General features: G+C 44.8%; 1 pseudogene; it reads right to left on the reverse strand.

Moving 5' to 3' along the window:
- Positions 1-12,204: 12,204 nt before the first annotated feature.
- Positions 12,205-47,391, reverse strand: LOC122688394 (annotated as a pseudogene).
- Positions 47,392-72,089: the final 24,698 nt, after the last annotated feature.

A 72,089-nucleotide genomic window follows, 5' to 3' on the forward strand; every position in this document is an offset into this window, starting at 1 on the left:
TTCAGAGGGTCAGATGCTTTCAGGTAAAGGTTTTTATGGGCCCAAATTCTTGCATCTTCTCTTACCTGGAAAAACACTAATGTCACAAACCAAAGTCTAGTCCTGGTTCTCCTGGCTAGCTCCTCAGAATCTTTTCTACTTCTATTAGTCTTTAGGCCATATATCTTTAAATTTCTCATTAAGCTGATTTCTTCTAGAAAACAAAAAATCTCTGAGTGATAGTTTGACAAGAATATTCCCGACCAACACCTAGACAATGCTGAAACAAGCCACTTTATTATTCCATGGACTCTCATCTCCCTCCATAAATGCACCCTGACAGAGAGCAGGCAAAGGGAACTGAAACCCAGAGCCCCAGTATGCCCCTACAGCCTGAAGAAACCAGAGTGGTCATCGCCCCTTTTCCTTTGAGACTGGGTTCCCAAATGCTTGAAAAGGAAAATAGGTAGATAGTTAGACGTGAGCAGAGTATCAACAGGGGCCAAAAATTTGGTCCTAAAAGTAAAGAGAGGGAGGAATGTGGTGACCCAAGGACGAATGAGCAGATGAAACCAAGGAGGGTCCTGGAATTCAGGAACAGAAAACAGACCCTTATTGTCCTTCCTTCCCCCACATTGTAACTATTAATGGATTTCAGGTTCTCCTGAGAAGTATAACCTGTCTCCCTCCTACCCAATAGTGAGAAGGTATTTGCCTTACTCTTCCTCCCACACCATATATGTGCCTAGTCCAATCAGCAAGTGACCCGCAAGTCCCCTATCACACTCATTGTACCCTGGGTATAAAAGTGAGCTAAGGACCCCTTTTCAACATCCCTTCTCTCTTGGGCTGGCCAGCTGTTCTAACAGCCTCTTCCACTCTAATAAACTTTATTTCCCTCTCATTCTGTCTCATGTCTGGAAATCCTTTTCCAACCCGCACACAGACCATGACATAGATGATATAGATGTAGAATAGACTTATTAATAGATGGTATAGATATAGTGCAACTGAGTAGGATTCTAGGGGGCTTTTTCAGACAAGCCTTCCTCGATGCCGTATGCTTCTCTCTAAAGTACCTAGATTTGATGCACATTTCCCGAGTTGTTTTGCAGATGTGAAAATCCCTCCACAGATTCAGTGCAGTGCAGTTCAGTTCATTCGCTCAGTCGTGTCTGACTCTTTGTGACTCCATGAATCGCAGCACGCCAGGCCTCCCTGTCTATCATCGACTCCTGGAGTTTACTCAAACTCATGCCCGTTGAGTCGGTGATGCCATCCAACCATCTCATCTTCTGTCGTCCCCTTCTCTTCCTGCCCCCAATCCCTCCCAGGATCAGGATCTTTTCCAATGAGTCAACTCTTCGCATGAGGTGGCCAAAGTATTGGAGTTTCAGCTTCAGCATCAGTCCTTCCAATGAACACCCAGGACTGATTTCCTTTAGGATGGACTGGTTCAATCTCCTTACAGTCCAAGGGACTCTCAAGAGTCTTCTCCAGCACCACAGTTCAAAAGCAATTTTTCAGCGCTCAGCTTTCTTCACAGTCCAATTCTCACATCCATACATGACCACTGGTAAAATCATAGCCTTGACTAGATGGACCTTTGTTGGCAAAGTAATGTCTCTGCTTTTTAATATGCTATCTAGGTTGGTCATAACTTTCCTTCTAAGGAGTAAACATCTTTTAATTTCATGGCTCCACAGAATAGAAGACACTAATTACTTGACAACTAAAAGCACACACCCTCAGGCCTCCTGGAGCCTAAGGACTGATAATGTGACACCACCCTGTTCCCTCCCCAAATCAGAGAATTGTATACCAGCTCACCCCTCCCCCCTCACCTGGCTTTTAAAAGTGCTTTGCTAAACTCTTAAGGGAGTTTGGGCTTTTAGGGTGTGAGCCACCTGTCTCCTTGCATAGCCCTGCAATAAACCTTTCTCTGCTTCAAACTCTGATGTTTCAGTTTGTTTGACCCCAGTGTGCATGCACAGGAATATGTGCTAACAGTAGAATAAGTGTAGTTGATATAGATATAGAATAGATGGAAATAATAGAGACATAGAATAGATGTAGTTCATATAGATGTAGACGTAGAATAGATGGAGATGATACAGATATAGAATCTGTGAAGAGCACCCTGGGGTGACAGTGGGGATGATACTGGGCTGGTGGAGGGACCAGATCCAGGGCTGGCTTACAAGCAGTGGCAGTGACACCAACGAACCCAAGGTGCGGCCCGCACCATCATTGTGAGGCCGGCCGTTTCCTCCGACCTCAGCAGCCAAGAACACATGCCTCCCACCAGCCCTGAAGTGTCCATGCTTATTCCCGACTGGCTTTGGGATACCATTCAGCAGCAGGAGAACCAGGAGTCAAGGAGAAGACCAGAGAGCCTCCCACTCCCTCACCCTGCCCGGAGGCGAGGACCGTCACCCCCAGCTCAGCCCCCTCCACTCGCAACACCCGTGAGGACAGCAGCGCCCGAGCCACCGATCACGCCGGTGACCGCCACGACACGTGCGGCGCCACGGCCGCGGGGGACCACGCCGAGGCAAGCGCTGCGCTCACGGGCAGGACCGGGCCCCCCGGCCCAGCCGCCGCCGCCGCCGCCGCCTACCACAAGCAGGTGTCCCTGTCGCACGTGTAGGAGGAGGCGGCCAAGGGACCAGGAGCCGGGCGGGAGTTGAGGGAGCTAGGTTGTTTTCCGTTGGTAGCTTTGCCAAGGTCACTTCCGTTTTACCTTAATGGTGCTGACGCCCGCTCCTGGGGCAACTTGGAGAGGAGGGGAAGGGGCTGTTTCCAGGGGGGCACCTGTCCCAGGACTTCTCAGAGGGGCTCAGCTGACGTCTGCTCTATCTTCCTGCCTTTTTGAGGGGAACCATGTTTTTAATTTATATGTCGTTTTCTTAATTTTTAACTTTGTTGCATTTTGGCAACAAAACTTACCTTTGCTTTGGGGGGGCGGTTACAATCCTGAGGTTGGCATTATAATGAAGGTCCACTTGGTTCAGGGTTCTGTGAACTGTGTGGTCTCAATTGGGAAAATGTATTTCCTATACTTGTGTCTTTAAAAATAATGTGAACAGTGAAAGTTTAGGTTGCTGTGAGCGGGAAGTTTCCCGTGGGCTTCTCCAGCTTACTTCTCCTTCCACTGCTTAAAGTGTCCCAGATGCTTTAAGATGAGCTGCTTGGCCCTTTCCCTAACTTTGGGGACACCCTAAGTCATACTGAGGAGGGGGAGCATAATGGGTTTACACCTCCGGAAAGTGACAAGGTTAGGAAATGTTGAGAGTTTCTGTGTGCGTCCTAGCTTTGTTTAGCAAGCTTGAGTTTCTTTTCTGTAGTCCTTGTAATCATTCTCATTCTTAACAGTGCCAGCTTTGCTTGAATGACTTAGAGGTAGCATTGTAAGTGTCCAGAATAAATGTTTGGAATAGTGCTAACCTAAGGGATGGCGATTGGTTGAACTTCAATTCCAGACTGTTAAGATGGCAGCTTTGTGCTGGAGGAGTGGGTGGTTCTTAATAGACTCTAGTGATCTTACTTAAAAAAAAACAAACAAAAAACTTGTGTTATATTTTGGTAAAAATGAGCCCACTTCCTTCTTCTGAAAGTACTTAGTGATAGAGCTGAAGGGGTCTCCTTTTTACATTTAAGGACTAAACTGGATATACCTCCTGTAATTAAGTAAATTTCCAACACTTCTCTTATCTGCTCCTCCCCTATCCCACCTCCTTTATCATGTTAAACAGTCCTTTTGCTTTTCTTATTCCTCCTCTCCTGGAGAGCTGTGATTAGAAACCACACCCATCCTTGAATGAGGTGCTTGAAAGGGAGGCTGGCTACCTGTGAACAAACATTGGCAGCAATGAGGGAAAATGACTGTCCCTGGACATTGGACTAGATTACAGCCAGATATTTCAAAAGCAGCGAGACACTGCTCTCTGCAGCCTCTGACAACAAATGAGACCCATAACACACTTGCTTAAGCTTTTGAAACGTGAATCAGTGTAGCAAAAGGAAAGCCGTTTTCCCCACCCCACCTCAATATATTTTTCTTTTCCTCCTCTTCTGAGAAAGCTTGTATATTGGTGAGCACACCCTCACAAACTTTACTGTTAGAGAATTCTGTTTGCTTTTCTAATCTGTTGAACCATTCCCTCATTCTTATATGAAAGCCTGCGTATTGTTGAATACACACGTACACACACTACACACACACACTTTACTATTGAAAATGCTGTTTGCTTTTCTAATCTGTTTAACCATTCATTCAAGAAGAGTGTGAGGCTATAGTTGGGGAAGGGAGTGACAGTGCATTTTCCGGTAAAATACTGGGGACTAGATTTAAGAAGCTAAAATGGCAAATGCAATTAAAATTTGGGAAGGCCTCTCTAGAAAAATGACAAGTATAACGATTTGCACTTCATTTATACCAAAGTTGGAAAAGTAAGATTTAAGCCCAGGGCAGCTTTTACTTTATGGATATTAAGTAAACAAGTGTGTATTTTCCACAATGGATTTAAGCACTATGCTGATGGAAAGAAGCATGATGTTAATAGTCTTCATGAACTTTCAAAGGCTGTTCATGTTTATAAAAATGCACTGCTCTTAAACACTCATCTAAATCAAAATTAAATTTCAGTATATTTGACAAAACCTGGTACACCGAGCTACAGAACTTTCTGCACATCTAATTCGTCTGCTTTTTCTGCAGCTGCTTAGAACCTTGAAATAGATCCCCTGCCTGAGGGCCAGTTCCTCTCCTGTTTTTCAAATGAGGACCTTTTCTGATCACCTTGACCTCTTCCCAGAAAGTACATAGATTATTCTGCTGCCTTCAGTCATTGTGTCTAATTTGGGTTGTTCCTTTTCCTTTTTTTTTTTTTTTTTTTTTTGTGGAAGAGTGTAAAGATGATGCAGAATTTATCTAAAAGTTGTGAGAGGATGTGGTTGAAGTGATTTAATTCTTACTTTTAAAACAGTTATTTTTTTATTTCGGCAACATAGCAAACCTAAAAAGAACAACCAATTTACTTTAAAAACAATTTAAGACAGTTAAGAGAAAGGATACTAAGGCAAAGAGCAGTAATAGAGGTAATGCACCGGAGGTTTTTTGGTTCATCCCAGTTGTTAGCGTTGCCTGTTTTCAGTCTCTCTCTCTCTCTCACCCCTGCTCTCCCTTCCCTCAAAGATTAAGCCCACTGCTTCCTGAAGTCTTGCATCAGCCACCCCTCCCCCTACCCAGGCAGAGAAACCCATCTATTTATGCTCACCCCCTGTTTCCATCTCATACTCAATTCTCTCCTGATTTTTATTTTCATTAGGCAGACCATCCATACTCATGAAAGCAATTATAAAATGAAAGGATGTGAGGTAGTTTAGCAACTTCTTTACAGCTAGCTCTGATTTTAGTGAGGATTTAAGGCCCAGTTTAGTCTCATACACAGCTTTTGGGCTGTCCCTTTCGTGGTTCAATTTTAAGCAATGTCTCTCAGCATAGATAGGAGGGTGAAGATTTAGAAGGAACTAATATGCGACCTATCAGTGAATCAGCTGACAAGAGCCTTAGGAAGTCTTTTTACTATGTATTATTAACCTCACATTCTGAAGCTGTCTAAATTGACTGGAAGAAAGTTCTCTTGGTGCCTTATTGGTTTATCCTTGCAAACCTTTGTCATACTTTCTTGCCGTCGCTTCCAACGACGGGCCCATGTGTGTGTTGTGTGTCACTGTGCGCATGTACAGGCTTAAATAATGTGCCAGCAGCCCTGTTTCCAAGTTGGTATTCATTAGGCCCTTTCCTCCTGGGCTAGGGCTGCACTAATCTTGACACCGGCTGCCAGGAGAAAACCTCACGGATCCCACACCGAACCTTAGTAACGGCATCCGTGACCTGCAGTCTCAAGTACAGAATGGGAAGAACCCCAGAGCTAGGAGACGTAGTTGTATATTTTAATGAACTGCCACCCCTGCTAAAGAGGCTTCTTTCACTTTTGTGCTCTACAGAAAGACCAAGGCGGGTAGGAGGGACAAAGCTTTGAATCACTGCTTTCTAACACTGAATGGGGCCAACAGGACAGAGAACATCACAAATCTAGGCAGGTGTGAGGTACAGTGGCTGAGAATTGCCTGCTCCCTCAGCGTGCCCTTTCTTGCCTCCAAAGTCCAATCAAGTGATCCTGGGAAAGAAATCTGCCTGGGTTGAGGAGGGTGGTTCTGAAAGAAAAAGCTACCAGGACATGAAAGCAGGGTGAAGGGTAGGCAGGATGAAAGTAACTAAGTAACCCGACTCAGAACTCTCAAAAGCTTCTAGCAGCTTGATGACAATTACAGGATTTATTTCAGCCAGGATAATGTCTGTGGTACATCATTTGAAGACAATATTACTTCATGTTGTTAAAAACTGTATGCATAGTATGTATGTGTTGTGGGTGTATATAAATAATTTTTATATATGGGAGATTTAGTGACTTTTGATACGGGTTTGGTGCAGGTGAATTTATTACTGAGCCAAATGAGGCACATACTGAGTCAGTAGTTTGAGCCCAGGGCATTCACTACTTTTTCTGATTTCCACATATGTGTATTGCCTGTCCCATGAGGTATTGTCGATGTCATGTCAAATCCAGAACTCATAAAGCAATGCCAGTGGTATTTTATTTGTAGACAATCAACTCAAATCTATAAATTATTACTGGCAGATGATTATAATATTGAATCTCTTAACACTAACAAAAGGAAATCCAGAGCATCTTGATAAAAAGTTTTTTGTTTTGTTCCTGGAAGTCAGTAGAACAGCAGTTGCATGTGGTTATGTTAGTTTCAAGGTACTTAATTTGCTGACACTATTTCAGATAAAAAATCTGTATGTATTATATTTGTGGGAAGCTAAAATAATGGTTTGAGATTTTTATCAAATATGGAGAGTAGCTATTTATGAAAAACAAAGAAATGTCTGTTTTTGTTTCTTTGTTCCCAATATAGATAAATTTTAAAGTGCATTAAAGCAATGGTAAAGTAAGTAAAAAGATGCTACACAAGTATTTTTCTCCTCATGCTTTTTACAAAGAGACACACTGCTTTCTAAGGGATTCCCTGGAGTAGGAAATGGCAAACCACTCCAGTATTCTTGCCTGAAAAATTCCAAGGACAGAGGAGCCTGGTGGGCTACAGTTCACGGCATCTCACAGAGTTGGACATGAATGAGCATGTGCTGGCTGAAGGCGCTATGTGGATTCTAACTTAATTATCAGATTTTTCAGATATGAGTGGCAACCTTTTTATTGATAATGAAATTAAGCAAACTCCAATCACAGAAGCAGAACTAATGAAAACATGTTTTACTTGAATATACTTCTTAGGTTTCTCCTGCCAATCCTGTGATTGTTTTATGATTCACTGGAAGAAGGGAAATACACAAGAACAGAGGCACTGCCTGACATTGTGTTGTTTCGTCAGCTCTGTCTAGACTGCTGAAGCAATTTGGATGGAAGCGGTGCTGTTCTGTGTGTCTGCTTGGCAGTCATGAACTCCCCAAACTTGATCATTCAATTTACAACTTGGTATGAAGGCCTCCCAGGTGGCTGAGACGGTAAATTATGTGCCTGCAATGCTGGAGACCTGGGTTCAATCCCTGGGTCTGGAAGATCCCCTGGAGAAGGAAATGGCAACCTACTCCAGTATTCTTGCCTGGAGAATTCCATGGACAGAGGAGCCTGGTGGGCTATAGTCCATGGGGTCACAAAGAGTTGGACATGACTGAGCAACTAACACCTTCACTTTCATTAAGGTCTAAACACCAGTCAAGGAGCCCAGATAAGGAGATATATATTCTCCCTCTATATTTGTGGAGAACTGGTTCCAGGAACTTTCCCTCCTGCAAATACCAAAATCCACAGATGCTCAAGTCCTTTATGTAAAATGGTGCAATATTTCCATATAACCTACACACAGTCCTTCCGTCTTCCCCCTGCATCCTCCCATATACTTTAAATCATGTCTAGATTACTTCTAATGTCTAATACAAATCCTCAGTAAGGAGTTGTTTTAAGTATAATGCAAATGGTTGGTAGTATGCAGCAAATTAAAGTTTTGTTTTTCAGAAATTTCTTAAATTTTTTCCCCAAGTATTTCCAACCCATGGTGATTGAATCCACTGATCAGAATCTGTGGGTACAGAGGACCTATTGTAAGTTGATTTAAAGTTGCCACTTCCCTGACAATATGGACAGATGCTTAGCAAACCTGAGAGAATGTAGTGTCAAAGTAAGATGAGCATTGTTAGACTGGTACACATTAGGGCATTTGAGAGAATAGAAAATACAGCAGCTGAGCTGGATCCTGGTAGAAGAGCCACTGTGCCTTCCCCATACAGGTCTCCATAGTTGACACATCTTCCTGATGCTTTCTAAGACATTGCTTATTCCCCACCAGTAGAAAAGGGGCCTGTTAGACTTGGGTGGCTAGAGAAGTAGGTCATAATGCATTTTTAGTGGCTTAGTTGCACAGCTCTTTAATTGGTCACATCCAGCAGAAGGAGAGGCAGTATAAGCGTTCTATGCATAGATTTGGGAGCTAGACTGACGAGGGACTCAGATTCCAGCTCCATCAATCATGGGCTGCTTGATCCTAGACAGATGGCTTAACCTTTTAGTACCCTCATCTTAGCACTTTCTCATCTGTGAAAGGGCGATAATAATAGTATTTATATTTTAGAGTTGAGAGGACCTGAAGGATTAAACCAGGTTAAGGTAAGTATCAATAAAATGAGGAGGAAGCGGCCATTCAGGCATGGGATGGGAGAGAACTGAAAGACTAGTTTTCAAGTTTGTGTCTGTGTAAGAATCATTGGGGTTCCTATTAGAAATGTAGATTTCCTGGCTTCGCTCCAGGAACTGAGATTCATTTAGTCTAGGGTCCAGGAAGTGGTTCTTTTTGTTTTGTTTGCTTGTTTAAACTTTTAGAATTATTTTAGGTTTACACAGAAGTTGCAAATATATATACATCTTGCCCTAATATTAACATATTATCATAGCACTTTTGTTAAACTGAAGTCAAGATTATCATATTACTATTAACTCCAGACTTCATTTGGATCTCACCAGATTTTCTACTAATGTTTCTTTATCTGTTCCAGGATTCCACTCATTTCTTACAGGTTTTCAGCCCATGAGAGGCAAGATGGTCTAGGGACCACATCTTGTGAAATACTGGGACACGTAAAGGACCAAGCAAGGTCAAACTGCCCTATCCTCATGTTGGGAAGATGAATGCAATTTTGAAGCAGAAGGGAATAAACTGGTGAGGTTCTGGAGGGGATGGGGGTGGATATAGCAGTTTGATTTTAAGCCTTGGGATGGAATTGCCTCCGTTGGATGAGAGGGGTTACCTTAAGAGTGAGGCATCTGTTCCTAACGCCAGGTGAAACAAGTTGTGGAGTCTGCACGTGGGGTTGCTGCTTAGCCTGAGGTGATACGTCTAGAATTGTGGGCAGGTCAGGGGACTGAGTGCAGCAGATGGGGAACAAGCACCTTGAGGAGGGCCCAAGTAGTTGATTAAAGGGGATCACAGGGACCAGTTAGCCTGTGAGCCATATAAATCCTGTACTTTCTGGAACCTGCTAAGGCTTTGGAAGTGGATCACAGTAGTAACCAGCATCAAGCACTGCCACATTTGGCACTAGCAGAAAGTCAGAGGGTGAAGCTGAGATGATCCTGAGAGAGGCCAGTGGGAGGTGACCGAACACTGAACCTTTGCCCTTGGAAGGGTCAGTTCCCACAGGGAGGTAATACAGGGCCACCATCTGGGGAGCCAGAAGTAAAGGTTGGAAATGAGAATGCTAGGATGAAGGAATAGATGTTTTAAGAAAAAGTCAGAACAATCTGAGTAGATATGGACACATTCTTGAGTACCTTAGGTTCTGAGGCTGTCGCTGAATTTTTCTAATATTCAAATTACTAGCTCCCTTCACATTTACCTGGGCCTTTTTTAAAGAATGTTAACCACTTTTCATTTGACTCTGGATTCCTCTTAATTTCTATTTCACTTTCCTAGTTCTTTCTGCATCCTAGAGTTCCCTAAACCACAAACTGGTATTCTTAAAATTTGTTTCACATTAAATTGTTCTCTCATCTGCCAAACCCATTTAAAATAGACTAAATTGCCTCCGAAACCAGACTGCACCTGTGTACAAGGGACCAGACTTTGCTGAAGGGCTCCTGGATTTTATTTTTGCTGGCAGTGTCAGGCCGGCCAGGGTGATAAGTGGCCAACAGTTGAGATCTTAGGTGATCTAATCCTTGGTAGATGCTAGGGATAATCGACAGATTCTGCACAGAAACTAGCGCTTGCCTGAGAGAGGCTCTGCCAGCCATCAGGTACTTTACCTAGTAGCTCTGAACTCACAGACCACGGCTTCTGGGAGAGGAACAGTCCTAGTCACTCTACACGTGGTAGAAGGCTTGTGTGATCAAAGAGTTCAGGTAACCTACATGCTGTATGGAAACACTTCCCAAAACACTGCATAACCTGAAATATAGAGTGAATGATTTTCCAGTAAATACTGACTTCATCAGCACTTTTAAAAAATCAAGTAATGGTATATCTTATAAAATGGGAAAACTAACAAATGAAACATGAGTTGTTATAAAACCAGGACTTAGTAAGGTTGAATTTCAATAATGGGCATACAGGGTACTTTAGATGTGATAGAATAGGGTCATGATAGAATCTGATACAGAATGGAAAAAACTTCTCAGAAACACTGGGCCCTAAGTTGTCTTAGGGTGAACCACGTGAATTTAATGTAGAAAAATGACAATTTCATTTGGTTCATACATAGATTTGAAACCTTTGTCTTGTCCTTATAAAGTTCAGTTCACAGTATTCCAGTTAAAATTGCACCGTCAGTATATTCCAAAAACTAAAAATGAAAATAAATTTGAGTTGAGGTATTCTTTTATAGTCTTAGTACTTTAGGGAATAAACTCTTCCTAGGTATAAAATCTCAACACTACCCTATTGCCCCTACTAGGAACTAGTTTTCATGCCCTATAGTACTTATGAGAATCTTTAAGTTTTCCATTTATCAAAATGGCTGTAATTGTCTCTAGAATTAACACTGAAAGAGCAATGTTTAGTGATTCTAACTTGTCTTCAAACTACAGTCGTGTCCAAGCAGTGTTCCTACCCCCACTTTTTTTTAACCTTTGACCACTCAAGATGTGACAGCATTTCTGCTTAGTAACTGGCATATTATTACATGGTACAAACTATCTTAGTGATTTGTCATAGTTTTTCTCTCCTTCTGCACTAATTCAGATTATTTATCCTAATCAACAACTTACCAAGAACAAAGTTAAAAGATCTGACCTTAGGTAGTGAATTAAGGTGGATGAAGACACAACAATACTATCGGGAGTGATGGAATACTGCGTGAGTGCAGTGACCAGGGTCTTAGAGAAACCTGATGGTGATCTGGTTCATCACATGGCTTGTTTAACATCACCCTCTTTACAACAACCGCAGTTCTACTTCCTCTTATTCCATTTTCTTTCCTGTTCAGTGGCTTGAAATCCTCAAGTAACTCATGTTCTGATTCAACAGTATTTCTGTAACTCCTTTCTGTGTTTTACCTTTTATCTTCCAATGTGCTTTTTTCCCCTGTTGGTACAATAACACACAATTCCAAAGTGCCATCTAATGCACTATGCCACTGAGCACCACAGCCAGTGATTTTAAGTGTACTAAATTATCTTCTGGTTGAAAACAACATAAGCCGAAGAAATAAATGCCTCTTAACTAAAGGCAACGGTCAAAGAAACTTTTGAATGGGTAGTCGGAAAATGCTTTCAGGCCTGCCTATCAGAGCGGATTGAGAACATTTGCGCTAAGCAGAGCCGTGATGTTACGTGAGCAGTGAGAAGGTGCACAACAGCCACGTATTTTAATTAAAATACCTTTATTCTTTTCTTTTAATATAAACATGAGGAAGAAAAACCACACAAGTTGTAGCATCCTTTTCAAAATAAAACTGCAATCGATACTTGAATCTCCAAGCTCCATAAACAACATTTTTTGAGGTGGTAGACTGTAATATTTTATATCCATTATTTATCGTTTATGTCTCTGTCCTTTAAAAATGATGGAACCTGTGGCACTCAATATAATGTGAAGCCTTGCTATAAAGAGAGAAAGTATTTCTAGCCCAGAAATGCTTTGTTTACAGGCAAAATTCCTAGGATTATGTTTGAGAAGGTAGGAGAAAGATTTTACATAGTTGAGAACACTTTTTTTTTTAATGTTTCAAGTTTAGGTGACATCATTACCAATTTCCTAAAAGACTGATTACTGGACCTCCCTGTCTTTTAATGGGCTTCCTGGTGGCTAAGTGGTACCCTGTGTTTTAAAAAGCCTGAGGTAAGGGTTCCTAAGATTTATCTTTCCTCAAGTAACAACTTGAACTGACACACCTACAGCCAGGTTAACACGCAGAACAGAAAAGCTGTTTCATGTCGCTTACTTCCCTGTCACTACTACTAGGGTCCAGTTCCTTTCAGTTTATTATCGATAACTAATGCTATTGTTCGTAATTCCTTTACCAAACCTATAAAAAAGAAACTTCCGTGCTCAAGCAGATCAACAGCCCAGCCAGGCAAAGGACTATTTTAAAAAGAGGAGGCCAGGTCTATAAAGATACAAGATATCCTCCTGAAGTCTTTGTGCAATTTGAAGCTTTGATACTTGTAGAAATATAAATGCTACAAACTTACAAAACATCACCTGAGAGTTTACTTGAATTTCTTCTAAACTCATTTAGTTTTGTAAATTTTAAACATTAAGCTCTTAATTTTAATCTTTTGTTTTAGCCTATTGTTTGCCATCTTCAAGAGGGACCGAAACAAAAAATTCAAATTAAAAGCTTAACATCTAAGATTTACAAAACCAAATGAGTTTAGAAGAAATTCAAGTAAACTTTCAAGTCACATTTTGCGTCTGTAGCATTTATACTTCTGCGGCAGTGTCCTGGAGTGTCCAAGCACACTGTATTAAAGCTTAAAATTGCACCAAGACTTTTGGGACACCTTCTATTTCACTATCTGCTTATTCCTGGACTAACAGGTTGGCTGCAATTATGAAAATATCCTTTAATACAAGTATTTAACAAAGAGGAAAATCATCAGAAAATGAGAAGCACCATTCGAGTTAACAAGAAACGCAGCACGGACCCAACAGAAGTAGGTAACAACATACTTTCTCTGCTTATGATCCCAAACATGCTAATATGCTAATAAGTAGTGCTTGCAAAAAAACTGAATGACAAGTGTTATTCAGCAGCTTTTTGGTTTAAACTGATTGCCAAAAATGACTAGCAGCTTCAATGAAATAGGGAGGAAGAATCCTTCAAAACCTAACAATGCTACAGCAGTCTGTTCCTAAGTGGCTATATGAGTTGTCAGGAGTCCCATGTTTGAACGGCAATACTGCACTGATTCTAAAGGAATATGCAGCAATATGGGCGAGAAAAATAGGAAAAAGTAAAAGTTATACAGTTAGTGTCTTTAAAGTCTAAAAATTTAAACTATTAAAAAAACCTCACATAGTTCACAGTTATCGGCCTACACAGTAAGCAAATATCTGTGGGTGGGTTGGGAGCTTTTAGCTTTGGAGTGGTTTTTGTAACTCTGTTTACATTAAAAAGGACAGAAGAGTGTGTTGTCTTGACAAGGTCCAGTTTTTTCCTATGACCATAACCTTTGCTGTCTGCAAGTCTCTTGAATTCAGTGTCTTTCTTCTAGGTGAAATACTAACTTTGCTGGTTTCTGAGCAGGAGAGGTGGTATTTCTCCAGTCCTTGTTACGAGGGGTTCATGATGTTACAACCCCTCACCTCTCTCTGTTCATGAGAGGATGGCATTGGAGCGCTGAATACCAATGAAATTATCAGCGCTGAAAGACCTTCTCACAGCAACTCTGCCCAAGTCTTTGTATTTGTCTTCACACAGTCTGGAGATGGCCTAAGAAAGTCAATCAGATAGAACATAAGTATAATTGGGGGAAAAAAGTTCCAACCTTAAAGAAAGCAGCATTGATAAGCCACACATCTGCATTCATTTAGGTTGACAGTTGCTGCTACTTTGGATAGCTCATATCTACACTGCTGATTCCCTAAGATAATATTCTTCAAGGGCTATGATGAGATTGCTGGGGCAGGGAGGAACATATTTAAAAACTGGGTTCCCAAAATAGGCCCCATCTAACAGCAATATGATGTTACCTACATACTAGGTCCTTAAGCATAATGAACAGACCTGAGCAAAATCAGTGTTTACCCAGCTATTCAACTTCTATTCAGTCTTCATTATTTACTACACACTACGAACATTTTAATGAGGGTAGGTGTGTGTTGAAGGCAAGAAAGGTCTAGTGATGAAGCACTACAAGGTGCTATTTCACATGCATGTAAATTATTGTAGAAAAATGTCTTATTTCTAAAGTACCAAAGTACCAGAAAAAGTGTCAACTTTATATGTATTCATTTCAGTTGTAAATTTTGCTGTATACCCACCAGAAATCACAAACTACTTCAAATTACTCTTCAAATCACTACTACAAATTACTTCATCCCATGTATGTTACCACTTCCATTAAAAACCCACCTACTTTCTACATCCAGTTTCTGAACCCACATTCTAATTTCCAAGTATAGGTCTCACAGCTTAGCCCCTGATGCTTCTGGTCTAATAAACTCATGGGGCTGAACTGTGATACACAAACACACACTACAAGCTCAGGCAGTTAAGAGTGGTAAGTAATTATCAATGTACATATGATTAGGGACACAATTATAAGAATTATTCCTGTATGGTTATATGTAAGTGTGGAGGTTCAAATGGAAAACCATTAAGAACAATTAAATCTGATTTAAAATATTCTGAATTATGGTTACATAAGAGATATCTGTAATTTTTTAAAAAAAAATAATGTGATATCTCTGTCTAACCCATAAAAGACACAGGGAATAAGATGCCAGTGGGTTAATAAGCTCTTCAAACTGTCAGTCACTGCGGAGTGTAAGTCAGCCACAGATGCTGGCTTTGGTGGCTGACAGAAAACCCAGTTAGTGAATCCCCAGTCTTACCTCTAGGCTCTGTGCTCTTTCTTTGCTAAGAGGAGCAATTGGAAAACTCAGGTTGTCGTCATCTGCTAAGGAGCAAAGGTCAAAGTAGTATTTGGCATAAACACTGGCGGGAACATGAGTATTAAACTGAAGGAGCTCCAGAAAGTGCCTTTCCATCTCATTCCTGGGGGAGGAGAAGACAAAACCAACATAGGACAATTTTAGTCAACTGGGCTATCTTCAGAAACCCCATTCTGTGCCACAACAGCTCTAAATAGTTTGGAAACAAACAACGGCTCCCCAGCTGGATTAATACACTCATGTTCAAACAAGGTACAGCTCTTTGTGGTTCTTCCTGCGTCCTGGCACTTGGAGTTTGGGACAAGGGGGGGAGGTTATGGCCCTCTTATGCACCCATGCTGCTGACTCGGGGGCTCATTCCTCAGAGTTCCATTAGTGCAGCTGCGCATTCATGCTCCACGCTCGCTCACACGGCCCCGCTATAGTCATCAGATGAAAGGAATGATGTATGCTGTTTATTAGCTCTGGCGAACTTGCAGACATTTTCACAGATAACAGGAAGGGGCTTACTGAAGTAGAGACACGCCAACAAAAGGAGTAGGCACATCACCACGGCAACAAATGGGGCCATGGAGAGCCACTGCTATTATCTCTGAGGGGAGAAGACTCTTGAGGCAACAAGGATTCATCTCAGATAAATAAATAAATAAGCTACACTCGATGCGAAAGGGAATCCCCTCCCCCCGCTCCAGTGCAGGGGACTATGGCAAAGGGCAGAATGCAAGTTTCTGTTCCTCTTAATCCCAGTAGGACCAGAAGGTGTTCCTGGGACAGGATGGGATACACTTTTCAAGCTATGGGAGGCAGTAGGATTAAGGGGAGACGTCTTGGCTAGACTAAATGCACCTGAGCAATGACCCCGATGGAGCAGTTCCCCCTGCGCTCCGTCCGCTGGCCCTGACTAGGACAGAAGGTGCATAGGCACGCAGGGGGCGAATTCAATGAAGTGGGAAAGTAGGGTCCTGGGAGCAGGTCTTTCCTGTGGGACCATACACAGTCATTAGCTTGTCTAATGTTTAAGTAAATAAAATCAGAGTAAGTCTTACCACTTTCACAGCAATCACTTTAAAGAGTTAATTATATACAAATGATAAATACCCAGACAAATGAAAGTGACTTATTTTTCAAAATATTTGTTTCCTGGTTTTAAAGTGTTAATATTTTATCCATTGGTAAGTCATCAAATGTTTGATGTTCTCCTGCATGGAGAGCAGAGTGTGAGCAGAAATGAGGTTTCTCATTTGCTGAACTTTAAACCTAACTGAACCTACCTCCAAAATTAATTTCCTGTTCATATGGCCATAAGTCTATAGAAATGTAAAACAGATAATGTTTTGATAATCAGCTAATGAGGACTTAATTTACTACGGGAATAAATGCACTTCACTATCCCTTTTATATTCTCTTCCACTAATACATTTTAATTGTGTGGAAATACAGTACTTCATAGGATTAACATGTCTATTAACAGAGCTTTACTTACTGAAGAAAAAGGCATTAGGACTACAGAATACGCTTCTGCGTTTTTGTTTTTTTTTAAATGACTAGATGACTGAAGATCATGCCATTTATAGGTGCAGCAAATTTTCTGAACAGCAGCTGCTCAATATATTCAAACAAGATACACGAATGTTAGAAAACTTTTAAGGAAAAGCTGATAGATGCCAATTTTTCAATTTAGACTCAAAATGAGACCATTACAAATAGCAGCCAACAGCAGGGGGATGTGACTTGAACACTTGGCTGTAATGCTTTCCAGTTTCCAAAGATCATAAACAAAAGCAACCTATTACGAACATAGCTCCTGGTGATTCTGTTGTACACAGAAAAGGGCTGTTTACAATTAGCTTCTTCCTGTAGCTAGACACTGCCATCAGTGCTATTGGGCTCACATCTATGAACATCCACACACTTCCCTGCATGTTCTCTGATGCTGTAACTGGACCCAGAGCCCCCGTCAGCTTAGCTGCAGGTTCTGAGAAAATTTCAGCTGCCATCATGGCAGACCTGGTGTTTATGATTACACATTTTCCTTCCTTCAAGGAACCAGTTTAAAGATGGATGATAGTGGTGCTCAACGTCACCTTAGTTTCTACAAATTCCAAAAGTACTTCTACTTATCTCGAATTATCTGCCGTAACACTAAGGCGGCTACCAGCAATATCACCATGACACTTTCTATCATCAAAGTGGACATTTTCACCAAAGGCCACTTTGACAGCTACCAACAATCACTGGTCCCTTCTCTTAGTCACAAGCTTCTTTGCTTCAGTTGTAAATATGCACTTTGGTAAATCTGAATTAAGAGTCAGGGGCAAAGGGAACAAACTCTTGCCACTGCCTGCCATGACCTTGATCGTCCTCTGCTGTTCAATATAATAAAGAGGTGCCCCTTTACGTTTTCCTAAATGCCACCCACAAGGACATTTTTCCTGTCAAGTGAGCACTTCTAGAGTCTGCTGCAAATACCTCTCTGGTTCCTGCTGCCTCCCACCCTCGAGGCCCTTCCCTGCAGCCAGACAGCAAGCCTGATGTTTCACGCCCATGGGAGCATGCCATCTGTGAGGAACCCCCCAAGTTAACTCGAGGCCCCACCAAGTACCACTGTGGTTGCTGAGTGCCCCGGGTGAGGCCCCACTGACACTTCCTGGGCTATCTGAGACAAAGGAGTTTCCTAACTCAGCAGACCTACTTCTAAACATGGGGAACACTCCTGACAGTGGAGGAGACAGAACACAGAGATCTGAAACCTTTCTATTTGGTCATCTGTACATCATGGTTTCCGTAACAACAGAACCTTAGAGACAACCTCAGATTACAAAAGAAAAGACCTGCAAAAACAAACATACAATGTGTGACTCAAGTTGAAGTTATAACCTCAGTAGTCTGGAGGTGCTAAGACCTCAGCAGTGACCACTTAACTTCCAAGGCCAGACATGTGTCTCTTAAAAACAGACTGGACCTGGTAGACAGCTTTAAGAAAGACGTGAAGTTATTTACTGCATCATGTTGTTCTGGTAGTGAGCTTGTAAAATGGCAAAAACCACCAGAAAAGTAATTTCAATTTATCAAGCAGAATATTACAACAGTAACACACCAAGATTTAACTAATTAATGATGGGAAATACAAATGGTTATACTACAGCTAGACAGAAAGAAGTCTAATTTTATATTTATACCTAATTCAGCTCTCTGCGCAATGTAACCTTTCTTAAAATGTAACATTTCTTAAGCTGTAAACTTTATGGGAGCAAATAAGGTATTGGAAAATGGTTAGACAGTTCACCGTAACCTTACAAACTCACATGTCCTCAACTGTAACGTCCTTTAGGATCTGGCAGTAGTCCACATTCCAAACAGCCTGATCGTCCCAAACCTTGGAGGCAAGAAGAGTGGCTCCCAAAACAATTCTTCTCCAGTTAGTGGGGCAAATGTCGATCTCAGCATAAGTTAAAAGCCTTTCTAAGTAAACCTGCAAAAGTAGAGGACTGACCTTTGATTTTAATTCAGTTTAAGGGCTGTGATAGAATTGTTAGGAATGATAGGTTTCATCTGTTTTTAACATGTCTTTTATTCTTTGGTTCTACAGAGACTTTTGCTCGGCCAGCCAAGGCCAAAGGCCAGGTCACAGTTGTAAGGCAAATATTTCTGTCAGTCTGGTATTTCTACTCTGCCCATGTGAATTTCCAACCCAATTTTGGTCACAGGAATGAAAGGACATCTCAGCATTCTAAAGACAGGCATTGTGTTATTACCTTCCCACTTGTAAAAGGCAGCACATATAGCCCAGCATCGATTCAACCGTTCAGTAAATGCTTGAGTGCCTACCGTGTGCAATGTATCTACCATACTGGTGGTGGGTACGTGGCAATTTTACATAAAGCTTGAGTATGTAAAACTCTGGTAAGACTGAGCATTTCTTTATCTTCTCTTCAGAGGGTGAACTTGAAGATAATAACTGGTGGTCAAGGAGCCTCCCAGGTCAAGGAGCCTCCTTGCTGCGCCCCGCAGGGCAGGCAGCACGGAGCAGCTGTGCTTTACACTCAGGGCCTCTTCAGGGAAGATTCACGCACAAAGAGCTCTTTGTTCACACCCCGATTTTTCACATCTCCATTATTTCATAACTCATTGGTCTTACATATTCTGCAACTTAGTCAATTTGTTTGGTTCTAAGGTGGTTAAGAGCTGCCGATGTCTGAATCCCTGGGGCTCCTCTAAATCTGCCAGGTAGTTTGTGGGATGACTTCATGGCTTCTTTTATATGTGTCAAACGGCTATTCTATAAAGAACCAGACCAAGTTAACAGCTGAGTAAAGACTAAAGACATAAGTTGTGATGGTGTTACCTCTGCAGAAGAAAATACATGCCATTTGACAAAAAGAAAAATGTCCCGTTATCAGACTGACAGCTCCGATCTGCCAAAGCTCTCCAAACTCAATTGTGTTTCAAACACGGTTACTGAGATTATATACCCTTAGTGAACTTCTGCCCCCCACTCCCCAGAGAACTCCGCACGCGCCAGTACTCTCCAAGAACGAGTCTCCCGCAGGGTCCGCCCCTCTGCTGTAGTATGGCACTGACAGAGGCAGTTCAGCCGTAGGGGCAGTCCCTCAGCTTCCTCTCAGCTTCACTAAAGGCAAACCTGGTCTCCTTTACACCACTTGCCCTCCTGTCTCAGTGGAAGTGACATCTCTTTCTTTTCCCTGAAGCTAACTCTTCTATGAATGAAGTCAGTCCCACCTCTCATTTCTGCAGAACACTGTTCCCACAATTCATCTCTTCTTGAACAACCCCCCTTCTCTGTCAGAGATTTTCTCCAATGTTCTCTTACATGTTCTCAGCCCATCCGTCACCACCCCTTAGAACACTTCCTTCAGGAAATGTTCTGACACTGGCTCCTCATGACCCATCCTCTCCTTAGCCCATCTAGTCTGTCCCTGGCCGCCACTGCCCCCCTGAAACTACTGAGGCATGGTCACTGCTGCCTTCATGACAAACAGCCAGCACTCGTCATCACAGCGCCCCACTCCCCAGGCCTGCCCTCAGAGCTGAGAGACACTGCCACACGCCTGGCTGCCGGGACCAAAGACCTCCACTTGAGTTATCTCACTACCATCTGTTGGGAATTCTTATCTCCACTTTCACTGGTCACCTGCCGGCTCTGCTCTTCTGTCCGTCACTTCTGGCTTCTATCACTGCCATTGCCTCCTAACTTCTCTGCTTCCACTGAAAGCCAACCACAGTCTGTTCTCCCCAGAGCAGCCAGGAGAGCCTCTCAGATTAAGTGCACTTCACGGGCCTGCTCAACATCTGCCAGGGCTCTCCCATCAAACAGGTCACTTCTGTGGCCTGCTAGTTACGAGGCCCTGGGTGAGATGCCATCGTCCTTCTGTGCCCTCATCGCCTGTGCCTTCCCTCATTCCCGACTCTGATCACAGCGGCACCCTGCTGACCCCTCAGCACAGAACCCGCTCCTGTCTGCGCCTCGTGCTCTGCCCCCTGCCTGTGCTCTCAGGCCCCTCATCTTCCTCAGTCCAGCCAGGTCCTGGTTCAGATCTCACCTCTGTAAAGAGGCTCTTCCTGGTCTTTCTAGCGTGCATGTGTTAAGTCACTCAGTCGTGTCTGACTCTGTGACCCCATGGACCCGTCTGGCTCCTCTGTCCATGGGGAATTCTCCAGGCAAGAATACTGCAGTGGGTTGCCACTCCCTTCTCCAGGGGATCTTCCCAAACCAGGGATGGAACCCAGGTCTCCTGCAATGCAGGCAGACTGCCTCCTGTCTGAGCCACCAGGGAAGCCCCTCGAATCTCTCCATCCCTTTACCTTGCTTTCTCTTTCTAGCTTTCACTACTACTTCAAACAGTCATCTTTTTAAAAATACTCATTTTAAAAAGTCTTACACTCTGTGGTACACCCGATTCTTACACACACTGTAAATGAACCATACTCCATAAAAACTAGAGAAAAACAAAACCCTTATGTCTGCTATACTTACCTCAGAAAGGCAAGAACTCTCCTCTATGCCCAGCACTTAGAACCGTGACACGGGCAGGCATTTGGTGCCTATTTATGCCCTAAGGAGCTCCTTGGCAGCACTCAGCACGTGCACCATGCTCTCCTTCTTCAAGCTCTCCTGGCAGCTCTTCTGATTCTGTCCTGGGTTTCCTACCACTCCGGCCACTCCTCTGGGGATGTGTCCTGTAAGTGCGGACAGTCCCCACAGATCTATCTTCTCCTCAACTTTTATTTAACGTACTCTCTCTGCATTTGAACAGCTACACGTAATTCCCTGCCTCTTGCTCAGCTTCGGGCTCCAATCCCATACAGTCAAATGACTGCTAGACACTGTCACTCTGCTGTCTCACAGGTCCATCGGGCTTAACTTGTCTACAAAGAAATGCCCCTCTTCCAACCCACATACTCTCTCCTGCCTGCATTTCCCAGCTCTCCACGTGCCAGCGCCACTCCTGCCTCTCTCAAGCACATGCCAACTGAGCACTGTAACTGGCTCGCAGCTCCAAGAAAAGGCCTGCGTCTGACCCGGGCCCACTGAGGGGAAGCCTCCTCTCCTACACTCTGCCTGCAGGGGCGCAGGCAGCGGTGACGCAGGCCCTCCCTTCAGACCATGCAGCTGACCTTCCCCTATAGGTTTGCTATAGGGAGGAGTTAGGCAATCCCAACTACCTCTCAGCTGAATATGATGTATTAGTCAAATGATAAAATCTTACCATAGGAATTCAGTATGGATGACAGAAAGGTCCTCACATAGCTGGAGCTCGGCAGGCTAACTTGAGTAAAGCCTTTCCAAGCACTGCTGACACCCCAGTCCTGGGTACCTTCACACGCCGGCACCAGGGGACAGTAGAGATGGTTAACACTGTCGTCCAAGGTCAGGGAGGTGAAGGCAGTCGGTCTCAATCAAGACACACATCACACTGCCTAGGCAACACAGCCTGAGACTCAGAAACACACTGAATCTACACCTGCCGTGGGCCAGGAAGTTCAGTGATCGCCTCCATCCTACCACCCAGCACACTTTGCCGGTGTGCGCCTGTGTGCACTGTGTGTGCATGCATCCTGAGGTGTGGAAGGAGAAACCAGAAGTCTCTCCTGCTGCCTTTAACATCAACTGTTTTGTGATGAGAAAAGCAGTGGCAACATTTTAAATCATGATGATTACTAAAGCTCAAATCTGTATGTTTTAATTCCTTTTGATACATTTCTCTTTAATAAAGTTCTGATGATCATTTCAGGAACCTACTTTCATTTGAAAAACAGGCCCATACCTTCTGTACAAGAAAAAAATTTCTAGAGATGCTTCTATTAAGAGAAAAATATATTACCAAAGTCACTATTGCACAGTCAGCAGTCAGCTGGGCGGCACTGAAAAGAGTATGAACAAATCTGTAAATGAATCTGTGTTCAGGATCATGCTTAAAGTACTCCTCCGGAACCCTTTCTCGCTGAAAGAAGAAAAAACACAATGTTAAGTATCCACTGAAGAAAAATACTTAAAAGTACCCTCAAGATAGCAATCTTCACACGTGGGCCCACGTGCTACTTAAAATAATTTTGACTAGGTGACATATCTTGTAGTCTTTTAAATATAAATAATTGGATCCTAAAGTACCGTAGTGATTCAATACTCACTACCATTCATTAAAGAAAAATGCAAGCACAACCTCAGAAAATGTATTTTCACCTTCTTCCCCAAAGAATTCTAACCAAATGCAAACTATTTTTAGGCTCAAAGTCTTGCTGATCATTGTACGTCATCATACTTTTCTGCAGTCAACTATGAAAACACCTTTCCAGTGTCCTGTAACCAGAGGCTCTAAGAGTGTGCTCTCTTACACAGCGGTCACCAGTCACATGTGTCTACTGAGCACCTGAAGAAGTGAGTTTTTAAACCCTGTCATTTTAATTAGTTTAAAATTTAAACAGTTTTTAAATTTTCTCCTTAGAGGTCTTACATATGTGTTAGGAAATGTTTATATTGTGTGATGCTATGGAAAATCATCCTTTAAAAACCTACATTTTCTGTTACTTGGGTATGTTTACTTACCTGCTCATTCGTCATACAAAGCGTAACTTGGTTCTTATCAGTCACACCCCTGACACAACATGCTTTTGGTAAAATTACTTGACATAATATGGGGTGGGGGAAGAAGACTTAAAGGAAGACAATCTTGGCTTTGAGCTGGAGGCAATAATTTTCTTCTAGTAATTAATTTCAAAGCAAATCAGCATGAAATAAACACAACTGTAATAAGAGAAAAATACACCTTCAATAAAAGTGACACTTACTGTGAGTGGATGTGATCTCTCATCAAAAATGTCCAAGGACCTATTGGCATCTCTATAAAATAAGAATGTGTATTTTAAAAATTAATTCAGGAGTTACTAGCTTAGTAAAATATCTGCTAAAAGTAGAGAGAGGAGTAGAGGAAGCTTAACCTTAATAAAGCAAACAGTTTTACATATTCTCCTGGATTCTGCCCTTAGAAAGGTTTTCTGACCTATTTTATACTCAGCACACCAAGTTGCATGAAATCTCTTCTATAATCAGCCAGAGCTGCCTTTACCCACACAGACCCCTTCTAACAGGCAATGTTCGTAGACCAATACATTTCCACTTCACTAACCTCACAATGGAATATACAAGAACATTTTATAAAGTGGTAGTAGTAGGCAATAAAGTCTTCTAACTTCAATGAATGTAAATATGAGATTCATGATTTTTTCTTGTCTCCACCCCCTTTTGTTCTTCATATTATATTCTTATTGTTTATTTCTTCTTGTCTCTTTTAAATAGTTTGAGTTAAAAATTTTAATTGTCTTTTAAGAGAGACCAGGCTTTTTCTTTTAAATTCCACCACACTACTACACTGTGCCCATTTAAACAGTAGTTCTGCAAATGTGGTCTATAGGCCTCTATAGGAATCTCCCCTGGCCCCTCTTCAGAAATCCTGTAAGTCCAAGAGGTCAAAACGTTTTTTATAAGAATACCAAGACATCACCTGCCTTTACCCTGTTTGACACTTAACTATGATTGTATAAAAGCAAAAGTGGGTAAAACTGCTCATTTCTGAGTGTGAATCAAGGCAGTGGTATGAAACTAAATTAGAAGTCATTCACTTATTCCTGGCCAAATGAATGTAAAAAATCTGCTTCACTTAAGAACATCCATGATGAAAGAGTAAAAATTAAGTGTTCTTAAACCTTTACTCTTCTTCATATTCTGAGTAAGCGGACAGTATGCATTAAGCACTTGTATGTACTGAAATATGGCTGTGCTAAGGAAGAGCACTTGTAACTTACTGGTAACCAAGTCACTTTTTTCCCCCTAGAACATCATATTTAAACCACTTTTTTCATGAAACACCAATTGACAGTCATTTCTTCAAAAATGAACAAAGTGAGCCTGTCACTTCAAAGAAAACTCTAAACTATTTGTTGCCAATGATAAAATTCAAACCATCAAGCTAAAAATATTAGGATTTTTGGAAAATTTGTACCTTCCAGTGTGTTATTTATGGTGAGCTTGATTTATCAATACTTAAAGACTTTCCCGATAAGACTGGTAGTGATACTAACAAGAGTGAGTTTTTGACACTGTCTGAAGACATGTGAACCAATACTTTGCAAATGACAATGTATAATATTATAAAATCATGTACAGATAAAAAGATCCACTCAGTATGCATGACAGATCAATGGGCATTAATTTAACATAGTATCTACCTCAAGTTCACTGATAATGACTTGGAACTCCATCTTAACTAATTTAATAAACTGGCACATGTGGATTTTGGGGACAGTATCAAAGAATATGTCCAATTATCTCAAGGCTTTAAAAATTCACCTTTTCCCAACTATATGTCTGCATGTAGCTGGATCTTCATATTGCTTCTTCAAAGCAAATGACTGAAGACAATGTTGACATGAGAATCAACTGTCTCCTATTAATGAGATACTATCCTCTCCACTATTTTGTTGTGGAAAATGGTTATTTTTCATTAAAAAAATGACTTATGTTAAACACTGGGGTCCCCAGTCAGATGGTGATCTCATCCCTCAGGAGACAGTTTTCCTGTCCTAATGTGGAGAGAAGCAGAACACCTTACTTGCACCTACAGAGCAGAGGCCGGGGTGCTGCTAAATACTCTGTGACACACAGGGTGGCACCCCACGCCAAAGCCTCATCCGGCTCAGAACTTCAGCAGTGCTGAGGAAAGCCTGTTTTCACATACAGTGGATTTAATTTTTTGAATTTTAAATTTCAATTTCTAATACAGTAAATATCCATGTAAACCACATAAAACTTAAAGAATTAAGAGTCCCAAAATAAAAATAAATGATTCACTACAATACTGTAATGAAAGCACTCTAACAGTAAAAGCTTACTCTAATACTGTCTATTGTTATTAACACTAAACTTGATACTGCGTAAATTAATTAGCTGGAATAACAAGACAGGTTTTAAAAGAGCTCACCTGTTCTTTATGTGGTAATATGTTGCTAAGATCACACTGTGGAGGAGAAAAAAATATTGTAATAATTGGTTTTTATCACATTAGGCCTGAAGACATTTTAAAGGGTTGGCAGAGAGGTAAGACCATCCAGATGCCCGGTGGCCCCCACACCCCCTAATTCAGAGCAGTACCCATAGGTGGTACCCCCCATGTTTTAGGTTCTTTGGCTTTTAGCAAAATTAGGAGACCCAAAATATAGATGTGCTCTTAGAAGACATGTTTAGGTTGATAATATATAAATTCTTATATATTTCCCCGGTCATTTGTCCTTCTATGCACAGAATCTTTCATCTCATACAAGTTACATCATCTATCCACATGGTTAAATTTAAGCCATACAGATTTTGTGTGTGTGGCTTTTTGTTAGGCACTGCATTTCAGTTGATTCCGTTCGGTAGTCCCCCTAACACATCTATTTTCCATTATTTCTCTAAAAGTAAGTAATACAAGTGCTCCATATCAAGTAAAATGGATTTAAAATCACTTTCACACATAATTATTAGAAAATTTAATAGCAAAATTTTATAGTCACAAAATTGATGATAGGCCTAGTTATCCTGAAATAAGCACTGCTAATAAGGCAGCACAATACAGCACAGTACACTATTAATGACAGGTATTTCCACATTATTTTAAATAAAGTATTAACTAACCAACAGGTACAAGTCCTCAGATAGTTTTTACATTACTATAGCCCTAAGTTATTCACAGATGCTGTGTATTAGGCAATTAAGGGGTTCTCTGGTTAAGTTATTTGCTTCCCTTTGTTCTCAGTATCTAAAATGAAACTCAAAATAACAGAGAGAAGGCAAATCTGAATTTTGTAACTCCTCTATAGAATCTTAGCATTTGCAGAAAGGCCTGTAACACTGTTAGCATCAAAGATGGATACTTCTATAGTGCTTCAAAGTTTCTTCAAATTGATTTTAAAGTCACAGAATTAAAAGTTACACGATAAAAAGGGCAACTGAACCTAATATGATACTTAACCCATTTTACAAATAAGAGAATCAAGGCTTAAAATTGACTTACTCAAGGTCCCACCAATTATCAGAAGTAGTTCTCTTTCTCCTACCCTCAAAGCAGAGAGTGGTTCCCAAGGTCAGCTGCACACTGGATTACCCGGGACGCTTTAAACACTGCCTGGCTTCTGCTTCAAAATGTTCTGATTTAACTGCATTAGGTACGACCTGGGCAACAGGATTGTATTTAAAGCTCCCCAGGTGACTGCAATGTGCAGCCAAGTCTAGGAATGAATGAGTCAGGGTTAAGATCAGAATCTCTCAGGATGGTTTTTTCTATGAAATCATGCCTCACACATCATTCCTCAGCTTGTCAAAAGGGGAGTGTGTGTGAGAGAAAGAGACACAGGGACAGAGAGGCAGATAGACTCACAGACTGTGTCTTGAGGGCAGGGAGGAAAGGTGGAATTCATGTATGTGTCCAGAGACATACATCTTGAAAAAGTTGCATAAGTGATTCTAATAAGGCTCACCTACCCCAAATGAAAACTAATCCCATCGTATTTTTCAAAATCATTCCTAAAAGCCAATTTGCCCTATTAATTTTCTCAGTAAACCTTTATTTCATCAATAATGAATGTGAATGGTCATTTTTAAAACTTAATGAGAAAAAAATTTACTGTATTGCCAAACACTAAGACTAGGTTGAGAATAAAAAGCATGAAACCTACTTGTCTGAGCAAGGTTAATCTTTAAAACTACTTCTGAATTATATACTGGAACATCAGGCTCTTTTGAATTCAAAAGAAGCTTGAGTCTAGCCACAGTGAGAGTAGTTTTTAACCCACAGATTTAGAGTCTTGGCTGAATAAAAACACTCAGTGATTACGAGAGAAGTGCCAAAGCTCAGGACTTTAAAGAGCAATGGGGCTCAGTTTTTGTTGAAATACGATTTGACCGAAACTAATATTATAAGAAAGTTACATTATTATGATTGTGAACTGGTTGTTTTTAATTAAAGTTAGAAGTTACTGATCATTTAAATAGCTAAAAAATAAAAAGCCTTGCACATTAAAAATTAAATTAAATTTATAAGCTAATTATATTTTTAAGACAGGAAAGTAAAATTAATGATAAGGATACTAATATTTTCAAGTAGCATTTCCCAAACTGTCCTGGAAAGTCAACACTCATATGCTAAGAAGACATTAGTTAATGTTCCATGGACAACCCCAAGGGAGGTAGGAAGGTCTGCATCCTGTTTGGTTTTTAATTCTCTCTCTTAAATAAACTTGAACACTCCCATGATTAGGGCGTTTTGAACTGTGCATCTCCAATTGTGGACTAGGGGCGTCCAGAAGTTGAGGAATAGTTTTCGTCATCGTAACACTGTTCGTGTCTTCTTAAGTATAAGCCTGGCCACAGCCTTGTTTCTGAAACTTCATCTCTTTTTTTGTTCTCTGCTTTGATTGATACAGTGTGTTAGAGATACACATATATAAACAAAAATTTTAAAAAAACAAAAACAAAAATTAAATGTGTCTATTAAGTTAAAATCTCAGTTGAACAAATTTCATCTATGGAGAAATTAAGCTTGAGAGTACGCCCCTTAAAACGGTTTTGATATATTTTCCCCCTCTTTGGGGGAGAGGAAGGAGAAGTAAAATTTCCTACAGAAATATTGCAGGAAAAAAATGCACGGTGGGATAAATCTGACCAAGTCCAGTTAAATTTAACTGCAGATTCACTTCAGTGCCAGTAGGGGACAAGCTGCTCCTTCTTCTAATGGTAGCTTCCAAACTAGTATACATAGTTGTAGGACTCTCCCAACTCATAAAGAAATAATTTTTTTCTAGAAACATACAATAAACAGGTACCTCTGTTTCTCATTATGTTCAACATTGTCTTAACAATAGAAATGAATCAAATGAGGTTTACATTTTTCCTGGGATTTCTCACTTGCTAACTGACTTTCCCTTCTATCATGTACTCTATGATTAACATGGAAACTGAAGACTCATATTGAGGTCCTTGAAACCAACATAGAGTTGACACCAGTTTCTTAACCTGATCACTGAAAAGGACAAACCAAACGAATGAAATTATGTATGGCGAGGATGCTTTCAGCATGAAGGCGGTCTGCCACTCAGCCTTGGCAACCTAGTTGTACTCACCATTTTATTATGGTTCTAAGATTAGGCTGGCTGACTGTGCTGTCATCTAGAAATATGGCTGGGCATGAGCTATACTCTTTAGTAAGCTGCCCTGGAGATACCTGAAGGGGAAGGGAGATAGAAGAAAATGTCACAGTAAGTTAAACCTATAAAAGTGCGTTTTTTCCTTGGTTAAAATGTCAAACGATGAAGCATTAAGATTTTCCTTATACTCCATGAACTGCTGAGTGTTGCATCACGTGCAGCTCCATGGGAAACCTCTGTACTCTAACTTCCACAGGCAAGACCTGAGAAATGTGGTATAAACTGCTGCTCTTGAAAAAGGACCCACAAGTGAACCTGGAAAGCACCTATTATAAACTGCCTTTATAGTAATGAGAAAGCTTTAAGTAAGACTTCAGTGTTTCTTCCCTAAGCAATGAAATGCAGCGGAGATTTCTATTTCTATTCATTTACTACAATAAAATGCAATGCTTTATATAATATCGATGTGAGAGCATTTCATTGCAGTAAATGAACGCCCATCATAAATGTATTCGTTTGGGAGACGGTGTGAGGAAACAAGCGTTTTTGAATCAGAGGCTGGGCATGCCAGGGCTGCTCTATCACTAGTGACCTGAAGGCCATAGATCTCTTTGAGCCTCAGTTTCCTTATCTGGAGGATGAAAGGGTATAGCTTTAAGATTCTCTCACAGCCAAGAAACAGACAAAGCAGCTCTGAGAATTTCACGGTTAAGTAAGACTGCCATTACACAAGGGAGAGCCTCAGAGAATACTTTCCACTCATCTCACAGTTTTATTAATTCTACTCTACATGTTATCTGCCACTCATCATGGCACTCTGCTGCCTTGCGCATGCTGCTCTCTGCCTGCAGTGGCTTCTTCCTCCTCCTTGTCCCAGCAAGCTTGACCCCATCGACCTCCAGCAAACCTCAGCCAGCAGCCACACCACCAAACTTCTACCTTTCTGCACACTTACACCTCTGTTTCACCACCTGTTACATGGTCTCAACTGCTTGCCTGGTGTCCCCCTCCTAAGTAAGCAAACAAGCTCCTCCAGGTGACAGATTCTTACTGCTCCTCCTCCAGCTGCTGAGAACAGATTCTGGGACAAATTAGGAATCAAGAAGCATTTGACCAATTATTTAAGATCGATTACAACTGGAAGGTAAATCATGCTAATGATACACATTCAAACTATCTGCAGTGGTGCTGGGTAGGTGACAAAGAGCTTTGTCAGACCCTCTAGAGAACAAGCTATCTTTAAAACACTTTAGAAGTATCCATTTATTTGTGAAGAGCCCAAAACACAGCCATAGTCAAATACTAAAACAGCCTGAACTATGTGAGGACAATTCTCTTCCTTTAAGTAAAGGCCAATAATCAAATCCCAGTCACTGTCAGTAGCTCTGAGTAATAGCATTCTTTAATACCACAGAACACAAACAGTTTTAACACTTGGTTTTCTTGGGTTTTGTTTACTAATTCAGATGAGCCTTCCTTCCTTCTATTAAAATAGTTTTCACCACGCTGTCACACTCTATCCGTGTCCTCCACAAACGCATCAAAGGTGAAACAAGGAGAAAATCTAGTCAATGTTTTTTTTAAAATACAGAGCATTTAAATAAACATTGCCAGTAGCCAATAATAAGAACTATCCAAATGGGTGTATAAGCCACCGTTTTGCTTGTTTCAGGTATTTTATGGCAAGGCCACTTACTCCTTATTAACAAAAAGTTCTACACATAACATACCTGAAAAGTACCACTATTTGGAAGAATTTCTCCTTCAAGCTAGAAATGATTTCAACTGAAACTCATATATTCCTTAAGCCATCTGGTTAATATGTAATTTTAGAATCTCAAAAGAGACACAGCATGAAAACTGTTCATTCAAATAGTTATATTCTAAATGAAGTTATCTTTTAAAAGGTCACCACTATTAAGAGTATGACACATTACACACAGTAAAAGTCAGTTCTGACTATAAAATCTACCTATGAGGGGAATAAAAATAGTAAGAAAATGCACCAAAATATAGACTAGTTTGTAGAGCTTTGGCTTTGGGTAACATTTATCCCGTTTTTCTCTATTAAAACTTTTTCTTTATTATGAATTATATCTGTTTATCTTTGGAAATATTAGTGCTGAAACGTTTAAGAAGTTTAATCAGACGTAGCCCTACAGACTATGGGCGCTCATTTAGTCTATCAGTAACCTACAGACTACTGGCTAGATCCTACCAAAGAAATAGTGAACACTTCTCCAGGCCTACTCCTGAAGCGATTCAAACTTTTGGCATCTACTATTCACTAAAGGATGGCAGAATTAAAGCCTCTGAGCAAAGCCTGGATGTATTAGCTGCCAACAGGTTACTTTCCCCTCTTCTCACTTTAAAATTTAAGGTAACTGTCCTTTATGATTAAAGCCTTATCATCACTGGCTCAAAACCTCAATAAACTACACTGACAAAGATTAATGATATAAAATGCAAATACAAAAATCAAACAGCAGAACCCACTCACTGATAGTTTAATGTTCAATGAAGAAGAGTATTTACCTTCATTCAGAGCTAAGGACAGAACAGATGGACTTCTACAATCTTTACAAGAAGGGAAAAGGCTTACTTAGTAGACTTCAGTTTTAATGGCAAAGACTAGAAAATCATCATACTGGAAGACTAATAAGTAACAATCCCCCCAAAACTTATCATTAAAAGTCAAGCACCTGTTGAAATTCTGCCTCCACCCAAGTGAATCTTCCCATCCTGCCTACTGCCTCTGAGTTTAACCCATCAAAAAAATTAAGCTGAAATTCACTTTTTTCTTCCCCTTTCCACAAGCTTTAGATGTGTTTATTAATAATTATTAAGACTTTAACTTAAAATTTTGTAATATTCTATGCATTAGCGTGGGGCTTCCCTGGTGGCTCAGTGGGTGAAGAATCCACCTGCCAATGCAGGAGACGCAGGTTTGATCCCTCAATCAGGAAGATCCCCTGAAGAAGGAAATAGCAACCCACTCCAGTATTCTTGCCTGGAAAAGTCCATGAACAGGGGAGCCTGGTGGGATACAGTCCCTGGGGTTGCAGAAGAGTCATGTCTGACTTAGCAACAATAACAAGAAGTGCATTAGTGTAAACTACTCCATCCACATTACTGCACGTTAATGGCCAATGTGGCAGGATGAGTAGTCTGAACAGGATGCTTATCAAGGCCTTAGTAGAAATGTGCAGTATTCTAATTGTAGGTATAATAGAAAGTATTGTCTGAGTCAGTATCATTAACTATACTGAATTAAAACTTTTAAACTGAGAATTTACATTCAAAGTATAAATCCAACTTTGAGTGGACCAACCACAAATCTACTTCTTTTCCCACCTTCTTTCAGAGATATCATCTCATTAGAATTAAAAGTATTTTTTCAAAAAAGCTGTACCCAAGACAGGATAAACTGCAGATGATTTTTGATGTTTGAAAGATGAAAAAATGAGATAAAGGAGTAGTAACTGACATGGCATAACAGAGGAAGCACAACCTTGGAACTACAGAGTGACTGGGCCAGGAACAACAAAACCAATCTGGCTTACAGAACCCAAGGCAGGTTCAAAATTCAGAGACATGGTCGCCAAATCCGTGCAGTGAGGTCTATCAGTTAGCAAAGTGATGCTTCCAATTAGATCTTAACAGACAGCGAGGGACCATCACATGTTTGAGGGAAACCTCCAAGAAGTCACAGATCAAAGCAGGGAGAAGGAACTGATGGGAATGATAAAAATCCAGGAGCAAATAAAAACTTAAAAAAAAATCTTCAACATCTACAGAAAGATGAGAAATTGCATCAGTGAAAAAAAGAATGAAAGGATGGAAGAGAACTCTAAAAAATAAGGTAGACAAAACAATATATTCAACAGAAGGATTAGAGCAGAGTCAAGGAAACCTCCATGAAGTAGGACAAGAAGACAAAATGGAAAACAGAAGGGGAAAAAAATCTGTGCAGAAATATTGCTCTAAAATTTTCAACATCTAACAGGAATCCAAAAGAAAAAAATAGAAAATACCAAAGCAGCACACAAAAAAATTCACTAGAAGAAAAGATGTTCTGCATGTTTAAATGCCCCAATAGCGTGACAAGGTCTATACCAAACCATGTTATGAAATTTCAAAACCCCACAAAGACAGAGGGTACTACAAAGTTCCACAGGAGGAAGGAATGGAGAAAAGACTAACTTGGTAATATACAATGTATCAAATTCAATAGATTTAAGAGCAACACTGTAAATGAGAAGACAAGAGGGAAATGTCTCTAAAACTGCAAAAATTAGTTTCGACCTAGAATTCTACACTTTATCAAACAGAAGGAGTTTCACAGAGGCTAGGTCTTTGTAAAATTTTTGCTCATGTGCCTTTTTCCAGGAAAATGTGCTGCAGTAAAACAGGACAGAGGGAAACAGAATCTAGGACATAGGCGATCCAACACGAGAGAGCAGTGATGTGAGATCCCAGGTGACTTCACAGAGATATCCCAGGAAAACAGGCACAGAGCTAGTCCAGGAATCATTAGTATGTAGGGGGTAGGAAGACAAAAGGTTGGCGAAGAGTGTCTCCAAGAAGAAATGGAACAGATGTGGTTTTGTGGATGGTAAATATTTTTGATAGGCATGTGACAAATGTTACAACATTTGGGGGAAAAAATAGCTGTTAGAGTGAATATAGTCAGGAAATTAATTCCACAGAACAAAAATGAAGAATGTGAAAACAGGGAGACTGGCCAGGGAGCTACTCAACTATGTTGGGCTGTGTGAGATCATGTTTGCTAGAAAAAACAGAACTGGATTATCCTGAGAAGTGTAGAAGTGCTCAGATTTCATTAATATTGAAGAAAAAGAATGAAAGGTGTATAAGGAGGTGGCACAGAGAACTATATGGCTCAGCAATGAACAATACTTGCTTAGTCATAATAAAGTAAACAGTGATTCCGATTTAACAAAAACTGATGCATGTAAAGGGACCAGAAGGAGGGAAATAAAATCACGGTGGACGAGGAGGTTAAGCTTTCACCTATTGTGCCAAGAAGTCAATGGACGGTGCTAAAAATTAAATTACCTATTACACTTTTATTACTTTGGTTAAAAACTAAGATAAAAAATTTAAGGCAAAAGAATTTAAGGTAGATCTTTATGCTATAACCATATTATTGAAATTTAACTTAAATGTCAGGACCCTTAAAAAAAAAAGGGTACTACTAAGTCAAAAACCTTTCTGAATATACTTGATAATTAGGAACTAGAGATTCAGAAATTTTATAAATAAGAGGTTAATGCTAACAGTATTGGATCCATCATACTTTTTAGGAATCATGGCAGACATACTTTTAATTAATCAAACTATTGATTTCTTAACTTTTCAACTATTTACTTACATGGTTTAAATGGTTGCTCTTCCTCTTTTCTCACACTAAGAATAAAAAAAAACTAACTGATGAATTCTGATAAAACTACCATAGAAAAATAAGTCACTAATTATCTGATGGATTACCAATATACACAATGAGTTAAAATTTCATTCTGTTTTTTAAAATAATTTCCAACAAAATATATAATTTAAACCACCCAGCAAAATGAATCCTATAAATAATATCTAAAAACTTAGTTTTACTATTTGACTAATACTAACAGATACTCTGTATTAGGTACAAATCAAAGACTCTCCATTTACAAAAGAAAAGGACAAAGCAAATTAGGCCAGGTGAGATATTTAGCTGATAAAAAAATTTACCAGCTGCACAGTATGTAGTATTTTCTAGTTCTACATGTACTTTAGTCACCAGGATTAACAGATGACAACTCCAAGTTCCAGTTTCTGGTCAAGCACCCGTGTCTCTGGAAGCATCCCGAACCACTTATTGGTCACCTACTCAAACACCCAACTTAAAAAATACAGGTTCTTTACACACTGGAAAGTAATCTATAAATTTTAACATACGTGCTGACCTCACTGAACATACATCGACAGCACATAGAACTGTTTTGCTCCAACAAAGGCCGGAAGAATATAAGCTCAAAGAGGGTCTTAGGCCATACACTTTCCCACGGCATCACAAGCACGAATTCCTTTAGACTGAGGAGAGACAGGGGCATGGGAGAGTGTTTCTTTTACTCTCTCCACCGTCTCTCTACAGTGTGAGCAGCTCAGGAGTCTGGAAAAGACTGAGAAATACAGTAATCCTAACGAAAAATAATTGCCTCAAGGCAAAGTACACACACTTTAAGAAAATGCAAACTAGAAACCCCAGGAGCTCCCAGGTTGGAGAACATGTGGTACACTCTGGGCCCTGCCCCCATGCCTGGCCCTCTTCCATCTGGCTGTTCCTGAGACAGACCCTTTGATAAAAACCAGTAATCTAATGAAAATAAAAGAGGAAAAGAACCCTCTATTTTTTACTGTGCTGCATTACCTCAAATATTATAGAACGTTCACTTCTGGTATTCCTGCTCTCATAAACAACCGAAAAACCTGATCATATATGGCTTTTTAGCAAATAAACTAGGATTTAACATATATTAAGGAAGACAAGCAGGCAAGACAAGCAGGAGTGCAAAAACTTCTGATTCTCATCTTAAAACAAGCAGGACACTGGAAATTCACACAAGGTTTCCCATACTGAGGATAACCTTCTGGAAAATCCCATATGGCAGGCACATTGGTCTGATTACCCTGACCCAGCACTACATCAGGATGAAAGAACTTTGAAGAGCTAAAAGTTCTTATAAGAACTTTTAAAAGAACTTAAAAATTCACATGAATCTGGATGTGAGAGAGGTTCACCCGGTTGAGCACTGTGCAAAATGGTGCCGAAATCACAAGCCTCGACTCCCATACATAACAACTGATTATGAAAACCTAACTGTGACCTAAACCGTGTCATTCATCTTTAACTCATGTGCTCTTGGAGCGAAAGGAAAAGGACAAAGTAGCATGGAAAAACAGACCACAACTAAATCATGTGGCAAGCTGACTGCTGATAAAGAAATAGCAAAGTGTATAAACAGATGGTCTGGGTGTTTTTCCTCATTAAAACAGTGACACCTAAATGAAAAATGTATCATCACATATTAAAATAAAACATCACATATTAAAATATTATCACATATGAAAAAAAAATATTTAAACCATTCTAAGTGCTTTTCTGTATCTTCCTATAATACACAAAACAAAAAGAGTTTTCAATCTTTTTCTCAGGGGGGGAAAACACTGTCTTACCGTCCATTTGAGATTTGCTCAGGAAAATTGTGCTTGCCCTTGGGTGGTCAAAAGGGTTTGATTCCAAAGCTAAGTCTGCACAGGAAAAAGAAAAAGGTGTGACAATTTAGTTGAGTAGAAAAAGACATGACTTTTAAAACAGCTACACGCTGATTTTAATCAAGTTTAATAGTCTTAAGAAGAGCGTTTAGTAATGACAAGAAGGAAACTGTAGTAAAGGCAACAATACAAAAATTCTATTGGGAAACAGAAAAATTGTAGAAATTCTCCATATATGTGGAATAAAACCAGGGCTATGTCTTAGGCTTTTTTTTTTTTTTAACTTGCACCTAATCTATGCCACTTTTAGGCAAATCATGTATGTGATTCCCCTCCTACATATTGATTAAAAATTCAGTCACCTCTCTTTAAGCTGATATTACTAGCACATTTCAAGAAGTCTCAAGAAGCAAGTTATGCTGTAGTCACTATCAGATACCAGATCAATCAAATATGCTATAACCAAATGAGCTGCTTTTGGCAAACGTTCTTCAGACAATCTAATGGCTAATTCCAACTACACTCAACAAACCAACTCATTTAGTTGGCTGCCGTTTATCTAGGGGCTATTCATCATGGCAGATTTAAGAGGATTACATAAGAGTTCAATGTTCTGATCCATAGGAACACTTCCAGGATAGTGAGTTTTAACTTTGCCCTCTATTTCCAAAGCTAAACTCTCACTTCTTCCTTTCATGCTGCATGATTAATAGAGGGCTTCAGTAACAGTATTTCCTGGAGCACATCAAAGGGCTGCTTGAAAAAAATTTTGCCCATACCTACATAAAAAAGGTGGGTCTGCTGGCAGTTCACCTTGCACCAAGGTGGGACAGTCTTCTATTTAGGCAGAAATATCAAGCAAGCACAAGCTGCCATGCTGGACAGTAAGGTTGTTGTTTAAAACAAACGTAAAAGCCCTATGGGCAGTTACTTAGTGAAGTCCACCTCAAACCAATTAAACAATCTTTTAAGAAACTGGACCAAGATTTTTAAAGAGCAACAGTTAAGGCAGCATTTCCCAAACCACATAATAATTGGCCTATTTTTAAAGGGGACTTTGGTGGTCAACGTGATTTACACATTATCGCTGAGAATCAAAAGAATATATACATTGATATATTAAAAACTAACCATGTGTTCCCCATCCCGTATGGCAAAAACTACTACAATATTGTAAAGTAATTACCCTCCAACTAATAAAAATAAATGAAAAAATAAATAAAAACTAACCAGTCCCATAGTGAATTCTGTCTGACCCAACATTTAACAAATGTTATCTACCTAGAAGCCTTTTCTTCCCCAAAGAAAGAATTTTGCATGAACAGTAATTTGGGACTTCCTGGTTTAATGGGAATTTAATTGTTACTGCCAGCACTAGAAATTTACATAGCTAAACCGACTGCTTTGTTCTTCGTGAAAATTCCTTCACTGCATTTGGAGTTTATTAAGCTGTTTTTGGAGAAAATATTCTACTCAACAGTTTTATGTAAAAGACCCATAAAATTATTTTAAAGTTTTTTCCCCCCTACAGATTTGAAAAGTGGGACACTGGGAAAATAAATTATTTCAGTTATACACAAAGTTGACAGGCACAGACTTTCGACCTAAGGCTTCTGAAAGGATTCATGACTACTTACTTGTACCAGAAAGTAAACAGACTACACTGGAATCTAAAAAATAAGCAGAAATGCTTGCAAAGTAGCCATATTTTTCATCAGGGTTTATGGAATGGTAAAATTTAACAAGAGTCAATGGAAGTCCAGGAAAAATAAGTGTCAGGATCAAAGAGAAGCAAGCTTTAACATACACACACACACACACACACCCCCCTGCCAAACACACACACACACACACACCCCTGCCAAACCAGGGTGTGTTACAGGTATGCTATGATATGCTACTACGGATCTATATATAGAAATCAAGAAGGCTGGGATAAAAGAAATGACAACATGCAGGGAAAAAGTAAACTTGCCCAAGTGATCAGAAAAGAGCTGGCACTCCCCCTACCCTACCCTAGAGGTTTCAAGGGTGGGCACATGACCCAGAACTGACTGACAGATCACAGCTTTCCTGGAACTTCCCAAGAAGCAGAAGAAGGCAGAGGGGTGCCCTAGGACCCTTAGCTAGTCTGGGGCTGCTGGACACTCCTCTTGCCATTATGAGGGGAAAGGCTTTTCAGGAGAGATCAATAGAGGACAGCAGAACTGAGATAGGCTGTGAGGTCATTGAACTCCTGGGTCAAGTACTGCTTAATTTACTCATTCAACTCCAGTTATATAAAAGTCAATATATATATTTTTTAATTTAAGCTATTCTGAGACATTTTCTCAAACTTGCAACTGAAAGAGACCTGGTTAACCAGCAGTACTGCTGATCACCATGAAGGAGGGGAAAGGTAAAAGTCACTTGCTCACTCCTTTAACAAATGTCATGAACAAAAATTTGCATGAGCCAAAATGACCCTATTTAAAAATTAACCCACAGACTTACAACCCTTACTTTTAGTTCTTTTCCTTATACATTAGAAAAAGCTCTAATTAGTGTATAATTTATGTCTTCTTGTTACTAACAACCCTTCTACATCTCACTGTTGCATATTTACTGTTTAATGAATACACAACAGTCCATCAAGCGTTATTCCTGTGCTGGACTTAGCCAATCCCCTATTGCTGGGGTTTAGGTACTTACAACGTTCTATTCTTTGATGAGGAAACTTTTCATCTATAGTTATACAGCTTTTTAAATAAATAATGGTTTTATCTCCTTAGCAAAGATCTTCAAAAGTGGGATGTCTAAGCCAAAAGGTTAGATCATTTTCATGGCTCAAGGTACAGTGCTAAACTGCTTCCTGAAGAAGGTGGGGCCACATTAATGTATAATACTACCAATCATGACAGTTTTAGTTCCGACCCCTGCTCTGTACAGTTGAGAGGCGGGGGGGAAGTTCTACTAATATAAATAAGGAACAGCACTGTAGATCTAATCTGTATTTCTTTCGATTACACAGTTTTTACTACTTTCCCATAATTATCAGCATCATTTCCACTTTGGTGAGCTGCCTATCATTCATACATACTAAACATACCAGGGCCTTACTGCTGTCAATTTGCATGAGGTTTTCAGAAAATATTAATCTTCTGTTTACAGCCTATATAACAATTTTCTATACAACGTGCACTTTTTGCCAGTGAAAACTACATCACTATTTTATAATAGACTTGACAGGTAAGCCATTAGACAGTAAACTCATACATACACACAATATTTCTGCACACTCCATTAACTGTTTTGCCAAGAGTCAAAGGAGACGATGAAAAAAACCTACCGTACTCTTCACTGTCACAAAGGTAAGACTGTCAACTCTGAAGCAAAGCATTACCACCCACACTTCCCCTCATCCCCTCTCCCACAAGCACACACAGTAATGTTAGAGGTATTTTGAGAAATTACTGTGCATTTTATATGTGAATTCTTCCTAAAATTACTTCTCTAGCAATCTTTAAGAATGTTTTAACCCAGGAGAAATATTCTTGAGCTTATGATTAGGGGTTATCATTAAAGTTATATTTTAAGACCCATCACTTTTATATTACCAATTTAAATTGCAACTTATTTGACAGCATGATAGACTTATGTGGAAAAAGGATGGCTAAAAAAATTTAAGTTCGGGTCTTAATATAAACACTCCCAGGAGGAAACCTGTAAAATACCAGGTCACTGAACATTACTTTTCCTCCAACCTAACATTCTATCAATCGTGAGATCCATCTCAATTGCAGATGTTAAAAATATGAAAATAAAGGCCACTTAGGACAAACAAGATGCATTACTGAAGCCTAAAAGTGTTAAAATTATGCTGTCAAACTGTCAATAAATGATTTTTCCCTGTCAAAATATCAGAGAGAGGGTAGTGACCAAGAAATCATCTGACAGGAGGAGACTAATGCCAACATACTGACTTCAGTTCAGTTCAGTTCAGTCGAGTCCGACTCTTTGCGACCCCATGAATCGCAGCATGCCAGGCCTCCCTGTCCATCACCAACTCCCGGAGTCCACCCAAACCCATGTCCATTGTGCCGGTGATTCCATCCAACCATCTCATCCGCTGTCGTCCCCTTCTCTGCCTGCCCTCAATCTTTCCCAGCATCAGGGTCTTTTCAAATGAGTCAGCTCTCTGCATCAGGTGGCCAGAGTATTGGAGTTTCACCTTCAACATCAGTCCTTCCAATGAACATCCAGGACTCATCTCCTTTAGGATGGACTGGTTGGATCTCCTTGCAGTTCAAGGGACTCTCAGGAGTCTTCTCCAACACCACAGTTCAAAAGCATCAATTCTTTGGCGCTCAGCTTTCTGTATAGTCCAACTCTCACATCCATACATGACCACTGAAAAACCATGGCCTTGACTAGATGGACCTTTTGTCTCTGCTTTTTAGTATGCTGTCTAGGTTGGTCATAACTTTTCTTCTAAGGAGCAAGCGTCTTTTAATTTCATGGCTGCAATCACCATCCACAGTGATTTTGGAGCCCAGAAAAATAAAGTCAGCCACTGTTTCCACATCTATTTGCCATGAAGTGATGGGACTGTATGCAATGATCTTGGTTTTCTGAATGTTGAGCTTTAAGCCAACTTTTTCACTCTCCTCTTTCACTTTCACCTTCATCAAGAGGCTCTTTAGTTCTTCTTCACTTAATATATTGCAATTAAACAGGACTGTCAGCATTTTCTGGGCCAACTTCTGGGCTCCAGTTTACTTAAAGGTTTACTCCATTTACTGAACTGCCCTATCACCCCTAGTAGTACAGTATATTAGTTTTATGGCTAATATTACATTTCATGTCTTACAGTCATCCGGTGATTTCATCTGAGTCCACACTTCACACCCTAGCCAAGCGGTTCTTGCCAGCAGATGCTGACCTGGGCTGTCTCACCGGAGGGCACACAGCATGCTCCTGCAACCCCCTCAACTGACCTGCTTCCCCAGTTTCTGACCAACCTGGCTTCCAAACTGCTTCTCAACTTGCCTCTAACTTGGTTCTCAGTCCTGCCTTACCTTAATCCTCAATCAAATGCTGTAATGATGATGACCAAGAGATGATATACAGGTAAGTATACCTGGCTTTATGTATTTCTAAAGAGTACTTAGCTCGGGCTTCTTGGACTTTTAAGAACCTTTCTGGGTTGCAAGCTATGGTGATTTCATTTCACATCATACAATGTTACTGTTTTAACTCTTCAAGTTTTATTACTTTAATACCCTAAAAATAAACAATTTTTCTAAAAGGGGCGAGAAAAAAGGTAGTATTTCAAAGCAGAGCACAAAATGACATCAATAAATTTTATCCCTATATGTCATGTATATGGAATTTACAGTCCTGATCTATCAAGGTTTTAAAAATGAGTAAAACCTTGGACAATTCTATACCTCAGAGAAGAATCCCTACACTGCCTAACTCAGAACATGATAAGAATCAAATGAAATTCAAGAGCAATCCATACACTATAGCTTCACTGAGTTACACAAGCCCCTTCACCATGACAAGGCTGCAATCCATGAGGGGATATACTATATAAAGCATAATAAATGACACATCACAGCTTTCACAAATTAACTCAAAAGCCAAAAGTGAACATTTAGCATTTCATAGGAAAATTGATGTCCACTTATCACCCTCAGCCAAATAACATCTTAAATAAATAGTGCTTTGTTGTTGTTCAGTCACTAAGTTGTGTCTGACTTTGCAACTCCCTGGACTGCAGCACGCCAGGCTGCCCAGTCCTACACGATTCTGTTTGTGCAAACTCATGTCATTGAGTCAGGCCACCCACTAAAGGAAAGAGGATAAGAGTACCCAAGGGCAAGCATTTCTCCTAGTGTTCTTCCTTTTTCTTCTTTAATAAGCAAATACATATCATTTCTCCTGCTTCTGTCATGGAGATTAGTGTATATTTTCTCCCCATTTTTCTTCAGGTTAACATCCCCTGGAGATGAAGTCATTAACAGTGGAGAGAGTTCCTTCACAGCTCCCTAATTCTTCAGTGTCTGGATGTGCTAGTTTACCAGTCCCTTACTGGACATCTGAATTATTTCCAGTATTTTGCTACTGAAGATAATGCAACATATGCAGCCTATACCTTCAGAATAAATTCCTTTAGTAGGATCTCTGGATTAAGTGAGACTGTGCAAACTTCCCCTTCAAGGGTTGACCAATTTCCCATTTTTACCAGCAATATATGAATGTAACTTTCCTCAGTATCACCAAAGAATGCAGTGCCAAGTTTCTGAATTTTCTCCCAACACAAGCTACAGTAGTTGTATTTTCATTTCTCTTATGCGTGAGGATATGCTTAAAAGCCATCTGCATTTCTTTTTCTGTGACTTATCCCATTCATATTGTTGTTAGCCTACTTTTAGATTCGCTCAATTTCTTCAAGTCAGCCTATTTTAGGCCGTTATTAATGTTGCTTTTTTGTTCAAACCACTGTTGGCTCTCAGCTGAGTGACTACACCAGCCTCCTAGCTTGTCTCCCTGCTTCATTCTGCCCCTGCCCACGTGAGAGTAGCTCGTCTGATCTCCCTCCCCTCTCCCCACGTCTCCTTCCCCTTCTTTAAGAATTATCACCATTCCCTTGCATATAACCTTTCAATGGTTTCCCATTACAATTAGACTAAAATCCGTATTTTTTCTTGTCAAGGTCTACTAGACACAAGGCCTTAACCCCCTGATATTCCTCCTGGCATTCTTTCACTCAGCTGCAGCCACCCTCTTTCTGTCCTCTGCCTACACCGAGCATATTTCCTTCTGAGGACCTCACACGGCTCCCCCTCACTCCTAGGATGCTCACTGTCACTTAAGGAGACCACCCCCAGTAACACTGCCCCCTCCCCAGTCCATGACCATCATTTTCTTTCTTCTCAGTGTCTCGCTACTTGACATTATTCCTGTGTCAACAGGCCCCAGGTACCTCTAGGAAGTAAAGACCAGAGTTAGGGTTTGGGTTTTGTCAGTATAACCTCTGTTTGTCCTGCCCCTAAATCGTGCCCAATAATCATCCATTTCAGTGTACCCCAAATCATTTATGCTTCTCCCAATTTTCCTTCATCATCTAAGATTTCTTCTAATGCTGTCCTTTGATGTGTCTGTCACCCAAGACCAGCATTAATTTCAGATCTCTTCGAGTGGTAGTTTAGTTACTCAGACTCAAAGACACCGACAGGTTACCAAAACCCACAAAAACCTAAGAGAGGAAATCTACTGTTCAGTGAAAAATCAATGGTAACTTTAATTTGGGGAAAGAACATTTAATGTTAAAATACCTTAACTACAAAATGACTCACCCTATGAATTTAATTAAGTCATAAGACAAAGCCACAAGACCAGAATTCTACAGGGAAGTACGATACATCACTTTTTATGTCTGTGCCCAGATTAAAGCAATATGATGAGATTATAAAAGACAACCATAAAGGGTGGGTAAATGAATGATGCTCCAACCATTAAACAGGTGGTAAAAAGCAGACTGCACAGCTATATGCAGCTGCGTGGAAATACATCCTGGGGCACTCTTCAGGTGTCAGCACGGTTCCAGGAGCTTCCCATCTTCACTTTACAAGAGAAAGTTACAACGTGGCACACAAAGAACAATCTCATACAATAAACACAACATTCTGTTTATTCGTATACAAAAGGTTCAGGAAGAACCAACACCAAAATATTAATGAAAATTCTGGATATTCTGAGTATGAGTGAATGACTTTTTAGTATTTTGCAAATCTTTTACCTCAAATGTTTACTGTTATCAAAAAAGTAAAAAAAAAAAAAGTGTTTATAATAGCTACTGAAAGGAGGAAAAACCTGTTGCTCAGAGGTTTTCCCCCATTACGTTGTCAATTCCTTCCCTACCCACTCCTTGGAGGATGGAAGGAAGGAATCACTTGAGAGAGCAGCTTGCACCAGAGAATGAGCAAAGTTCCTAAGAGGAGAATATAAAGGCTGTTTGAAAAGCTGATGCATAATAATAAAATCAGATAATAGGACCTTAGCGTCTTATTTTCTATTATTGACACTAACATCAGTTACATTAGATACACTGTTAAAGGCAAGATAGCGACAAAATTCTTTTGAGTCTATCTGATATTTATACTAGGTTCGTAGGAGTTAACTGAAACAGCTTGAAGAACTCATGTTCTTCTCAAAGGTTTCTGAAGAAAAACACACAGCATCATTTATGTTTGGTTTTGTCTAAGTAACCAAATAATTCTTCATTGCAGAAAAGCCAAAATGTTTTATATCAATGCAGGTATTTCTCAGTTTCCAGGGAAACTGATATAAAATTGTCTGAAATAAAAACATTAAGAGCAAACTTCCAATGTGCTTGCACTTTACATTCGTGTTCTGACCTCGTATCTATGGAAACTTAATAATAGGCAAATGCTGAAATTGAGGTTTCTCTCATCACTTTATTGAATGCCAAAAAAGAGAGACAAATTTAAGTAAAATTTTAACAATCATGTCAAACATAAAAAGGTAAATTCTGTGCTCATGAACCCTCTTTTTCTAGTTCCCGACTCAGCACTCCCCCTCACTAAATGCTTCGTACCTTACCTGCCCGCTTACCGGTTTCTCCTAATGTCCCTCTGTCCAGGGCATTCTCGGCTTCAATTCGAGTCAGCAGAACAAACTCTTTAAAATATACCAACATGTTTACCTGACTGGTAAATTGAGGCTATTTCACGACTTCTTTTATTCCTATCCATTGTAATAAATGTACAGACACAGAATGGAGAGGTATGTGTTGCTTCTGAGTTGTGAACAATAAACTCAAATGGAAATAACCAAACTGAAGTTGAGTTAGGCCTATCTTATGGATAAATTATAAAATAAAAAGTGCATTCCAAACTTTTTCTAAGCACCCAACAACTGAATTTGGTGTATCTACCACTCTCAAGTCTGTCTCTTCTGTTCAGTAGCTATGTTACACAGTTATTTCAGAGCTCTAAGTCTTGGCTTCTTCATTGGCATCACAGGGAGAATATTCACAGGCCTTATTTATAGATGGAAGGGTCAGGTGAAATACACCCGAAGACACGTTGTAAATCGTAAAAGAATCATACAGAAGTCCAACTTTGGTCTCCCTACACTAGCCTACTACTGTTTTTTAAAATCACTTAGAGGCTTACCTTATAGCAACAAGCTGAGCAGTTTTCACAGGTATGCACAACCTTTGTTTTTAAAGCTACCATTAATTTACATAATTTGTTCTTTCACAGTATCTGACTATTCTGAAAAGGGAGTACTTTCCTCTTACAAAGCCATGTCCATCACATGGGTGAGTTCACAGGCTTACCTATTCTAACTTTGAAAGAAATTAAGTAAACCCAAATAAAATTTAAATAGAAGAGCTATAAGACATTTCCTCTATGAAATAAAGAAATACTCTCTGGCATTTAAATGAAACAAGTGGGCCAGTGGGGCTTTAACATCTTCACGGCACAATGTTTTCTACTTTAAAGAACACAGTCTTTATTAATGAGCCACAGTGTTATCCAGAATCTTTTTTTTTTTAAACCTAGAGCCGTCCAGTTTCAAAATTCTAGAGGAAAAAAAAATCAAACATTTCCTCTCCTCTCTCTCCTCTTCCCCATGACACCCCACCCCCACCCCCAGCCACTTCGTCTTCAGAATTTTACCCGAACATTCTAAAAGTTGAATAGGATTCCACTGGCAGGAGGGGGTTGGAAGGAGAGGTAGCCATGGAGACAGCTTTCCTGCAGGATCTGCCATCTTAACTGCCAAATCTTTGTATTACAAATTAAAGTCTGAATTTCTTTTTTCTCCTTTGAAACTTTTGACCAACAGTCTCAGGAACCACCCCCAATCCTCCCTTAGAAGAGGCAACATGCAAGTGAAGTTGGTTAAAGCTGGGGAGCTGAAGACATTTTTGTGTCAAAGTGGGAATCTTAATCAGAGCTCCGTGGGATCGTCTTTGGGTAAAAACAACAACAACAACAAAACTATTCCCTGCAGCCGTTGCAGTAACGTTTCACACCGTTCAGTTATTTTAAGACCCCCTCTAACCTTTTTCGTTCTTATCATTTTCAGATTATAGTTAGAATAAGGTCGCTTCAATCAGGACAACTCTAGACAGAATATTACTTAACGCCACACTAACTCTGTCGATATCAGTTTTGATTTTAAATAACAAACCCTAAAATCTGTCTTAATTGTCCCGAGTATCAACTATCCTAACGAGTGGAAGTGTATCTAGATGCTTACCTCGTTCCTTCTCTTAGGTACCATCTGAATAGGTAAGGATTGGAAGATGGGATGGATATCGCCGAAGTTGGGAGTATTTAAGTTTTCATTGAGAAAAGAGAGAATACATCAGAAAGTCTTTACAAAGTCCCACGAGATGTTAAATAGAATCACGAACAGGAGCCACAGACTTGAGGGTCTTGGGTCAGGTTGCGAAAAGGGAATGAGGAAGAATTGGGCGTTCGGGTAGAGAAGAGGGAGAAAGACTGGCCGGACGCGACGGAGAAAGAATAAGGGGTGGGGACGCCAGGCAGGGCCAGCCTCCGTCCTTGGTGCCCAGCCCCGAGAGAGCCAACTCCAGGCAGGAAGGAGCCCTAGGCGGCGGCTTCCTCCCGGGGGACCTGGGGGGCGGCGGAGGCCAGAGGTAAGCCCGAGAGCAGACGGGGCCGGCCCCGCGAGGGGCGAGGCGCGCCGGCCGCTTCCTTACCTTCGGGCATCTCCCGGTCGCTGACGTGCTGCAGGTGGTGGCCTTCACCCGCTCGGAAATCCAACTCGGTGGGTTCCACGGCGGCCGGCGCCGGTGCTACGGCCACCGGGTCTCCGGCCGCCGCCTCGTAGACCTCAGACTCGGAGTCTGGCGCAGGCCCCACGCGCCGGTTGGCACTGAGGCACACGCAACAGCTCAACGTGTTCCCCATGGGGCGCCTCCGCTCGGCCCCGGACTCCGCCAAGCTCAGAGACCGCCCCCTCCCCCAACAATGGAGCGGCGGGCACCGGCAGACCCGGGCTATGCCGGGGCTGCGCCGCACAGGTAGACGCGGCCTCGCCTGCCTCTCTCCTGTCCGCCACGCCGCCGGGGCCGGAGCAGGGCTCCGGCCCGGCCGCACCCCCGCTGTCTCGCCGCCGCCGCCTCCCCGGAGTCAACTAGTCTGTGAAGGCGGCGACCAGCCCGGCTTATTTAAAAGGGGTGGGGACCCGACAAGCGCTGAGACGCACAGCCATTGCCGGGAGAGAGCGCGGTTGGAGCTCCTCCTCCTTCCGCCGCCGCCTCCCGACTGAAAGCCGCTCGCCTGGCTGGTCCTTGCCAACCGGAACGCGTCCTTCGGTCACCTGGTTACGACGGACCAATCACACACAGAGTTTCCTCCCAGCGCCCGCCTCAGAGAGCAGGCACGTGACTCACAATGCCCCGCCCCCACCCCGCGACTGCTCCGCCCCTCGAGTGGCGCGCCCCGGACTCCTGTTTCCATTCCTCCTGAGGCACTCAGAGCTTTCCGTGTCCTTCGGGAAGCATTGCGGGAGTTTGTGAATCGAAGTTATAGAGTCAGTGGACTCTATAGAAGGCTTGTTAGTAAAGAGTCAGTTCCGTTAAGCAACTCGGTTTCACCGGGTCTGACAGCTGACTCATTTGATGCATTCCTCAACGAACTTAGTTACACCCGAATTGTTGACAGTTTTTGGTAACTAAATGCTCCTCTCAAATTGACTTCCAAAGAGTGTTAGTTTCCGCCTTCAGTTTAACCATAGCAATCCCCCGGGTCCTCAATAAAGAGCTGTGTCCCTGTCTTGAATGAGTCTCGAGGACACGTCACCCCTCCGCTTCCTCATCGGTAGATTAGGGACCGAACTCCTCCCTCCCAACTCTGAAACGCTGGGATTCAGCAACTCGATTTTCTCGCTGTTTCTCTCTTCCACGGCACGAGTCTCCAGGTTTCCCTACTTTCACCGGTCACATAAAGCATAAAGCACGATTTTCTCATACAAAACTGAAGAGTCGCAAAGTGAAGTACCACGGTTTTGATTTAATGAAGGTGATGGTAAAGATATGTTCCCAAGGTCACATGATTGCTCAGGGGTAGGGCCAGGATTTGGTCTCCGATTGTTTGGATCCGCAAAGGCACCTTATTGTGATTATCAGAAAATAAAGGTAGAAGTCAAATTTGATTGGAAGTGGCATAGGATTTTCTCTAAGGGAGAACAATTTTTTGAAGTGGATTTTAAAATTCTTCCCCTTCTTTCAACATTGGTTAGTCCCTCCTACTTTCTAGGCACTGTGTTCCTGCAATAGCCCTGCCCTCGATGAGCTCCGTCAGGCACATGAGAAAACAAAGGCTTAGAAAGTCCAGTTGTCTGAGGTCACTCACACTGCTGCCAAGTACTTGAACCTGAAATTCAAACCTAGATCTGTCTAACCCCAAAGTAGGTTCTGGGGTAAAGAGCTTGATTTTTTTCCCCCCAGAAACATGAAAGCCTTTGAATGTTGTGACGTTAAGGAGTCACAATCAGGTGGTTTCTAGTGAGGTCACTCTGGACAATAAGGAGGATTGATGGAAGAAACAAGAGCAATGAAGAGACTTTATATTCATCTAAGAGCGGAGTGAGAGTTTAAACTGAAGGCAGTGGCAGAGACTGGTGTGGTGGGAAAGGATTTGAGGTCATTTGGTGACTAGATACGGAGCAAGAGGGGGAAAAGAGAGGCAAAAATAGCTGCTAGGGTTCTGACTGAGGGAACTAGGGAGAGCACAGTGACTTTTTCCTAGACAGTGCAGAAAGAGGAAGAGGTTTGAGGAGGAAGATCATCTGGGGCTCTGTTAATGACAGCATGGAATTAGAGCTCTCCAGTTGAAAGTTAGATGTAAACTTCTGTAGGCCAAGTCCATTTTGTGATATCCCATCTTATGTTTTTGAAAATAACACATACTAAATCAATTTTAAAATGTAGTTGGGGAAATCCCCTAACGCTGTGCTGACAATTAAGACTATAATATTTTTCATGGAGCAAATTGGAATCTATGGTTTTAGTAAATGACATGTCCTATGTAAACTAAAACTGTTAAATGAGAACAATATTAAAATTGTCATTGGAGTCCATACAAAGTAGTTGAAGCCATGGGTGTAGAAGTAATTGCCTCGAGAAGACATGTATAATAAGGAAAGGAAGGGAGGGAGGGAGAGAGGGAACTTCAAAAATAGGGAAATTTAAATGGCATTTAAGTAAACCTGCCAAAGGAAGAAGTGGAAATCAAGGGACCTGTGTATTAATCAGAAATGGCTGATCAGCTAAGTTCCATGAGGGTAGAAATCACATCTGCTCTTTTCTGGAACAGAGCACCTAGCACAATACCTGGCCAGTAGAAGCTCTAATTTGTAATTCCCTAAACAGAGTCCAGTGTTGTCCAGAGGGCAGGAAAGTTACAAATACCACTGACCGTGGTACATGGGTAACTGAGGATGGGTGCAAACTGGAAGGCAAGCAGTGAGTAAAAGAAATAAATAGGAGGTGATAAAGTGGAGACAAGGATTTTCTTCCCAAACATTTGACTGAGAAGAGAGATGTGCCAGTCATTAGAAGGAAATGTGCAGTTAATAATTTTTTAAGATGGAAAAAAAATGTGAGTATATTTATATGTTAAAGGGTATGAGCCGATGGAGAAAAAAGGAGTTTGAGGTTAGAGGAGATGGGAAAATTGACAGAGCAAGGTCCTCAAGAAGGCAGAAGTGGATGTCCTCCAGGGCAGACATAGATTAGCTTTGGATTGAGAGAAAAGCAAGGAAGGAAACAGGACCTGGGTGACAGATGCCTGTTCTGGGTCTGTCAGAATAGAGACATTTCTGATAGAGAAGATGATTAAGAAGAGCTCATCTGATGACCTCTATTTTTCTCTGTTATAATAGGCTTCTGTTTGGAAAACTACTCCAGGAAAGTGAGGATAATGTGTAAAGTAGTTTAAACATTAGAAAAGCTTGATATACCTAATAAAAAGAAAATGATAGCTTCCCTCAAAATCAGAAAAGTTGAAAATAAATTTGAGCAAAAAACCAAGGAGCTAGGGTATAAAACAGGTATGTCACAAAAGTGAATGATGGGAACATTTGTTCCTCCAAATAGTAAAAAGAAATAGCAACAACTTCCAACGGGGAAGAGTTTTTAAAAAATTAAGGAATTACATGTAATTGCCAAAAATGTGAACTTTTACAAACCTTTTCATCACACATAAGACCAAAAGGAGAGGAAAAAAACCCAGAGGGAGTATTCTCCTTTGTTAAAAGGATACCAGGATGGAAAGGTCACCTCAAAAATCAAGGAAGCAAAGATGATTAATATTTAATTGTTTAAAAGATATAAGTAAGGTTTGGATACAAAAACAGGCAATATATTGAAATGTGGGAAACCATGGTAGAATGGGAAAGGATTCAAGGAAGTTCAGTTTCAGTGAACAACTTCTCGTTAAATCCTTAGGACCTAGTGACTACATTCCATGACAATAATAATATTGTCTGAAGTCCTAGGAATGTCAATAGCTACCATTTTGGATGATTCTTATAGACTTGGGACAATGCCTAAGATTAAGTTTCACAACACTGCCTGCATTTAACATCAGGCACATACAAAAATAGATAGGCATGACCTTGAAAATTAAAGAATTTTAAACTTGCTAAGCATAAAAATTATTCAGAAGCACCATTATGAAAGTATTAATAGATTTGAAAATATTTTGTTTTAGAAGAACATTGGAGGGCAGTGAGAAAAAACCTTATCCTGTTATGACTGTGGCAAATCTGGGAGAGAAAAGGGAAGCAGAGCAGTAATGACGTTTGAATTAAGCTAGAGGCTGATTCTGTGATAGAACCTGATATTTGCATATGCCAACTGATGTATGAACATTCCCTGTTTTACATGGATCTGGAGTAAACGCATTCATTAATTCAACTTATTCATGTAATGGCTGTTCAATACCCTGATGACTCAGAAGGTAAAGAATCTGCCTGCAATGTGGGAGACCTAGGCTTGATCCCTGGGGTGGGGCAAAGAACCCATTCCAGTATTCTTGCCTGGAGAATCCTCATGGACAGAAGAGCCTGGCAAGCTATAGTCCATGGAGTGGCAGAGTCAGGCATGACTGAGCAATTAAGCACAGCATCCGAACTCTTGGGCTTCCCAGGTGGCGCTAGAGGTGAAAACCTGCCTGCCAATGCAGAAGATGCAGGTTCAATCCCTGGGTCAGGAAGATCCCCTGGAGGAGGGCATGACAACCCGCTCCAGTATTCTTGCCTGGAGAATCCCATGGACAGAGGAGCCTGGCAGGCTACAGTCCATATGGTCCCACAGAGTGGGATACAACTGAAGAGATAGCATGCACGCTCCCGAGCTCTTACTATAAGCCACACTTTTTAGGTTCAGGTTTAGGTTGCTTTGACCAAGAAAAACAAGGTCCCTGTTCTCATGAAATTTATCTTCTGATAAGGGAGTCCACAAACCAGTCTTATCCATCACCCCTCAAGCTCATGGCCCAGGATGTCTATTTATCTCCAGCTATTGTGTCTTCATTCTAGACGGTAGGGTGGAGGAGTAGAAGGGAGATTTTTTCAGAAATCCACATAGCACAGTGCTTACATATCATTGGCTTAAAGCTTAGTCCCATGGGCATACATAGCTGCAAGGGAGGCTCAGAAAATGTAATTATATAGCTGAGTAACTAATGCAGAAGGGAGAACTAGACATTGAAACTAGATAGTGAAAGCACGCTTTGTAAGGAACAATCTGTAAGGAAAGATTAGAGAAATTTCAACTTAAAGCAAGAATGATCATGATAAAATTTCATAGCCTTTTGCAAGCATATTTGAAAAAGTTATACAAGGAGTTCTATAATGATCTTTTCTTAAGTTAAAAGGACAAAAAAATGGAGAAAGACAAACTGTAGAATGAAACTAGGTCAGATGCAAGAAAGAGTCCACAATGGTCAAGTAAACAGGATTATATATTATATGTGTGTGTTGTGAGTAATTGGATTCTATCCTGAGTATTACAACTTGTTGGTCTTATAAAAGAGGATTTTGTGTGTAATAGGTACATTTTTTTCTGGATGTAGAGTCTACCCTTATCATCATATTCTCAGTGGCATGTGTGAACAAAAAAGTTGAGAATTACTATTATACCTGATTTCATGTGGAACAACTTGACTTCTCTCATTCCCGACTTCAGAACATTATAATCCAGATTTTGGAGTAAGTGAGGGCATTAGGCAATACTGGGAGTCATATTGTAATAAACTACCCCATGTCTGTTCCAGCTTTCTTCCTTCCCTACTCCTTCTGAACTGTTCTCCCACCTTCTTTCTCTTCTCACACCATCTAGGTTTCCTTCTGCCAAGTGAGTCTGTTGAGATGAGAATGCAAATTTAGCTGAAATGATGCTCTAAAAAAATGAAAAAGTCGTTAGTTTACCATACCATCAGGGCAATGAATGCTCACTGGACAAGTCACTGTCCCAAATATTGAAGCATTTTGTCAGACAAGTTCTAGGAAAAGTCTGCAGTTCTAGAAGAATCAAGGGGTTTCCTTTTGCCTTCTTGGGGCCATTACTTTCCTCTGCCATTTAATGGTTTATTTACTTCTAGTTCCATTTGTCTAAGTATGATAGGAAATCTCAAATCTTTCTCAGCCCACCAGTGCTTCCTCTGATCACCTCCAAGTGAAGGTAGAGGAGCCGTTCTCTTCTGGAAGTGCCTTGTTCAGGCTGCTGGTTTCCTAAAGCAGATGCCAGCTGCTCCTAGCTCCAAAGACTGTAACAGTATGTGGTCTGTACTTAACTGGTCTCATAAGAGAGCTCCTCCCCTCTATAGTTACCCAGGAAATAATTCACTGCCAAATCCACTTAGAACAAGGCAGAGTGATTTTTAAAAACATTCACAGTAGATGCTTTCAGTTGTTTGTTCTTAATCATGCCAACGCTCTTTTCCCCCAGCATTTCCAAATTTCACTATTTCCACTTGTTTCCCTTGTGTGTTATCTTGGGATGTTTAAGACGTTTATTCTCTGCACTTCCATTTAATTTTATACACTTAAAACGGAATCCTTGGCCAAGTTGCCTTATTGAAGTTAGAACCATTTTCTTGCAGTGGTTCACCATGTTCCCCTCAGTTTCTCCTAGCCTTTTTGACAACGGCCTCCTGAAACAAAGTTGATGTTAGAAACACTGCAGAAAAAGGAGTTTCATTAAACTTGGCAGTAGGGAAAAGTTTGAAGATGTCCTTTTCACCAAGTTTGTCTCCTAGAAACAAAGCTCACGGATTTTTAGGACATGAAATGTTTCTCATATGAATCTATTGCCCTTTTCTGGAGACAAATCAATTTTTATCCTCATAGCATGGCATTCACCCTGAAATACTTCTAGAACTTTTCTATCAAAAGGGATTAAGACAGCAAACTGGAAGGAGGTAGGGGCCAGGGAACTTGTCTGAAGAGTCAGATTTGAATAGACAGCACACTTGGAAAACAAACAAACCAACCAATAACACAGGTTACATTAGGGGTGGGGGTGTAGGGGGTGGGGAGGGCTAAGGCCTTGTCCCCTGTGTTGAGTAAGTTTAGCTTATGTAGGGCACTTGTTTGACAAGCCTAGGTTGAGTAAGGCCATACACCCCATGACCTGTGTTTTTCCAGTCATAATTATCATGCAGATAAAACCAAATACTCATCTGAAAGTAATTCTCTGGTTATGCAATCAATGCTTTGCCCAGGAGACACAAGGAAAAATCGAGACCACAGGAGCAGCTGAAGCTACTGTCCCAAAAATGAATTCACTGTTCTTTGTAGTCATACAATTTGCCCTGTCCCACCTTGGCCATCTGGTAAACCTCTACTCATTCTTTTGAGGCTTATCTCAAGCAGAACCTTCTCTGCAGTGCTCTCTGACTATTAAAGCTAGGAAACCTCTGCATCTTCAGGGCAATCAGTTCCTTCTCTAGAGCAGCCTTGTATCCCATTGTATGGTAATAGCTTGACATCCTCATTAAACTAGCCATTCCCCTGAGGACAGAGCTATTTTATTCAGCTTTTTGGTATCCCCAGCACAAAGTATAATGCCTGGCTTGCAGCAGGCTCAATATGTTTTTTCTTGAATGACTAAATGAATGATAAAAGTTGGAAAAATGAAAAAGTTGGACTAAATGTACCAGCAATCACAGTTTGAGAACTGATACAATCATTCTTTACTTTTCAGCCTTCTCTATTTTTGTGTGTGTGTGTGTGCCTCTCCTTCTAGTTTCTGTTCCTCTAGAGCATTTTTTAAAAACAATCGTCATTGTCTAATGGTATAGACGACTATATTTACAAGGCAAAAATAGAGACACAGACATAGAGCACAGATATGGGGACGCCAAGGGGGAAAGGGAGGTGGTGGGATGGGTTGGGAGATTGGGGTTGATATATATACACTACTGTGTATAAAATAGGTAACTAATGAGAACCGACTGTGTAGCACAGGGAAACCTACTCAGTGCTCTGTGGAGCCTAAATGGGACAGCAGTCCAAAGGTGAGGGGACATATGTGTGCATATAACTGATTCACTTTGCTGTACAATAGAAACTAACATGACATTGTAAAGCAACTGTACACCAATGAAAATCTATGTAAACAACAGTCGTTTTCTAATGCTCACAATTTTGTGGGTCCTCACGGGCAGGGCACGGTGGGGACCACTCCTCTCTGACCCAGAAGAGTTCGGGCCTCCTTTGGAATGGATCTAGCTGCTGGACACGGTTCATGCAGGGCCACGCAGCTGGAGGGTCTGTTCTGGCTGTCAGCTGGGTTCCTCACTCTCCCGTCAGATGCCTAGTCTCTGAAGGCTGGGACATCTGGGACTAGCCAGACAGCCATCACCACGTGGTGGTCTCAGGAGAGTCAGACTTCTTACTGGACGCAGGTATGTAATCCCGCTGTATTTTGCTTCCCTAGTAAGTGTATTAATCTAAAAATACGGAGGAGGAAGGGAGAGGTATGGTGAGCAACATTCCTTAAATCAGAAAAAAACAAAAACAAAAAACCTCAAAGTTAACTTATTCACCGAAGTTCATCAACCTCTGAAGATCATCCAGGCCATCACCTTATAATGTATTATGCTAAACTTATACTGTAACCAAATCTAAGGCTTATGCACTATCTGCCATTCAAACAATTCCTTTCCCCGCTTGGTCTCTGAGTTTTTTGGTAGCTAGAAAAAAACACAGATTTGTGCAGAAACAAATTTGCCATAGGTTATGTTCATTTTGTGATGTCTCCACTTATGTGTTTGAAAACAACATGATGATAGTTGTTAGTTGCTCGGTCGTGTCCAACTCTTGCAACCCCCATGGACTGTAGCCCGCCAGGCTCCTCTGTCCATGGGATTCTTCAGGCAAGAATACTGGAGTGGGTACCCATTTCCTTCTCCAGGGGATCTTTCCCTCCCAAGAATCGAATCTGGATCTCCTGCACCGCAGGCAGACTGTTTCTTGAAAACAACATATAATACATTAAATGGAGAAGAGTAGTAGGAGAAATTTCCTAAAGTTTATATGCTAAGAATAGCTTATTTTTCTAGCGATTACCTTGACAGAGCAACTTAGAATCTATGGTTTCAGCACAAAAAAAAAAAAAAAAAGTGTCCTGTAAAACGAAACCACTGATGAAAACAAAACTCCAAACATTATTATTGCTGCTACTTTTTTCCCCTTTATTTACTTCTGACTGTGCTGGATCTTTATTGCTGCACAGGCCATTCCATAATTGTGGCTAAGAGGGCTACTCTTCATTGTGGTGCATGGGCTTCTCCTTGTGGTGGCTTCTCTTGTCATGGAGCACAGCCTCCAGGCACACGGGCTTCAGTAGTTGCGGCTCCCCTGCTGTAGGGTACAGACGCAATAGCTGGGGCATGCAGGCCTAGTTGCCCCATGGCATGTGATATCCTCTGGGGCCAGGGATCAAACTCCTGTCTCTTGCTTTGGCAGATGGATTCTTTACCACTGAGCCACCGGGGAAGCTCTACAGCTGCTACATTTAACTAGCGATTTCCATGTGAATGTATACTGTGAAGTGTTTGATGTGCAGAAGAAATATCCACAAACCACCCCCATAATACAGTAATATGAAAGCCCTTCAGGGAAACTCTCCACTTGGGACCAATGGCCCATCTGATCCCATCTCACAAGGATCTTCCCTTCTCCAGGGAAGTAGGTGGAATGAACACGCTGTTTGCTATTGCCTGTTTCTGAAACAAGGTATATGCCAAGGTCTGTGTGCCCTTCCCCAGAAGCATCAGGGTTTACTTGACACTAAGCAACGCCCCATGCAGGCCCTGGGTGCCAACTCGCAAGGTCACACCCACCCCCAGCATCCCTGTGCCAGGCCAGCATGTCCCGAGGGGCGACAGGGGGCTACACCCTGTCCTACACCCTGGCTCCTCAGCGTGGGGCCCAGGGCTCAAGCAGGTTTGTGAAAGTTTGGCTTAATTGTTAAACATGCAATGGGATGCCACATGACACCCTTTAGGATGGCCAGAATCAAACACCAGATGCTAAGTGCTGGGCAGGAAGTGAAAGTGGACCCTCACACACAGCTGGTCGGGGTGGAAAATGATGCAGCCGCTTTGGGAAAGCCTGGTGAGTCCTCCGAAAGGTAAAGTGGGGTCACCATGTGACCAGCAGTGTCACTCCAAGGTGTGTACCCAAGAGAAACGAACGCACACATCCACACAAACACGTGTACACAGATGTCCACGGCAGCCGCATCCGCAGCAGACAAAGGTGCAAACGGCCCGAAGGCCCGTCTCCTGGCGCTGGTGAAGACGGGTCCATCCACACGGCAGGATGTGATTTGGCCTCAAAAAAAGGATGAAGCCCTGACCTAGGCTCCCACGTGGATGGGCCTTGACAACAAGAGGTTCAGTAAGAGGAGAGTCCACAGGAGACCACACGTGTGTGATTCCATTTGTAGGAAACGCCCAGAACAGGAAATGCTCAGAGCCGAGGGCAGACTCGTGGCTGCGAAGGAAATGGGGTGCGGACTGAGGGGTGGCGGTGTTGAAGTTTCTTTGTGAAGTGATGAAAATGTTCCAAAAATGACAGCACACCTGTGAATATACTTAAAACCATGAATTGTACATTGCAAGTGGACAGATTGTATCGTATGTGAATTATGAAAGTGAAAGTCGCTCAGTCGTGTCCAACTCTTTGCAATCCCATGGACTATACAGTCCATGGAATTCTCCAGGCCAGAATACTGGAGTGGGTAGCTTTTCCCTTCTCCAGGGGATCTTCCCAACCCAGGAATCGAACCAGGGTCTCCCACATTGCAGATGGATTCTTTACCAGCTCAGCCACCAGGGAAGCCCATAAACTATATATCATTGTGAACTATATCTCCATAAGTTATTTTGGGGCTAAAAGTTTTCTTCAGAGTTAACTGGTTTTCCTCACGGGGATCCCTCTGGCCGTCTACGTGACCCACTGTGACTCTGAAGTGGCGACCCAGTGGGCCCCTCACATTTGACCTGCCCCTTCCACACCCAGGCATATATAGAACCACTTCCTGAAGCTCAGAAATGGGCTCCAGGCTCCTCAAACAACTCAGTGGGTCTGCCCCTGAGAACAGCCCCCTCTGGGAGGTACCAAGGCCCTCATGGGGTATGGGGTCAGCGTGCAAATAGCCACATCCCTGCCACATCTTCCACCAAAAAGAAGAGAATTTCCAGGTGCCCCGCGTGTCGACAAGGTCTTCTTGGAGACAGTGATGGGTGAGCTGCATTTGCTTTCACTTGCTCACAGGTGTCATTCAGTCTTTCCTGGTTGAATTAGTCCAAAAAATAAAATAGTATAATTTTAAAAGAGGAAAGAAAAAGAACTCTATGGCTCTGCCCCTTTAAGATATTTTTACCATTTTATGATGCTAGTGCTAAGCATGCTAAGTCGCTTCAGTTGTGTCCAACTCTTTGTGACCCCATGGACTGTAGCTCACCAGGCTCCTCTGTCCATGAGATCCTCTAGCAAGAATACTGGAGTGGGTTGCCATGCCCTCCTTCTGGGGATCTTCCCCACCCAGGGATCAAGCCCATGTCTCTGAAGTCTCCTGCTTTGGCAGTCGAGTTCTTCACCATTAGGGACACCTGGGAAACCCTTGTGAGGCTAGGAGGCAAAATTTGTAGAATTTTGTTTTTTGGCAGACCCTAGGTGGGGGATGAGAACCCCTGGGGCCCTCACTGGGGGCAGGGAGGGGCCAGGCCATCAGAGCCAGAACCACTTTGATGACAGCATCCCGGGGCCCGACCCGGAGGAGAAGGCAGAGCGGTGGTTGGGGGTAGGGGCACTTCCTAGCTGATCTCCTTTCCTCCCCCTTGCACGACTAATTTCCGCCTCAATTTGGGTAATTAGTCTCCACTCAGCATCATTTCTTTCCTTCATTCAAGGAGGGAAAAAAAACACACTCAAATCTCTCTGGGGGCAGGACGCTGTTTCAGACTCTGGCAGCTGCTCTCCACACCGGTGGGGGTGGTGGGGAGGGGGTTTCTTCAAAGTTAGGCTGACTTTCATGTCCCCTGAAAGAAGCCCTGTCCCTTCTCACCTGTCCGGAGCTCTTCAGAAGCCCCAGCCTCAGATCAGAGTGACGTCTGATCCCAGATGCAGGCTGGCTGGTGGGAGGGGATGGTCACGGTCAGGCCTCCGCCCGCCAGGCAGTAGATGACGGACAGGGAGGCCTGGCGCGTGCTGCAGTCCAGGGGGTCGCAGTCAGACACGACTGAGCAACTGAACTGAACTGACCTGGGATAGGGGACAGGCGCACGGCCCAGGCCCCACAGCTGCTCAGCACTGCCCAAGGCCTCCCCACGACCACGTCAGCCCTGAGGCACGTGAGGCCCTGGAGGGGAGGCGGATTCCACAAAGCCCAGGGCTCAGACTTGGGGAGAGCCAGGCTGGCACCCAAGGGTTCCCTGGGCTCCCGCACCCCCCCCCAGGTAGAGGGGCCCCGTCGGAGAGTCTCCAACCTTTGCCAGGCACTTGTGGGAGGGGGACAGGCAGGGGACACGGTGTGGAGTGAGGCCCCGAGGAGCTTCAGGTCTGGTGGGGGAAGGAAGCAGGAGCACCAGCCCCGTGGTGAAGGGTGGAGTAGAGGGCTGGGTGCCCAGAGGGCCTCCCAGGACCACGGCCAGGGCCACAGGCAGGGCCACGGGCGGGGTCCCCAGGTGGACTCGGACGTCCAAGGGGGGAGTCAGTGGAAGTGCAACCAGGTCACAAGGTGGCAGAGGCAGAGGTGTGGGGCTGGGGCACTGTGCAGAGACAGCCAGCCTGAGCCCCCAGCTGACTGCCAGCACCCAGCCTCAGCCCAGCCTCCCCTCCTCCTTGACCCCCAGGCTGGAGCAGGCAGCCTGCACTCCTCCGCCCACCCCAGGAGACTCCTGATGCTTCCCGGAGTATTGACAATCTGTCTGTCTGTCTCCCGCTCCAGACAGGGAACTCTGCAGAGCTGTGTTGCTTTCCTAGGACAGTCTGGGTGAGTTCATGTAACAGAAACTCATCCCCACCCGGGCTGGAGACACAAATCTGGAAACTTGGTGTTAGAAGGTGGATCTCTGAAGCCCTAGGGTAGGGAGGGCCCGTTCCTTCTTCCAGCCTCCTTGGCGTGAGGTCCTGGCTTGAGTCTCCACCTCTTCCCGCAGACTCTGTGTCTCCACGGGGCGCTGACCCTCCTCGGTGTCTGTCTCCAGCCCTCCCTCTTCTGAGAGGATGCAGTCCATCAATCGGTGGTCACCCCACTCCGCTATGACCTCGTCTTGATTCCATCTGCCGAGACTAAAAAGTTCACACCCACAGGTCATATGGAGCAGGGGTCCCCAAACCCCGGGGCCGCAGACCGATCCATCAGTGGCCTGTTCGGAACCGGGCCACACGGCAGGAAGTGAGCTGCAGGCAAGCAAAGCTTCACCAGCCGCTCCCCATCGCTCCGCACCCTCACATTACCACCTTAACCATACTCCGCCCCCCACCCCAGCCGTGAAAAGGTTGTCCTCCACGAAGCCAGTCCCTGGGGCCAAAAAGGCCGGGACCACTGATCCAGAGCACAGTTCTCCAAGTGTCTGATGACTGACTGTCACACCAACTTCACGGCTCCCACCCAGGACAACGCGTAATATTTTATGCCAGTCTCCAGTCAACAGGCAGCCTGTTTGACCATCTGAGTCTCCGTTTCCTCGGGGTAAAGCGACAGTTGAGCGGGGTCCTCGACACAGCCCTGGAGGGAAATCTCCAGCCCAGGGGCCGGGACGTCCTGTCCCATGCCTCTTGGCTGCTCCTCCCCTCGGGGGCCCCCCAGACGTGGATCCTGCAGGGAGGCGACTGGAGGTGCAGTCACCAAACAGACTCAAACTTCCCCCAAACCATGCCAAACGCCGAGCAGTTGCTGTGATTTATTAATCTGCCAGGATCTTTGCAAGATTTTAATGTGGTATTTGGAGTCTATTTAACTGGGTAACAAAAATACCCAACACCAGGAACCGTAAATAATTATCACATCCATCGGGCCTTTCATATGAAGACTGGTACTGGCTTCCCCTCCAAGCTGCTCAATTTCCTCTCTCTGTTTGGAACAAGCTCCCACTCATCAAAGAAGGCGCCAACCCGGGGGTTTCGGGGAGCACCAAAGAGGAACCCTGCAAGTCTGTGATTAGAATGCAAGAGGGAGGATCAAGGTAATTAATTTTTTTAACTTAAAAAAATTTTTTTTTTAAGTTTCCCCATCAGCTTCTGCAAAGCCATGTGAATTATATCTGCTTATGTAAATAAAGCTAACGGGTGATAACATTAATTAGCAGACTAAAACTTTTGCTCATCCGGCTGGAGATAGCAGGTAGTTGGGGGAGAGGATTAATTTCTGTTTTAATTGGAAATTTACATGTGCGGCAGCTTGGCCTCCATCGGCGAACAATCAGATTCCAGGTCCCTTCAAACATGCACTGGGCTTGACCTCCGCTCTCCTGATGCCCAGGGTCCACTCTGCCACATCCAGAAGGACCCCAGGGGCCAGTGTCGCCATCCATTCCCACACTGTCCACCTTGGCTGGTGAGGATGGTGCCCTCTCCTCTGACGCCAGGCCCACCTGGTCCAGCCCTGCCTCAGCCCACCTCACAACCACACCTGGCCAGGCCCATGGGGTGGGAGCCAAGCAGGAGGAACCGGCTGACCTGCATAAAGAGGGAAGATGTCCCCCAGCCCCACTCACAGTGCTCTTGGCACTGAACCGGCTCCTAACAGGCATTTTTAGAAAAAAGGAAAAATACAGAAACAGGTCCAGAAAAGGAATCCTCAGCTAAATGCACAGGGCAGAGCAGGTCTTCTGGCTCCCAGGGCCCTTTGCATCCTGCACGAGTTTCTCCCAAGGCTCTCTCCTCGCTGTGCTGAGGCCTTGGAGGCTCCACTGTGCAGGCGTGTGGTTGTGTGTGTATGCATGATGCATGTGTGACTGTGATGCCAGCATGCAATGCATGTGTGTGTGTGTGACGTGTGTGTGCACAGGTAGTGCAGAGAGAAGGGGTCAGGGGTGCATTTGCATCTGAACAGTCAGAAGTCCCCTGCAGAGATGATTTAAGGGGGTGGCAGTGCCAGGGCTCAGCTAAACAAAGGGCTGGCGGATAGTTCCGTGTTCCATCTGAATGCCTACTGAGCTATGAAATTAAGTCAAACGCTTCTACTCAGCTGGACTGATTACTGGCACTGAGGCTGCGGGGGACAGGGCTTGCTCACTTCACTGCCCCCGCCCCCCACCCTAGTGAGGTGAACTTCGTTGCTGGGAGCCTCCATTGCTCTCCAAGGGTCTGATGACCATCTTGGCTGGGGAATTCACACTGTTGACAATTTCTGATGTGATGGGGCCCAGAGCCAACCTGTACATAATTTCCATTTCTGTCTGACTATGTGGACCCTGTGCTGGGGATTTGAGACACACAGAGGAGAAAACCCAGTCTGCAGCCTCAGGGACCCATGCTCAGCCCATCTCCGAGTGGCCAAGGTACGGGTGTGGCCGTGGAGCCAAAAGAGAGGGCAACCGTGGTCCTGGCAGAGCGGCGGAGCTGAGGTGGTGAACAAACCCAGAGCGGCAATCACATCATACGTGTTATAATAACATGTCTGCAGTGGGGATGGCGTGTCATCGGTGAGCTCGGGGACTCTGGGTTTCTCCGGCCACCGTGACCGATGTGAGTTTTCCCCCTCCACAAACCTTAGTGCCTACGAAGGGCCCCAAGTTATGCTGGGATGGGGGTGTGCTGGGGGCGTGGTCCAGAAGTACGGGGATGTGGATGAGAACGATGGTGACAGTGGGGGTGGACATGGCCTTGCTGATGCTGGCAGTGCTGCCCACAGGTGCGGCAGTTCTGAGACAATCGCACCGTGAGGGCAATGCTGACTGTCGTTGCATTAGGAACGGTGGTGGAGAGGCGTGAGCATGGGGACAGCGAAGCTGGAGGGGGCGACCGTGATGGTGGTGAAGGTGGTCATGGTGGTCATGGTGATAGCAGAGGAAGCCTTGGGTTCTCAGCACTATGGCCCTGTCCTCTACCTTTCACTGCAGGCCCCGTTAACAATAGGGCATCTGTCATCCCAACAAGTTTAAAAGCTGAGGAAGTCTCAGTCGGTGGTCCTCCATCTTCACCTCCCATGCCTGGCATGCCCTAGTGGAACCCAGGAGCCACCGTGGTAGAAATTTTAAATTTCCCCCCAGATTACACTGCTCTGTGCTCAGGCACTCTGCTGTTGCGTTTATCATCAGCAGGGTGTTTGAGGGACAAAAAGAGCCACGGTGGTGTGACTGGGGACAAATCTGATTATGATGATGAAGTCTTGGTTGCTGTTTAGGGATCTCTGTATTCTATCTAGACATTGTCGTGTCCCGCCGGTGGCACGTCCACACCGCATGGGGGACTCCTGTCCTACACAGGATCAAACCGCAACATCTGTGTGACGCATCTCACTTTGTGCCAAGAGGCAAACACTCTGCAAAGTTGACATTTGTGATAATACATTATGTCAGGTGAAATAGGCAAGAAGTTAATTAAAGTCAGGGAGTTAATTAATGAGATCCCGTGCACATTAACGATCACTACCTCGTGTGAGAAGAGTGATTAGTGGCGTGGCTGGGGTTTCCCTGTCCTCCTGGGCGCTGTGTTGACATGTCACACGAGTTACTCACAGCTGGAGGGGTACCTCCTCGTGCGGCAGCTGGGACGGCCGAACATATCAACCCCCGGCTCGCAAAGCTGCGTGACCCTCTAGAGCTCAGTGTTTGGTGGAGTCAGACACCCGGGGAGCCACGGGAGTCAGGGGTGACCACAGCCAGCCAGCTTCGACCAGTGCTGCCTCCCACGGAGCCTCGGTCCCCTCCTCTGAAACGGGGGCTGATCACAGCCACCTTGTGGGACTGAGCTGACGTTCAGCACAAAAATGAAGTGATACATGGGTGATAGGAAAGGCTCGATAAATTCACCCCAGAGTGGGAACGGGCTCTGGTTCATCCTTACGCCCCCAGGGCCCCCACATCGTGCAAGAGCTCTGCTCTGACCCTGCGAGGGGCCGGCGGTGGACTGGGGCCCAGCCAGGCTGGAAGCCATAGCCACTCGGGGCTTGAGGAGCACCCGGGTGGAGTGGGGGAATCTGAGCTGGGGCCCAAGGTGGGTTTGGTGAGACTCAGGCCTGGACAGACCCTTGGGGTTTGGAGAATGGGGGAGTCACGACCCCTGGCCCCACTCAGCTGCTGGCCCGCTGATGGAGACATCTTGATGGTCCCAGAGCTTGGGCAGAGATGCTGTCCTCCACTGGGGCTCCTTGGTTGTGAAGGGGGGCTCTCCTCCCTGAATGGTGGGCACACAGGACCAAGGCAGACTCCTGCATCCGACAGGTGCCCCGCTCTGCAGGAGGGGCTGGGCGGCCCAGGGCCCCAGCCTGCTCTGTCTCAGGGGCCAATGGTGTCCACATGGGATGGGGTGGTGCCCACCGGGCACCCCAACCCCTCACCAGCTTGGGGTCAGAGTAGTGGTGGGGACTTGGGCGGGTGGCCACTTGTTTCCACACAATGTCTTTGAGTTCTATTGGCAAGCAGGACTCACTCGACCTTCATGTGACCCAACACGTCTTTGCTGACTGGGTACAGTCTGCCCTGCGTGTCACAGACAGCCGCCTTCCTCCGGGCCCTGCCTTATAATACAGGGGCTGTTCAGTGACTGTCAGGCAGGCAGGGGCAAGGACAGCAGTGGTCAAGTCCACCTCACTGTGGCTGAGGGAACAGCACTCAGGCAGAGGGAACAGAAGCACTGGAGCCCCGAGGCCGGGCACCTGTAAGAGCCAGGAGGCGGCCCCGCCGGCTGGGTGCTGTCCCCACGGCCCAGACCACCCAGCCTGGCTCCACTACTGCACCTTCTGGGGGCCTGCCCGCATGGGGAGGGAGGCTGATCCCTGGGCTCCGAGCAAGGCTCGTAGGATTCACGGAAACTGGTGGGGCCCTGCCGCTCTAGCAGGTGCAGACCCAACTCAGAGGGCCCGAGGCGCAGTAAGCCTGGCTTAAATTGATGGCTGCGTAATGAACGATATCTGTCCCTGAGCCTCACAAGAAGCATGACTACAGAATTCTCACCAACAGTGGGAGATATGCACCCACACCCATAAACACTGGGGCCGCATGTTCTTGGGAAACATGGGCACATGCACACACACATACACGCACACACACCCAATGCACATACATGCACACACGCGCGCACATGTGCACGCACACAGACACACAGGCACACACACGCACGCGCGCACGCACATGCGCACACACATTCGCACGCACGCACGTGCACACGCACACATGCACACACGCACACACACAGGCACACATGCACGCACACATGCACGTGCACACACGCACACACACAGGCACACATGCGCGCACACACGCACACACAGGGGCTGCACGCTCTCCCAGCACCTCAGAGGCCCCTGTCGTCCTGGTGGAGCCCCAGCCCCTTCCCTGCTCCCTCCATGGTCCAGTCCATGGGGCCTTCCGCTCCACCCTTGACCTTGCGCCCTGCCTCCTGGACGAACGCGCCCTCCAGGCCCAGCCACACCTCTGGGGCCTTGCTTCTCCTGCTGCTGGCCTCAGTAGCTGCAGGACAGGGCTCCTCCGCCAGCCTAGGGCCAGTCACCTAGGGGCCTGCCCCGCTGACCCTCTGACCAGAATCCACCCTGCTTCTGCCAGCCACTCCCAACCAGCCCAGGTCTCAGCCCGGGTGTCACCTCCCCTGTGAAGCCCTCCTGGCCTGGCTCCCATAATGGGCCATATGCCCCATCGAGCTCTTCCCAGGACTGGAAAGGGCCGTGTCCGCCTCTGCATCCTGCCTCGTGCCGGGTGACCAGCCGTGGGGCTGTGGGCTCGTCACCCGATGTCCAGGCTCGGGTCTGGCCAGGCCCACAGCACCCCGCCCCACAGTGGACAGTCTTCCCTGCACCCTCTCCGTCGATGAACAGACAGTATGATGTGTGCCCAGGCCACTGCCCCTGGTGTCTGCGCCTTTGTTTCTATGGGTCACCCTAATCCAGACTGACCTTAGCTCGGGAGCTTCACCTTGATTTCGCCTGCGACCCCACGGACTGCAGTCCACCAGGCTCCTCTGCCCATGGGAGTCTCCAGAATACTGGAGTGGGCAGCCATTCCCTTCTCCAGGGGATCTTCGTGACCCAGGGATTGAAACTGGGTCTCCCGCATTGCAGGCAGTCTTTACCATCTGAGTCACGAGGAAGCCTGTAATTACATCTGCAAAGGCCCTTAGTCCAAGTAAGTTTGCATTCCAAGGTTTTGAGTGGATGCGAATTTGCGGGGACACCATTCAACCCACTCAAGCCCCAACAAGGGGAGGACACGGGCAGGGGCAAGTCAGGTCCCAGGCTGGCCTGGGCGGCGGAATCAGGCTGGCAGTGTCCCCTCCACACACCCCAGCACCAGGCGCCCCTGCCCCTGCCCTCAGAGTCCCCAGCGCTGGCCTCCGCTGCCCTAGCTGAGTAGCAACTGTCCATGCCCCATGCCCTCCTCCTGCCTGGATCTGCTCTGACCCCCCGGCAGCCCAGGTGCAGCAAGGGGGCAGCCGGGAGGTAGGCCGATCGGGAGTTGCTGCTGCCACCACTGCCAAACCCCGCCGGGCACAGGAGGACGCCTGGGATGCAGGGAGCGCAGCTTCCCTCTGGCTGCTGGAGCCGGGGGTGCGGGCGGGCGGCCTGGGCCCCTTTAGTCCTCACCTCTCAGAAGGAGCATTCTGATCAAAGGCCAGAAACCCAGCTTGGCAGCGAGCTGTGGCCCGCCTCTCACTCTCGCTGTAGCGGGATGGCCTCTCAGCCACCTTCTGAGGGTCCCAGGGAGTTTGGTTCTGTGAGGCCAGAGGGTCCTTGTCCTCACTAACCCCTGATTCTCCCCTTTCCTCCTTGCCAGACCCTCCCGAGCCCACCTGGGTCAGGATCCTCCACTCCAGCTCACACAAGTATCTCCTGGGCACTTCTTAACAGCACAGACACGGTGCTGCCCTGGAGTCTGATTCAACTGGTCTGGGCAGAGCCTGGGGTGGGGGTGTAAGGTTCCCCAGGCCTGAGCCGTGGGTCTAAACTGTGAGCCAACCTGGGTGGGTGCGTGCCCTGCCCACGGGGAGACAGGCGGGCCAGTGCCCACAGGTGTGTGTGGCTCACCCCAGAAGCAAAGCAGGCAAGTAGCCACCTGGCCAATCTGCGTGCCCATCACACCCGCAAAGTGTTTACGAAGCGTCCTGCTAGGAACTCCGGCTATTTCTGTCCCTCACACTGGAGAACGGAACATGGAGAGAGAACACAAACGCGAACAAGTGGAGAGGCCGAGTCAGGGGCCTGGCTCCGGGCGCCAAGGACCCCGGGGCCCCTGCGGCTCACCTGCACGCCCAGGCCCGGCCTGCCCGCCCCCAGCCAGGGCATACTCAGGAGGGGGGCAGCTGCAGCCGGGAAGGGGATTTTAAATTCTCTGCTGCAGCGTGAAACAGGCAGCTCAGCCCCAGATCGTGTTTATTCTTTGCTTCTCTAGGACACACTCATGCATAGCCAAGAAGATTTAAAATGTTTATGCATTATGCGGGCCGGCATAAAACAAGCCAAAGCTCTGCTATCACCGGGTGCTCAGACTCATAATAAGCTGCTCCTCAAGGAAGTAACAAAGAGAGAGAAGCTCACCGATGCCGCGGGCACTTCGGGGAGGAGTGGAAGGGGAGAGGCGGCCTGGGCCCGCGTCCACGGGACTCCCCGTCCAGAGCTGACCTCCAGGCCAGAGGCTGCAGCCTGCCCCTCTGCCCCTTCACACCCGGGCTCTGGGATGGCAGAGAAGCCCCGCGTTAGCCACTGCTTTCCCAGACAGCATCTTGTCTGAGACCTACCCCGCCTGCACTCTATTTTATAGACAAATAGCTGAGGCTCCAGGGGCAGAGGAGGCCTCCCCAAGGTCACATCCCGAGTGTCAGGGCCAGTCACACCAGCAACTCAAGCCCTGCCCTTCTGCTCCCCAGCCACCTCCGAGCCTCCTTTGTAAGGTTGATGCCTAGATGGCAGACTGGACCCCTGGGAACCAGGCAGGAAACCCGAGAGGGGAGATCTGACCCTCATCACTCAGAGAAGAAGCAGTCTGGGTGTGCAATGCCCCAGATGGCAACATCAGACAGGAACAGGCTGGAGAGGTAGTGAGGTCCCCATCATCGTCAGGGTCCAAGGAAGCAGTAGAGTGCAGACTCTGATGTCAGATAGAACCCCGAGGACCAGCTCTGCACCCACTGGGAGACCTTCCTGGAGGACCCTCACCCATCCCTGCCTCACCTTCCTTGGCTGTGAAATGGGTATAGATATATGACAGCTACCAGATAAAGAATGGGAGGATTGGGTGAGCTAATAGCTTTGTGGTTGTGGACACCCATCACAGCCTGGCCCTGGGCAGCCCTCCCTCATCAATCCTCCCCTCCCCACAAGCCCCTGCTGAGGAGGCCTCTCCACATCAGAGGTGATGATGGAAGCCGAAATTTAACTCAATGCCCTAAACCAACAGAGGAGATGCTGTCATTCCTGGTTTCGTGAATGCTGTTGTTTGGTTCTGCACTGTGGAATGCACAGGTGCGGAGCTCAGAGGCTTTCCTGGGGACCTGGCGGGCTTGGACAGGAGGTGGTCACAGGAGAAAGGAGACTTGGCCGGGCCCTCGGGGGTCAGATCCCAGCCCTGCAGCCTCTGGAGCTGGGCTCCTCGTCATCCACACCCGCCTGGCCCCTGTCCACCCCTCCCGCCTCCTGGAGGGAAGGGGCCAGCTATGCCGTGGGTGGTCCCCGTGGCCTGGAGTCCAGAAGGGGGATGCCTTCCTAGAGGCCGCACCTCTGTCACCATGGTCTCCCCAGGGCCTCTTCCCTGCCTCTCAGGTCTCTCAAAAGTGGTTGAAAGGGTTAGTCCAGGAGGCTGAATCTAGGAAAGAGCGTGGTCCTGCCTCATCCACCCTACCTTGCTCCTCCAAGTCCCCAGCTCTGGCAAACAGTAAGCACCAATGCTGGAATATTTAGGATGCTGCTTTGGGGTTACTGTAGGTGTGTTGGAGCCTACCAGATGCTGTCGGGGTGACGATGGAGGCAGGAGGGGACGCCTGTACTCACAGCCTACAGGACGGGCTGGGCACTAGACGGCGGGAGAAACAGGGGCCCCTAGGACCGTGGAACTCTGCTACTCACATCCTCCCGTGCAGATAGGATGCTAAAGCACATGACTCCTGGTTAAATTTGAGTTTCAAGCAAACAAGGGGTACTTTCTCAGGATGAGTATGTCTGATGTGATATTGGCTGCATCTCCTGTCTCCCCCAGCTCCAGAGGGTAGGGGGTGGCTCTGACTGAGTCTCCGCCAAGGACCACAGCCTCTGTCCTTCTCCTATGGTCTTCCTCCCCTTCCTCCTCCTCCTCCTCCCCCTCCCCACCGGCCAGTGTTGGCAGAACCCACCAGAAGGAGGGGGACGCAGTTCCTTGATGCATTCCATAAAGGTCAGGCTCCTAAGACACAGGATCAGAGGAGAGTGGACCTGAAGGGCCAGATGGAGAACATCCAGCCCAGGGGTGGGGTGGTGGCCACCATGGTGACGGCAGAGGTTGCAGTAACCATGGTGATGGACCTGGTAGTGACAGTAACCATGGTGATGGTGGGGGTGGTGTTGGTAACCATGGTGACAGTGATAGTGACAGTGGCTCTGGAGATGCCCCCAGGATTGACAGTACTCATGACAACCATCAAGAGATATTGGTGGCCTTTGCCATGATGGAGATGCTGTCCTGTCTTTCTTGATCCCCAAAACATGGCCGGCAGTGAATGGGCCCTCTCCTGTCCACCTAGGGATCCCCGAGCACCACTCCCCCGACAGCCTGCTCAGAGGCAAGCTGAACAGTTTATCAAGACGGGTCTTCAGCTTGGGCAAGTGCTCATAGCAAGAGACCGTGGGGAGGAGGCAGACAGTGCATCTGGTGGAGGGGCCAGCCTGGCTGCCACACGAATTAAGTCCCCACTCCCCCCCCCCCCCCGCCCCGGGAAGAACTGTCCTTTCCACTGGCAGCTGGCTAATTAGAGCCAATTTGCTTTGGATCCAAACAGTGTTTACTGTGACACACAGGCAGGCAGGGGACAGGGGGGAGCACTCCACATGCTCCCACGGGGAGAGAGTGGACGGTATGCCGCCAAACGGGGGTGCCCGGACACCTGGGGCCCTCGTGGGGGTGCAGAGAACAGGAAAGGCTCAGCCTGGGACACACGCCCAGCAGGTCCGAGCCCTGGCCCCCCACCCCAGGGTCTGGGGTGATCCCAGGAAAGTCCCTTCACTCCAGAGCTCCCAAGTCCCCACACCTGGCAGGGACCCCAAGGGCCCCCACCGGCCCACTGTGCCCATGGAGTGGGGTGGCGCTGCTGCTGGGGGGCTGCAGAGCCTGCACGTGGGCCCGCCTCATCCCCCCCGGAAGAGACAGTATTTGCACCCCAGATAAAAACCACCCTGCCGCCGTGGTCCACTCATCCGGTGAGCCCGGCCTGCCCCTAGCAAGGGTTGTGGCCGCCCTGAAAGACTGAGGCAGGGCCTTGGGCTCTAGGCCCCGCCCGGCAGTGCTCTGGGCCTGCAGTCAACGGATGAGCAGGACTGCTTGCAGGGGCTCTGACCGACCCGGGACTGGGGCGGAAATAGCACGGCAGACTTATCTCCTGCTTCGTCTCCCCAGGATTTGCAGCCCATGTGGGGAGACCCTCCTCTGTCACCTCTTGAAGGATGTGAGTCAGGACATAAACCTTGACTCAGAAAAGCAATGAAGCAGTCAGAGCAGGCTGCCTGGAGGAGGTGGCAATTCAGACTGATCCTCACAGAGACGGGATCTGTGGTCCAGGGGAGAGGGCACAGCTTCAGAGGTGGAGGCTGGAGCTCAAGCTGGGCTCTGCCACTTGCCTGCCGTGGGATTTGTTCTTCCCAAGCCTCCGTCAGTCCATCTGTGAGGAGGAAGCGGCAGTGTTTAAGCAGAGTGTGGATGTAGCACAGTGCAGGACCATGTCTGCAGCAGAGGGCCCAGAGACGGAGGTGTCACCATGGCGTGACGGAGTGCAGGCCGGGGGGGGGGGGGGGGGCGGGGACAGTGACCGTGGTCGGTGCCTGGAGTCAGCCTCTCGTGACTGTCATCCCAGCCTCTGGCCTCTCCCCTGGGTGTAAGCCTCCCCTTGCCAGCGGTCCGCCACCAGCCTCCGCCTCCATCCACGCATCAGGCTGGCTCAAATCACACCACACAGCTGGTCCGCTGTCTGACTCACTACGACTGAGGTCACATCAGCTGGACTCAGGCTGGTCTGAATTCACGCCATGCAGTGCCTGTGTTCTCAGCTCCAGCACTGGACGGCCTGCCCTTGGGGGCTCCGGCTCAGGGGTGACCATGGTGGGGCCCTGGGAAACCACGGAGGCATCACACAGCAGCAGTGAATCAGGGGGATTGGGGGGGCATCTATGGCCCGCCCGCGGTGGCCTGACTGCCCCCCGGGATGGCTGGAGGCCTTGGCTCTGGGCCACAGGAATGGGGACTGAGCGGGCTTCTGCTGGAGCCTCGGGGTCTCTTCCCTAGTGGGCCTCCCGGGCCTGGACCGCTCTGGGCAGGAAGAGGTGCCATCAGTGGGGGCAGGGCTGGGGTGGGCAGACTCCCTGCAGAAGTCCCCAGCCTTAAGGCGGGCGGCCGCTCTCCTGGGTGTCTGGAGTGCATTTGGCCCCCAGGGCAGAGGGCCAGGCTGGAGGTGCCTGAATATTGGGACGCTCGGTCCCTCTTTCAAGTGGGGCACCTGGAAATAATTTCATGGGGGTCAGGGCCAGGTGAGGGGAGAGCACTTAGGAAGCAGAAATTACAAAATTCTGACTAATCGCCTCTTAAAAGCACTCTAAGGCCCCAGAGGTGAGAGGCCCTTGGGTTTGATAGATCCTCGGGCACTGGCGGCCAGTGAGGGGCCTTGGCCCTGGCTCCCCAGTCCTGTGCCTCCAGCTCGCGGGGTCAGGGGGACATGGAGCGCTCTGGGGACAGAGACCGAGCCCGGTGAGGACCCCTCCCATGCAGCAGCCGGCACAACTGCATGCCCGGGGAACTATGGGCACAGCGGTCACTCCCCTGCAGAGCAGCATGGCCAGCGCTCCCTGCAGCCAGACCCCCAGGGCCACGTGCGGCCCTCGGTCCCCTTCCCCTCCAAGACGGGGCCCAGACCTCAGCGAGCGGCCTCCCGCTGTCACCCAGCAGCCGCAGCAAGGGGCAAGGAGCGCCCTGAAACGAGCCTGTGTGTGGGTGGGAGCTGCAGCCGTGGGCGTC

Source organism: Cervus elaphus, chromosome 33 (genome assembly GCF_910594005.1).
Source record: "Cervus elaphus chromosome 33, mCerEla1.1, whole genome shotgun sequence".
NCBI lineage: Eukaryota > Metazoa > Chordata > Mammalia > Artiodactyla > Cervidae > Cervus > Cervus elaphus.